At 38.7% G+C, this 64,201-nt stretch overlaps 1 protein-coding gene and 3 long non-coding RNA genes across 4 annotated transcripts; 3 read left to right on the top strand and 1 right to left on the bottom strand.

Annotated features, from left to right (window-relative positions):
• Positions 1 to 15,770: 15,770 nt before the first annotated feature.
• Positions 15,771 to 16,119, bottom strand: LOC124342505. Its single transcript, XR_006918887.1, has 3 exons — positions 16,028 to 16,119; positions 15,922 to 15,971; positions 15,771 to 15,862 (listed from the first exon to the last, which is right to left on the bottom strand). It is a non-coding gene; the product is annotated as an uncharacterized LOC124342505 (long non-coding RNA).
• Positions 15,777 to 16,916, top strand: LOC124342490. Its single transcript, XR_006918867.1, has 5 exons — positions 15,777 to 15,868; positions 15,934 to 15,979; positions 16,086 to 16,208; positions 16,289 to 16,380; positions 16,451 to 16,916. It is a non-coding gene; the product is annotated as an uncharacterized LOC124342490 (long non-coding RNA).
• Positions 16,917 to 17,417: 501 nt separating this feature from the next.
• On the top strand, positions 17,418 to 18,566 carry LOC124342512. Its single transcript, XR_006918894.1, has 3 exons — positions 17,418 to 18,050; positions 18,218 to 18,323; positions 18,529 to 18,566. It is a non-coding gene; the product is annotated as an uncharacterized LOC124342512 (long non-coding RNA).
• Positions 18,567 to 35,690: 17,124 nt separating this feature from the next.
• Positions 35,691 to 39,902, top strand: LOC124341712 (uncharacterized protein K02A2.6-like). The gene has a single exon (XM_046794651.1). The coding sequence runs from the start codon at positions 35,691 to 35,693 to the stop codon at positions 39,900 to 39,902; it is 4,212 nt and encodes a 1,403-aa protein (XP_046650607.1).
• The last annotated feature ends 24,299 nt before the right edge of the window (positions 39,903 to 64,201 follow it).

Below are 64,201 nucleotides of genomic sequence, written 5' to 3'. Positions count from 1 at the left end.
TCGAGAGTTGGAGGAGGGGTCGCCCATTTGTCTCTTTCGACTTCTGTTTGGGCTCGAACGCGGTGAAAGTTTGAAATGATTGAAAAAGTCGCGTTACTTAAAGGATCAAAACAAATTTGCATACGAAAACGGCCGTTTTAAAAAAAAATTAGAACTCTGCGTTTAACTGCTGGGATTGTCCTCTCTCCTGGCGCTGATTGCAGAGTTACATCAGATGGGATATGCCTACACCTTTTTGTCTTCTTTGGAGTTTGGAGAGAAGAAAAAAGGTGGAAGCAAATTATCGAGGAATGCGCTGCCGACTGGAAAGAAGAAAAAAAGGAAAAATCGGTGAGGGGAGCTTCTTCCATCTTCCAGCCGTGATGATGATTATATATCCCCCCTCCTTTTTGAACGTGTATTTTTTTTATTCAGGGGGTCTTCTAGGTATAGGTAGAGAGACGATGGAGTTTGTGTGCAGTCACCAGATGCCTTCAACCTGTCTGTCCTCTTTTCCAACTGCTGTTATAGGACTCTTTATTTTCCTTTTTTAAAAAAGATACCACCCACTAACCTGAAAAAACATCTCACACCGTTTTAATTTGATCTCTTCTCCCCCCCCCCTCGACATGAAATTTTCGGTTATCTTTGCGATTATAATCCAAGATGACTTTGCTCCTTTTCCCAGTGAATTCGAGATAGACGCCGAGGAATGCTGTTGACACCTCTCACAGCATTAAATATATATCTGTAAAAATGAGTTGCATTTGTACACAAGTATCGATTCAATTGAAAAACCGGTCCATATTATACCTGCACCAGTGATGGCGGGGGTTTTATGTCTATTCATGGGCATGGGTCGGAACACATTACAAGAATCATTCCATCTCATCATTATATTGCTGCTGGCCAGATAAGAAGGAAAACCATTGGCAAACTTCTTCTTTTTAAAAAGATTTATTTCTCCTATTCTCAATGGAGGTGGTGGTTGTACAGCGGTACCGTTCCAAGGCCATCGAGAAACATTCTTTTCCTTTTTTTTCTTTCAATAGGCAGGAAGTTCAATGTTGTATTTGAACTCGGCGCATAGCTGCTACATGTACAGTATGAAACAACTACGGTGGATGTAACTAGCTCACAGGAGAATATTCTCTCTACGAAGAAGAAGAAGAATGGTTGGCTACCTGAAATTGCCCAGAGAGACTCTCTATGGGTGAGAGAGAGAGCAAGGGGGGGTAAAAGTAGGAGGGGGGTTGCATCTGAAGTAGCCAAGAAGAAGAAGAAGAAGAAGCAGCTAATCTATCAAAGTGGACAGCTTCCACACAGCACAGAGCGAAAAAATAAAAATACTTTCTTCGGCCTGTTGATGGTTTCTTCATTCTTGTATTCTTTTTTTTCGGTTTAAAAATATTAAGAAAAGCCATTCCAACTCGTCATTCTCCTATAAAGTTCCTACAGATAGTCCTGCGGCCATATGCGAGCCTGGCATTCCATAGTGCCATTGATTCTCCTCCCAACACAACAACTGCTGGACAGCCGACCGGCCCACCTTCTTGCGTCAGATATGAATTGAGCATTCCGGAGGAACTCCATGAAGAATGTGTGCTGGGCCACGTAAATCAATTTCTTCGCCCTTTTGATTGAGCTATATGAGAATAATCGCTTAAACTATATATTATGCAGAGAATAATTAAGTCGATCGCCGCTGGTCACACTACACACTCAACCAATTTGATATACTGTGTACGGTGATGGTGGCCAACATATATTCTCACATCTAGCACACAATCAAAAATTCGTTTTCATCGTGTCCATGGTCCATGATGGCCAGTTTTATAAATCACGCGCAATAATTGAGGCCAATTTGACATGGAAAGGGGGAAAACAGAGTCACGTTTGTTTGCGGGATTGTATTAAGTTATAATACACTCTAGATGTGACTTTTCGTTCTCATACATGTAAATTTGAATTTAATGGTCGAAATTATAAGCAGCATCTATATATAAAAAAAAAAGTATCTACAATCAAATCAACCAGGGCGGAGATAATTGGAAGACATGGTGGAAAAGATTGTCTTTTGAATCATGTAATGTTCAAGAGGGCTGAAATAACTCAATCAGTGCACGGCTATTAGCTCCTCATCATCGTCCAACCCCCGCTTGAACGGTTGGCGCTTAAATAATAGTCGCTCTATATAATATTTACACGTAATGAGCTCAGATTAAACCCTAATTGCGCTCCCCATTATACATCTGAATCATACTATCAAACCACCACCGTTGATGAGAAAACTCCGAGTCGTGACGTCAACTCCATTTCATTATCATTAAAATATGCGCCGCCGAAGAAACCAGCTCCTCTCGGCTTACACACATTATGTAACAACTGCAACACGTTCAGTGATGATCAGTTTGACAACCGATATTATTATTCAAGATGGGTATTATGTATGTATGTATACAGCTATGTATAGTGTGGGAACTGGTATCTCGTCTACTACAGGCCACGCACACCATTGACAATATTGTAATTTCACTTTCAATAGAGCAGAGAGAACACAATATATGTACAAAGGAGGTCGCGGTGCTGGCGGAGTTGTCATGAACCTGTACGGCGTGTATGTATACACGCATATACACGGAAAGGATTAAAAGGTATATAGAAGAAGAACTGGAAAGAGAGAGAGAGGGTTGGTTTTTATAGCTCATTAGACAACGGCCAAAGAGGAGAGGTGGAGGAGCGCAATTAGTCTGTCATTTCATCCATTGGCTACACGGTTATATTGTTTCGAATAGCGGCTTCTTCTTCGTCTTTCTTTTTGGAAAGTTTTCGTGGGGGGACTTGCTTTTCCAACTCTCTTGTAAAGGAGGATCAATTAGCCTTGCTGATGAGGGAGCTGCCAGGGGCCTTAATTAAATCAAGGTCGCCCAGACTATACAACATTCTTATAGAGAGACACACCAAGTTCTTTGGAGATTATCCCAAAAAAAGTACAAATGGATTAGATCGAAACCTTCAGTCAGAATTATTGCAATTGGTTATATGTATTATTTCGATTCGATTAAAAATCGATCGTCTTATTTGCGACCACAGCAATATTAAGCGAAAGGAATTCCAGTGAAATTGCAGAGGACAAAATATTAGAACCAAGAGGGTCATGTCACGCACAACGTCTGTTTTCGGTTTTTTAAAAAGGAAAAAAAAAATAAAAAAATAGAAAAGAAAAAAGGTTATCTCATGTTTTGTGTGTTTGTGTGTTCACTATATGCTGGTATGATGTGGGCACACTGAATATCTACAGCAAGCAGGTGGTCAGTGGTGAGTGAAAGAATAAGGGACTGTCTTCTTCTTCTTCTTCTTCGCATTATAATTAGACCTTTACCCGGACCATTTTTCCTCTTCTTATATGTAGAGATACCGTCAACTGTTTTTTCCTTTTTTCGTTTATTTTTGGTTGTCGAGAGGGGGAGACCCCCCTACCTACACAGTCAAATATAGTACATAATATAAAACCCAACTTTCCGAACTTTGTATGTGTATATATTCTCTTTCTATCTTTTTTTCAAGTAGATGCAATATAGAAAATGAATTTAGTGTTGATATCCCACGGTTTATTTGATGACGGCAAGTTTGTTGATAATCCTTTATTTTATTTTCCTTTTGTTTAACTATGCGAAGGGCATGTCCGTCCGTTTTCAAGACCATTAAAAAAACGTGAACAACAGACTATATAGCTATAGTAGTAGTGTCTATAAGAAATACATGGAAAGAATGAGGATTTTGATTTATGGATGACGCGACATCCTATTAGAGGATCTTCACACACTCTTGCTGTGTGTCAGACTCTCTTAATACCACATAACTCATCTGTCCGATCGACAAATGGCTAAACGTGAGTTTAAAAATTTATAGATGTTATACTATTTTTACAGAAAATAGTAGTCTAACAGATGAGCGGCACTTTTATATAATAATAATCGCCTGATGGTCTTTTAACCCAAAAGACTATTACCGCATAAGCCTATTTATTATAATACGCCCAAGTATTATAGGGCTGTTTGTGTCTATAAAGCCCTTTTTTGTTCCAAAGAGTTCTATAAATAGGTCTAACCGGCGAAAAGGTGGGGTATACATAGTACTCTTGATGACCAGCAACTTGATTGGGTGTCCCATTGAAAATAGCTTTACGCGTTCGTATATTTATTATTCCATCGGCTTTTTTTTTCTCTTTCACGACTGAACCCGTTTTTCTTTTTTGTGTTGTTTCTTGTGTGTGGGATTAACGAGACCGCTTGTCGACGGGGCGGCAATTAACATTATGGAGAATCTCACAGATGCCAAGCGTCCCCACTCTCCTTATCAGCTGGGAAATTTTCCATGACAAAAAAATAAAATAAAATAAAATAAAATAAAAATACTGGAAAACACTGCTGCTGCTGTTCCTTTCGTTATTCCCCCCCTTATTTTATATTCACAAGGCTTGTTTTTTTTGGTTGGGTTCTTGTTATTATATATAAAATGTTGAGTGGGCGCTCTTGCGAAATGTGCTCGACGACGATTGGAGAATTCAAACGAGATGGGAGGATATCGGGCCTTGTGATCGAAATGTTAATAAGACACGAAAAGAAATTGTGACGGATATTTGCATTTTTATTTGTGTCAAGAGCAAAGGAATCCTGTTCCTATAGATTCCCGATCGGTTTTACAGTTAGCAATTTCCAGTACACATATTTTATTCCTTTATTCTAGCTGATCATATCATTTTCTATCTCGTTTTACTGGAAGAACAGTTTTTTTCTCCTTATTTTATTATTGGGTTGAAATTTTTGAAATTATTTTTTTTTAAAGAAAAGACTAAAATTCCAAGTGCGCGTAGACCCAAGAGTTGGATTATTTATTATGGAGGGCGACACACTCACTCGACAGTTCGTAGAGTTCGAACGCAGCGCCTTATTGTTTTATTACATTACGTCCAAGATTACGTCTATATAGTTATGGTAATAACTCTAGACCGAAAATGCCGACCTTCCCCAACTTTTATATTTGATTTCCGCTGTCGTCCGGATGACAAATGTATATAATAATTAAATTTCTCGGAAATGATCGTCTCAAAGAAGTGTTATTTTAACTGATTGTAGAATAAATATACCAACAGGTTGAGTCTATTGTCCCAAAAACCCTTGCTGGTTTAAGACGAAAAAAAAAAGTGTATTTTTTTTTTAAATTTCCTTGACCAAACTGCGACAAAAGAAATGCCAACAGCCCCCCTGAAAAAAAAAATTCAAACTCAAATATACATCTCCGTGCGACGATAGAGAGAGAGAACCCTCCTCTCCTCTCCTTGCTGGTGGGTTCCCCCTCTCTTCTTTTGGGCTGAACAATCACAAGTACGATCATTTCAAATCAAAAGAATATAATCAACCGTTTCGAAGCAGAGAGGGTCGCTGAGAAATCTTTCCCCCCCCCCCCCCTCTCTGTGTCGGTGATGTACACACTATATACCAGAATAAGAAGAAGAAGAAGAAAAGAATAGAGGGGGGCTCAAGACCTTATATTCCCTTCTTCTTCTTCTTCTTCTTGTAGCAGAGAAAAGATGAGATGCCCAAAAAAGGGAGGGGATGGAAGCTTTGCAAGTGAAAAAAGGAGGGGGTCGCTCGAAGAAAACTGTGGGTGACTTGCTGCTGCTGCTGCACTCCGGAGCGTGAGATCTGCGGGAGCTCCCCCCTCCTCTTCTCTCAGAGTTTGGAGACCAAACCCCAAAAAGTTGAGAGTTACACAGAGCCCATAAGGTCTTGGGGCGCAGCTTCTTTTCATGACGCGGTGCAACTTTAGATATAGCCTAGTATATTCTTCTATTTGTTAAGTAGTCTAAGCTTCTTCTTCTTCTTCTTCTTCCCTTTTGTGGCTCTCCGGCCGAGCACAACAATGAGAACATCAAACGTGTGAGAAAAAATAAAATATGTGTGCGCGTCTTTTTCTTAAATTTTTGTTTTTTTCTTCTTCTTCTTTCGGCGCATGTGAAAAAATGGACGTGTCAGCTCGAAAAAACCGCATCATTTCTTTCTTTTTCTTTTAGTTCAACTTATAAAGAGACACACCTTTTCAGTGTGTGGCCGTCCGTCAGCCGCTAAACCAACTGTATACTAACGTGTTTTGCTTTGATTTTCTTGTTCTACGCTCTCGCCGTCGTGATCTAATCCTAATCCGCTGTTGTGTTGGGTTCCAACATATCTCAAACATGGATCGTCCGTCCAGTTTTTCACACGTGTGTAGTATATAGCCGACTACATATGATTGTCGATCGATTCCCAATAGAATTTTTCCTGTCTGGGATTGACCCAATCAAAGATGGGACATCCCAAAGGACGTCTCTCTACTTTTCTACTCTCCATCATTTTTCTTGGAAAATATATTCCTGGACCAGGTGGTGGCGGAATTCACACAGGTGGTTGGTCCATATATCTAATACCCCAGCCAAAAAAATGAATTCTTTTTTAAAAATTATTATAGTGATTTTGGCGACAAGTGTCGTGGTTATATCTATGGATGAGAGTGACACACACACACACGTAGAGAAGGTCTATCTGTTTTTTTGGGGAAAGTTCGAAGGGGTCATGTGAACACGGAGAAAAACTGTCCCATAGAGTCAAAAAGCCGCGCGCTAACAAGTTTTCTTCCCACCACCCTCATCTCCGAAAAGATGTATCCATACAGCACACACAACACATATCCATTTTTTGGGGAAACTTTTTTTTAAATTCCTCCACTCTCTCACCCTCCTCCCACTTTTTCTTTTCCAACAGAGAAAAATGATGGGTTTTATTTTCTTTCTTTCTTTGTATGTACATGTTGTATGTGGACGGGGTATATGATGATGACCACTTCTTCTTCTCTTGTGCTGGGCCCTTTTTGTAGGCCTTTCCCCCCCCCTTACTACTATACTGGCTTGATCCATCCTGTTTCCCACGTTCACATCCGTCACAAGGAATATGTATAGAGAGACTTTGCACACATCTCGCACTACAGTACTATAGTTATAGAGTTAGATATATATTAACCCGTTGAGTGGTTTCGATTATTAACGGGTCGATAATCAATGAATGATGATGCCCTTATTAGCAGTGAGCCCTCTAGAGAATAATCTGAAGGATATCTCGACTTTTTGGTTAATTAGTAACTCCTTTTTTATCTCAGGCCAAGGTTTTGGTATAGCATGTACACTAGACTACGTGTGGTGACGTCAAGTTCCGTTGGTGGATGTGTGCTGGTGCGCCTGGGAATGGGTAGACGGGAGAGTCTCAGGAAATGGAACTGGGAATTCCGGTTCTCACATCATCATCTCTCCGCGTACTAGTACTAGTAGAACGTTGCGTATTATACGAGAGAGAGAGTTCCCGCAAAAGAGACACGGCGGCGGCGTTACTACCCGTGGAAAAAATGTGTCTAGGGGGTTCACACCTACCCTCGAAAAATCATCCCCCGTTTGGGGTTTTGGAAAGAAAAAAGAATAAGAGAAAAAAAGGAGCCGAGCGCTCGTTCTTCTCTTCTTGTATTCTCTCCCCTCTCCATCGGCCGAGTTTTGCCACCCCTCGTCGTATACACGTTTGACAATGAGGATCGATAACGACTGCCAACTTTTTAACCTCACTACTCTCACTACTCCACTAGATAGCTCACAAACTGTGTTGAACGGCTATGCTAATTGATCACAAATAAACCCAGACTCGCCAGATAGTTAACCTACTTTTGAAAAACTCTTAACTACCGGCGGCCAATTGAATTTTGGAAAATTGTTGATTGGCGAATCAATGATTTTTTAATAAATAATAGTGACAACTCGTCAATCGACAAGCTGCGTGATTGGAAAGTCTCGGGATGTTAAATTGTCCGTATTGAAAATATAAAATAACAAATAAAAAATGCGTGTATACTTTTTTTTCGAGAAAAGAGAAACGGGAGAGGGAAAACGATAGTGTGGGAAACTCGTAAGTCATGCCGGGATCTGATATCGCCACGTCGTGAAAAATACAGCCGCGCTTTTAAAAAAATAAATTTTTTTTTCTCCTTTCCCAACAACAACAACAACAACAAGAGAGCCGGTGGGAAAGATATTTATTCTCCCCCCTTCGAAATCTTTAAATAGCCACATCATCATTCAATACTTTTGGGGATATGAGACTATATAAAACATGTTCATTTCCGACCGACCGCGTCAAACAAACAACTTGGCTGTGAGGCCGCGTTTCGTCTGTCATTTGTCAGACATTGAGATGGGGGGGCCAACAACACCTCGGCGCATTTTTTTTTAAATTAATAAAAAAACTTTTGATTCGCCAACATCATTTGACATTTTATTTTTTACACCAACCAAAAATTTTGATGTAACAAAAAAAAAAAAACCGTTGAATAAAAACTTGTGAAAATATCGGCCTGTGTGAGAAAACATTTTTTTCTAAAAAATAAAAATAAAAAATATTTTTTTGTAAAAGAGCCGAGAGGTTCCAAAAGAGAGGGGGGAGGCACTGCCGAGAAGTCTCAACACGGCGACTAAAGAAGAAAAGAGAAAAAAAACGAGAATGTTTTTCTTTATATTTTCGAAGAAAACCCGTCGTTCCATCTGGCCAGAAAAAAGGAAGCCCTCGGCCGCCATTTTGAACCAGAAATTTTTGAACATACCGTAAGCATTTCTTTAGGGGGGGGGGGATGAGGGGGGAAAAGTGTTTTTTCATTTAAAAGGTGTTTGTTGCGCACAAGAGATGACGATTATTGCCATCTGTATGAATACATCAATAAGTCGTGAAATGCGACATGATAAAAAAGATAATAATTTCCGTCAAGGTCACCGCCATTAGCCTCAACTGCATTCCATCGAAACGCCCGTCGTCGTTCTCCTTTTTTTCTGGTGAGGCAACCACTTGTCGTTTCTTCCGACATTTTGGCCACCATCTTTCTTCTTCTTCTTCCTGGGGATGATGATGAACACCGTGGCATCGGCAACGATTTTCAACATCTTCTCCTCTCGGCCATGAATAAAAAAAACGATCGTCCCGCGTGAAAATTCCGACCGATTTTTCCGACCTTGATCAATTCAACGGGCCGTGGGATTTTTTGTTCATTGTATGTCAGTCGGTAGCTCTACGCACCGAAGAAAGTAACGTTTTTCTCTCATTTCTTTTTTTCTTATTCTATACAAAGGACTAGCGACGCCAACACATCTAGCGGCTGTTGGTCGAAGCTGTTGGAGTGCCGCAACCATGTCGCTTTGATTCAACGGACGTTTCCCACGCTATTCGTTTGGCTCGACGCACCAACAACATTTTCTTCCCTTTCTTTTTTCTTTTTAACCTTAAAAAAAAGTTCAAAAAAATATTCACAGTTTTTATTTTATTTTTTTTTTAAAGAAAAGGGACGTGAAGATATTATCGATTACTTAAATTATAACTGACGGATCGATTAAAGGAGAATCTTTGGGATATATAAGAAATATAGACGATGTATCCATTTTCATGGAGAGGTTGTTCAGAAGAAAATGAGAAGAAGAAAAAAGAAACCCTCTGGCCGTGTCGACAGGTCCAATTAGGCAATGGTCAAATAATCATGATTGTAAATCAAATAGACGGTACAAAACGACCAGCCCTCTCATCTCTTGGGAAGATAAAAAGGGATGATCCCCCCCCCCCCCCTCACCACCAACCACCGCCAGAGTCACGTGACTTTGCCTCGTTTCGCGTCCGCCGTGGGAATTGGGATTTTGCGCCAATCCCAACTCGTGGGAAGTCGATGAATAAAAAAAAACAAAAAAACCGAAAAAATATCTTGTCGAAAAAATTGATACGACCCGCAGGTCCCGCCCGGCAGAGGCACGCGACCCGGCAAACGGCTCATTATTTATAGATAGAATATATGCACAGACAATCTCAACGTCAAATATTATAGCAGACGATTTCACGGTGATACAAGTCACATCGCACAACATTTGGCGAGCAAAGAAAGAAAAGAAAAAATGGTCTGATCTTGAATTATATTTAAAAAAAAAAAGGCGGGGACTGTCCAATTGTCGTCGTCTATTGAATGGGATTGACGACCTTGGATTATCTCATCGTCTGTTGATGGGAAGCAGTTGCCATGGTGCTGCGTCGTCGGCAAAATAGCGTGGGAAAAAGAAATTTTCTCTCTCCAGCTCCGGACGGTTCCTCTCGCGCTGGAAGGTCGTAAAGACGACGGGCCTTTTGTATCCGCGCTGCTACTCCTTTCTTTCGCATCTCTCACACAAACACTCAACTCGCCAGTTGTGTGGAGGAAAAGAATAAAATAAGGCGCAACGGCGTTTCTTCGGGAGAGGATTTTCCCGAGCGTCGATAAATCATTGGGTTGCCAATTTCCGATCGTGATGGAGCGGTCATTGTTCCACGCATTTATTTCACCATATAACGCCAGCAGAGACCGAAAGAATGTTGATGATGTGCCCTTTATAGTTTTGATGCTGGCTCTAAATTGAGTGGGTACTATATAACGCGGTCAGGTGGAAAAATGGATCCTGGACCCAGCAGCATTAACGGCCAGTCAACATGCAACGGTTTCTCTCTCGGCTCGGCATGCCACGCGGTTTGTTCCCCTTTTATTTTCTTTCTTGGAGATTTTCAATAGCTCAAAAATCGCCGTTTCAAATTTCTACCCCGAATTCGTGATGGGTTGCCAACTCGATTTATATAAGATAGAATTCCATTATTATATCATCGTCGGACGTCTTGAATGTGTATATATTGTCTAGTCCACAGAAGAGCTATAGAATAAAAAAGCCGGATGTCTACTGTAACAGAGAATTCAAAATCTAAGGATCGTGGCCTCTCTCATCCTTGGCATTTCATAAAATCTTCTAAACATTTCTCGTCGTGGCGGTTAATTTTGCCGTGACGAGCTTATACTACTCCCTTGTATCTATCTTATCGGTCGTCGGGATCTCTCCGAAAACCCAAGGAAATACTTCCCAGTGGTATCGTTTTACCTGTTATCCGCTTTCCAATGAAAATGCGGTTAGCATTCCAAATCAAAAGGATATGAGGAAGAAAGAGAGAGAGAAAAATGTGCGCGCAATAGGAACATATTGAATAACGACTTGGTGGTCTCACCCGAGAACCTGATAGTTTCTTTCTTATACCAATTTATTTGTTTTATTAAATTCTATTACGACCAACGCTGCATGGATGTATACTAGAGTCCCACAGACTGTGGGTATATAATAGTTTACGATGGGCTTGAGACCGTACCGTATCAATAGACGTCGGCCGGCTGTGTGTGTTGATCAAACGAGCGTGTATATCTCATCACGCACAGTGTTGTGTTGTATATTTTGATGGGATATCGTGATTGCACGTTTCGCCTAGCGATGATGGTGATCAGCGTGGCTAAACGTGCACGATCATCTCCCACGATAAATAGCCAATGAATGACGTCAAGGCAAACCTGAACTCGGAGGTGGCCTATTTGAATAATCAATGTGCTGTGTGTGTTTCTCTAACGGACTTTCCCACGTTAGGTGGAGTATCACTCAGACTCGGTTTACTCCTATATCTATACATGCGCAGGGGGTTGATTTTAATATCCGATCGAATCAAGAGGAAAAAGGGGGAGAGAGTAGTAAGCCTCGTGCCATCTCCACACGTGCAGTGGCACGTGTGACGACCGGTATCTCCTATCCCAATTGCTCGTTACACATTGTGTTGGCGACTGGTGGAACACCCCCGCCCCCCACCCCACCCTTTTCCGGGTCCCCCCTTCCCCTGATTTCTTTTTATAGATCCATTGAATCTAACCGATTTCCGCCCAACTGCTGGTATAGAGCACACGCTGCAAGTAACCCCCCTCTCTCAACTTGAATGGGGGGGAACAGCGAACGATGAACAACCAACAACCCAACGGTTGTCGGCATCTCCAATAGACGACGTGACGGCATTTCCGTTACAGCTTCCGTTTTTCTATTCTGCATTCACATCCTCCCTTTCATAACAAAACACGGTGAGGTAGAGAGAGAGCACACCGGCTTTTAACATTTTATAAATGATCGTTGAACGACAGAGCAGCCCTTCACGCCGGACGTGACGCTCATTTTCGGCCTTAAGTTGGCATTCATTTGATTCTAATGGCTTATTTTACCACTTTTCTTGAACTCGTTTGATTTAATAGCCAATTTTTGTTTTTAAAGTTCGGGTGAAATTTAGGAGCACAGATAAATTTAAAAAAATATTGTATGTTTTAAAGACTATTCTCGACTAAATCAAATCAACTCGGTAGAAAAATTTAACGGTTTAGGATGCAACACAACATATATGACATGTCTTTCACGAGATGTCCACATAGTTCGTTCTCTATTACTACAGTTCGACAGACACTCTACACAAAAGTACACATATTAACTTAAAGGAAAAACTATACAAAAGGGAAAAACAAAAGTAATTCAAATTTTATACACAACATTCAAACGTCAACATGACTTTGGGTTTCCTCTCATTTCGTGCTCTCTCTCATATTGTTAAGCGCCAAAGTTGGAGACAAGTTTGCAGAGCTAATTTACTCTCGAACAATAAACAATTGTGGTAAAATAAAGAAAAAAAAGCCCCATTCCCCGTAAAAAAAGAAAAGAAATAAAATGCAAAAATACGAACCATGAGAAAACTTTTTCAAAATAAGAATAAAATTTAAAATCTTCAAAATAAAAAGAAACGTCGTTAGATGGCGTTGAATGTCAGCACTCAGCACATGCGTTTCATTCAAATTTGAATCCACGTAAAAATTCATTCTAATATTAATTTAAGAGATTTATAATAGAACATAAAAATAGAATGTACAAATATATTACAATTTCAAACAGAAATGTTGTAAAAGTACACCTGGCGACCTGGCAACCAACTGAGCAGACGACTATAGCCAGAGATAAAAAGATGGGACACGGAAACGGAAAAGCCGCCATGACACATTTCGGCAGACCACCTAGCGGCTAATGCCCTCCCTTCATCAATGGCAGAAGAATTTGGTCCTGACGCCAAAAAGTCCAAAACCAACACCTCCTGGTTACAAAAATATTCCCATAATTTACCCCTGATTTTTATGCGAAAACTATTGAGCAAACGTAAAATTTTAAATAAATAAATAATATTAAAATAAAATATAAATTAATAAATTTTAAATTAATGAAACATTCGGTTTTAAATAACATACCAGCTTTAATAGGGGAGAGTGGGGCTAAAAGGCCTCGGGGCAGGTCGCTCTTTTCTAATTATTTAGCTATGTATTTAATTTAAAAAATTTAGCTTTTGACCATGTGTGCATCATTATCATGCGCACTAATATTGGAAATTTCAAGAATATGTGACTAGCCGTTCTGAAGATAAAAAGTAAAAACACTTTTTGACTTTTCTAATGTAAGATTTTTTGAAAAGCTTTTCCAGATAATTCCCTTTAGAATAATGATAAACATATTTAAAAATACTAGTGAAATAGAGAATTTTATCCTCTATCGACTGTATTTAAAGGCGTAAACAGACAAATAAATTATATTGGCTTAAAATATATTATTGTGTAGACGACCTTGTTGGGACTATTTCTGCCTTTCACCGTAGGGCTAGTTGGCTTATGGAAAATGCCATTGCTGAGAAAAATTAGCTCAAATTACTTATGGATATTAAAAACTAACCCAGGCAATGATATAACAACCACCCTGAAAAAATAAATCGTTGTTATTATGATTTATTTCATCAAAATCGAGATTTCAGATCAACCCCAGTATCTTTCTTTTCTGTTCCCCATTAGAATTACAAGGAAAGACAAAGAGCCCCGTTGTAGGGGCATGTTTCGTCATTTTTTGTTTCCGTTTCATAACTTTAATAACGCTGGAATTGTAACTTATAAAATTTTCAAAAAATATGTTCAAGATCAAATAATTTTTGCTCCTTTTTTAAGACCAAAATATATGAAAAAGGTATTGATGGATAGAAATGGGAGAGAAAATAAAAAAATTGGTGCCAACCCCTACTACTCTCCCCTATAATCCTTCCCCTATATAATAGAAAGAAACGGTTAAATTAACAGCCAATTATACGACACAATCTTTTTTCACATTATAGTTCGCTTTATCCCTTCAGGAGTACTGAAGGTCTACCGCCATTTATTGGTAATAACAATATCGTGGAATATTCCCGGCTACTCGATGTGCAGAACACCCCTTGAATTAACCAGTCGTATAAATTTCAAATTTCCCGGACTTACCCCTTAACCTACATTCAATCACGACCACTAGATGGCATGATATATTTTTATTTTTTATACCAGCCGATAGAGGGTTGGGCAGGGAGACTCACCAAGTAAAGCAAAGTCCCTCTTTCGATCCAATATCCCATGCCGAGAGGGTATCTTTCAGATGCCAAATACATAACAATTTCCAATTCAGGTGCTTCCACCATACTTAAATGAAAGATGTGCAGACATTCTTGTAAGATTTAACTTCAATGTGTGGTACGCTTTGCTGTTATGCAGAAGAGGATTTCTTCTGTGTACAACAACGCTGGATGACTGGGACTTAAAGAAACCTGCAACAGAGTTGCACGATGATTTGAACGGCTCGTCAGAGAGTTTTGTTTTTTCTGATTGTAATTCTTCAAATCGCTGAGGATGGTAGTTGCTTAAATGGAGCCTTATATTTGTTGTGTCCCTGCCTCCATTTTGCCAATTGCATTTTTCTTCGTTGCCATTATAGCAATTGTGTTGATATTGCACATGGTCTGCAATTCTTTTCCTTTGCCATTGGTATAAACAAATTTCCATGTGGGACTTCTTTTCTGTGAACCTCTTCCTTTGGAAATGTTTGATGATCTTGAAGTTGAAGAAATATGACAGGTTTGGCCACTGACCTCACTATCATTATCTTCAGTGTCCTCAACAGACTCTGGAGCCGTGGACGTGTCTGTCTCATTCCTTTTCATGGGAGTTGAAGATAGCAAATTGCACTAATCGTCACGTGAAGAACCTGCTTTAGGAGTAGGTGACCGCAATCTTTACGCAATAACCTGATTCATTTGAAATACTTCATTTAAAAATCTTGAAAACATACTAACTAGTTCTTTCGTCAAGTCAATGAGCAACACTGTCAGGAGTCTCGGTCTCAAAAGACTACATTCAGCTACTGGTCTGCAGTCGAGGAGGTATTCTCTATTCACAGGCGTCAATCTTAAATTTAACCTTAAATTTCATTTAAAATTAGAATTAGAGATCTGATATGTAGACGGAAGGAGGGAAACTCGCGCGCCCAGCAAAGAGATCGAATTTCCTTTTAAATAATTTTTTATTGGATTTTGCCCATGCTGTCTTTTTAAGGATATTCGTTCTTGGAAGATGCATAAAATTGTCTCAAACAGAGAAAAAAAAAATCAACAATTGGACAGCAAAATCTTGAAAAAAACGATTGCGTAACTGGAATTCTAGAAGGGACATTCTTGATGGAAATGAGTTAAGAAGAGACAATCATTCGCTTTTATGAGGACGATGTAATATTTCAAATTAGGAAATTAAATACCAGCAGCAGTTTTCACAAACGTCTCAATGCAGAAGGTCTTACATCCGATCTATACAGCAAACACGCAACAGTATATGAAGCTTTGTGAATTCTTTGATGTAAATGACGAACGAAGGAAGGAAGGAAGGAAGAATCAAAGGAACATTATTGAAAATATTTATAAGGTAACTAACCATATGCAGTATGCTTTCAGTGACAGGAATAAACCAGATTCCAGTTCACTATCATCCAAGTTTACACTTTCATTATCGTCAGAGGAGTAAAAACCTTCTGTATCAAAGCTCTCTGATAAAGCATCTTCATCATCTTGATCCTCTTCTAAAGGTAAACATGCTTAATAATTTAGTCAATATTATTATTGATTATATCTGTTTTACCGGGGCAATCAGGACATCTTCTGTAGATTGAAGAATACATTTGTCTGCAACTAAACAGGTAATTTTGTTTTAGACTTCCTTCTAAGGTAAATTTTTCTTATATTACCTTGGGCACTCAAAAGTATACACTTCCGTCATCATTAATCCAATTATTTGTTCGTTAGATTATTTCTCGAAATCGTAAAAAAACTTGGGAAACGTTTTACTTTCAATCATCAGCCTGACTTCTGCTAGATCTCAAACACCGATTCCCGGCGATTTTTTATTCGTCGTTGCGTAATGGAAATGTAATAAGTTTTTTGTTTTCAAGTTTCTTATGTAATAATTTAATTGAAATCCTGTGAAATAATCATGATTTATCATCTAGGTGTACGGTTAGAAATGGGTCATTGTTATTTTTACAAATGGACAATGTTGAAAAGTAATGTTGGATTTTCAACAATCAACAATAAAGACAAGGTAATTTTTTGTATTTATCATTATTTTAAAGGATTTTTTAGTGTTTACTAATAAAGATTCTCTTGCCCAGAACATCCTAATAACAACTATGAAATTTTACGAGCAGACTGAAGAGAAATCTTGTTGACAAAAATTGTTCCAGGTTTTGTTTTATGACTGCTGCACATTGGTAAATTTTCCTGAAAAGCTATTTTGGCATATGACAACTGGCAAATAATTTGCATTTTTTTCCTTTTACTGCTATTAACTTAAACATAGATGACTTTAAATAAATGAACAATATGCACTTAACAATAGTACATGAGTTGGTGCAATTGTGTTTTCTTATTTGCAGGTAAGCATTAATAGTTGATCTGGGAATTAAAATCAAAGGAATTAGATTTGAAATTTTTTAAATGTTTCGCTTCTTGATCCACCAACATGTCCACATTTTCATTCCTTCTGTAAAAACAAAAAATTAATAAATGAAAAGAATTGAAAATAAAAAAAAAATTACTTGTTCCAACTGACAGCAGTATTAGGAGGCTCTGGAGCACTCATAGGAGACTCTGGAACCGGAACCGGATCAGTAGGTAATGAAGTTTGATTTGGAGCATCACGAGCAGTGTTCTTTTTTCTCAAATATTCTTTCCTTTGATCGTTAAGATCTTTGAGGAACGGGAACACTATGTACTTAAAAACACCAAAAGTAAGTAGGCCCATGATGGTTTGGCGATACTTCTCCTCATGGCCCAACAAATTGATGATCTGATTGATCTCATTGTCGGTTGACTTTGCCTGGGTGTTTCCCATCTGAAATTAAGGAAAACAAGAAGTTCTACTTTAACAAAAGTTCTTAAAGTAGAAGCTTAAATAACCTTAATTAAGAGTAATTTATTAACTTACTTTTACAAATTGTTTGAGGCTGCTGAAACTGCGAAAAAAATGATGCGATGATGTTACACCGTTGCCATTTCACCATTCTAGTTTCAATGATGGCTGAATGGCTGATTGGTGCGGTAATCGGTAAACGCGGGTTGTAGAAGTCGTATTGAAAAGAAAAAGTTCTTGAGCTTTGAATTACGATTTTCAACTATTATGACTGATGGAAAAAGAAGATTTTCCGAACAACTCGAGATTGTTTGAACGATGTCCTTCAACACCCTCGAAATTCCCTTTGACATTCTTGATTAACGACTCATCAACCTTTGTTTGTACAGCGCTATCTCCTCGTGCATTTCTTTTACGATGGGGTAGTACCTTTTGTCATAAATCAACGCAGGATTTATTTCATTTTTTTCCTACACTTGAGATGATGATGTTCTTTATTATTACTGGGATTGTATTTAACGCAGAGATACCCACGTGCGGTATTTTTTTAATAGAATATGTTTAGACGGAATATGGTCGATTTTTAATTTCTATCGATATCTGATGAATCATGACTAATCACTAATTAGAAGATTAGTGTCGTCTGCTTTTTTGTTTGTGCAAAATTCGAAAAAGAGCAGCCACCCGAAATCAACATAAGATTACAAAAAAAACGAAAAGATCAATTTATTCTGGAAACGTGGCTAACACTGAAAATAGCCCAGCCAATAAAATTAGCCAAAAATGTGGTCGTCGTGTCAACTCTGGTGGTCGCGTCTCTTGATAGAATGGCTTAATACACACTCCATGCTGTTTGGCAGGTATAATTAAAACAAAGAATGCAAATTGAATGATTATAGGGGCTTAAATAGGAGAGAAATCCTGTTCCAAATTTGTTAAAATGTCAGTTCCTGACTGCATTTTTCATGTATTGCCCTGTCGATGCATGGCAGTTTGTTTGCACTATGTAACGTTTTCTTTTTTGCAGATTTGAGGCCAGAGCCATCCATCATAACAACGAGAAATGCAAGATTTTTTTTTTCTGATACATTTACCTATCATCACTCATTAGGAATCTCACTGTCACTTCTTGGGTAATGATTTCCAATACTTTAATTAACCTGTGACCTGATAGATATTGTATAATGATGCATAACTTGCACAAATGCATTGATTTACATGGAAACCTTGAATTCTCATGTTTATTAACAATTAGGTTTTGCTACCCTCTCATTTTCAACTTTTCAGTTGTTGTTTCTGTAAATATTTTTTGTAACCCAGTTTTAATTTTTTATTTAGATAAACAGCATCTCTTTCTATCCCGATTCACGAAGACCCCCTTCTCCTATGCCAAGTCCAAGTGTTGTTGAATCAGTTTGATGAGATGCGATGACAGACCTGACAAACCACCTGAGAGCTGAGACATATAAAAAAAACATTATTTCGAAGTTCAAAAAAGTTCTTATGTCAAGTCAATGAGCAAGACTCTCAAGAGTCTCAGTGTAAAAGTCCAAACTCACCTATATTGGGTTTGTTGTCGAGTCAATTTAATGCGATGGTAAACGATCCATGATAATATCAAAAACTTACAGACAATCTTCTCACGGAAACGGAACGGAAACGAAATACAGAACAGAACTACAGAAGTGCAGACTACAGAACGTTCGCGATTAATGAATGAAATTCGGAAACTTGAAAATTTTCAAATGCCACTTTCTTGGTTTCGATCTTGAGGTACCTGGCTTTGCGCTTGGCTTTGGCACTTGGCTTTGCGACCGCGTCCTTTGCCTTTTTTTTCGCTGGCAGCTAGGTTTTCCAGATGCATCCTCGGAGTCTGCGTATTCAGCAACTCAACAGCATGCCCACATACCACACTGACGTCCTAGGGACGTCGTTAGGAGGTTCTTCTCGGCTTCTCTCTCAACATCTTCAGACTGAGGGTTTTTCTTGATTCCCCGTTTTTCCAAAAATCTTTGAACATGGGCCAGCTAAAATACTTCATTAGGGCCAACAACAGCATTCCAGAGATACCTTTAAGGCAGGTTCAAATCAGTTTAGTCGAATACTTTGAACAGATTCTGTATGTGAAACAGCTTTTAACTCAAGTATGAATTTTTTTTGGCAAAATCATGTGTATTTCTCTCTTTTGTGTATATATTCATCAGTGTATTTGCTACTGTTCGTGCTATTAAGTGTGAGGGTTTGTAAAAATGGTGCAATTTCTTATATTTTGGCCAAAATTCTAAAGCTCTTAGCTTAGCTTTCCGTTTACATTTGTGGTACGATTTCCTCCACATCAATCAATCTTGATTGAATCGAACTTAAGACATCCATCTTCCTCCTGTAATCTTCATTCAAAGTTGGGTCTGGAATTCTCATTCTGTAGATCTTGTACAATTGTTTTGTTGTTTGGTCAATATCTATCATCTGGTCAGACAAAAATGAGATCATGGCATCATGCACTTGAGTTAGCTGATTTTAGGGTGTATTGGAAACTTTAATTGTGTATTAATTAAGAATAGAACCTACCTCTTCATAGTGATCCGGGCAGTGAATTATGTTAGATGAAAAGCCGTATGTTGGACAGCTCGATAAACCAAGTTCCACAAGAATTTCTCGATCCACTGATTGTTGCTGTGGTAAGCTTTTAGCTTTCATTCTTATGTTCCACAACGTAGACACCCTGGAGGATGTGTTTTTTTAAACAAATTCTTGTATAATACACCAATTTTTGACTGAAAGAACCATCTTTAACAAAATGTATCTATCAAGGTCATAATTGGAGGGAATTGTGTAGTAATTTTCATCGCCTATAAAATTATTCGTCTGCTGATTTCAATTGATCCGAACATAAATTTGGGTTAAAAGTAAAGGTTAAGTCGAAGAAGAATTTCCATTCACAACAGAAAAATCGATGTGGGATTTCAATAACAACTGGAATGGAATTAAAGAATTTGTAGTTAGCTGGCAGGAAGCTGGATTCTGGTAAGGCTAAAAATCTAAAAACACCAGCCAGACTTGCCAATGAGGAATTCAGTTGTAAAATTTACTTATTTGTATATTTTGTTGATTAGGAATACTTGACTTATCATACAACGTATTTGAACTATTGCTTCATCTTCTTTCAAGTACTAATAATAAAGAATTGTCTAGAGGAAATATTAAAACCCAATAATTTGTTTCCTTATTTCTTCAAAAGTTCGAGATATTATTTTTTTTTATGTATTTGTAATTCTATGTTTTGTTAGTTTTCTATAAAGGAAGAAAGAGTGTTAGTGGTGGAAAAGGATATGATTCAGTCACAAATTATTGTTATTGGCGACAATTTTTTCATCAGAGTAGACAGTATTTTAATAATATTTCACGACAAGTAGCTACAGGAAAAAAGTTGAAAACCCCTTACCTGTTTCTACTAGAAAAACTGGGCTTTATATTCTCGAATAAACCAATTGTAAAACTCATTTGGTAATTTTTTATAGATTCATTGTATTTTGTCAAAGTCTTTTACTTTTAAAGCGTTAGAGAGAAAAGGATATACTTCGAGATGAATTCGCCAATGAAGAAGAAATTGTTGATGGAGCTGGCATTCCACGCACATTACGAAATATATGTCAATATCGACGTGGGAAAACAAAAAAAAAGATAAAAATGCTGCTACAATCACTTCTTGGACGAATACATTCCTTTCATCCAACAGGTACATCTGAAAATATGCTTATTGCCACTTCTGTATTTGTTATTGGATTCTATGTTAGGTGGGAGAAACCCGATGTTGGTTCTAGCTTTCTACTTGACTTCAGCTTGACCTTGAATTATGTCGTTTGTCGCCCTCAAATTGTGACATTGTTAGCTTTAATGGGCGCTGTTTTACTGCATCACTGCGCTGCATTTTAGCAGACGTTTTGACGAGAGCATATTTGAAACGTACCAAGAGTCATTCCGGTTATAAGGGTTATATTGGTTATGCGATCGTTGTATTCAAAAGCGAGACATGGTTAATAGAACATTTAGCATATCAAATCGAGCACTTAAACACTCAAAAGAGAACGATATCTGTTATTTTGACGTATCTGCCAGTGTTCTGCCGACGACACTTAAAAGATCAAACTGACTTAAGCCCGTTCTTGAAAATGAATTTCCAATTGTGTCAGGCTTCGTTATTGATCCTATGCACACAGCAGTTTAGAGCATTTCGTCATATAAATGTTATAATCATAATCATAATCATAAATGTTAATTCCTACTTGGATTCTTTTAGATTATCGAATGTAAATCATAACTGTATTAATTAATGTAGATTTTACAGGTGATATAGTCTGTAATTTTTACTAGAAGATTTAATCTGATAATATTACTTGAAACTGCTTCACATTTGCTAAAATGCCGCCTCTTGCTACTTGTACCAGCTAATAAACGTTTCGCCAAAAAAATCTCAGAACAATGAAAGTATTCTAACTATCAGTTAGTTCATGAGTAGAGAGTAGATCTCTTTGATTGTCTGTTGTAGAATTTTCAGTTAAGTTGCTTTTATGGAAATGTTGTTAACATTATTTAATTTCTATTGGCCTGCATTTTTTTAGTTTAGAAAACTTGCCAACTGCAGATTCCCTTGTAACATCTCTAAAGGTTATTCTAAAGGGATTGCATAGTTTAACTTCTCACCCAGTTAACCTCACCCGGATCTGTTTCAGCTAGCTAATGAAAGGTGTAAAATGTAATGCATTTTACCAAGTATTGATCTTTCCCCCTCACATCGCTTTTCCTCCTTTTGCATCCTCAGCATATTCTCCAATATATATTTAGTTATCTAAACCAACCGCGACTCTGTCGAGTCAGCCCAATAGCTCACCCTGACTATACACTATGTATATTATTATTATTATTATTATTATTACAGGATTTATATTGTATTGCCCTTCTGTAAAACCTTTCGGGGTACCTTTCCCTTCTTCAATCTACATGTAATTTGGAGCCATCTCCAAATTACAAGCGACACAACCATTATATAAAACCCAGCAGCCACAACATCTTGGAGACAGTCCCAGTCCCAGTCCAGCCCCAGTCGCTGGTCGCTACCAGTCACAGCCAGCAGTCAGCCGCCAGTCATCGACCACCCCCGCGGCCTCCTCTGTTCACTTCCTTCGCCTTCGCCAGTAGCAGCCCACCAACTCTCTATTCTCCCTCTCTATTTTCCCTTTCAGTTCTCCCACTGTACTCTTCCTCACAGTTCTCATTGCTTGTGCATGTGCAGCCGCCAATAAACCAATAAACCACCAGAGACTTGTCATTACTCCTTACATAAATGTTATCAAATAAAATTGAGTTGTTGGCATGCAATCTTTGTTGCTGGTGTTGTCTTAAAGTGTCTCAGTTATTGGTTGTTATTGACATTAAAATGCAATTTTTTTTATTATTCTTCATTGGTTGATGCTTCATTTCCCTAATGGTTCTATTAGGAAAATACGCAAAAATTCACTTCAAACGTCTCAGAAATAAGATTAGTTGAACGTTCAGTAAAAAAAACTAATCAAAACAAAGACAATGTGTGTAGATCTCGTCACTTACCTTGTGCCACATATAACTGGTTGGGTAATTTTTTTTTCTGTGTTCGTGGAAAACAACTAACCCCTGCATCCAAACATAATGAGGAACCTGCATAAGTTCTATGCTTAACATATATATGCAGCCGAAGCAACTGATATTCAATAAATGATGGCTACCATTGTTTCAAAGAATAAGGTTAGCAATAGGAAAAAAGAAACACTTTTAAAACGAATGTAGAATTGTTGGATTTTTCACAGCTATCTAAGAGAAATGTTTATGAAAACATAGCATAGTTTTGATTTATTACCTACATGTCAAGCGATGGTAACGAAGGGCACTTTGCCTTGCTGTAGGGATGTCAATATTTCCTTATTGGCAAGCTGGTGACTGTCCTTAGTTATCACAAACCTCTGGTTTCAATATCCGACAACAGTATGTCTCACCAAAAAACGAGGCTGGAGCAATGAAATCTTAAGTTATCAGCCTACAACGCAACAGTTCAACACACAATAGGTGCTACCAAATTGGTTTAATAGTTATGTCAACCCCTAATTGTTTCCATCGCGATATAGTAGCAACCAAAGCAGCGGAAAAATATAACAATTTGATTTCGGCGTCGTTAATCAAATAGCGTTGTCAATTATTAACTAAAAGAATCACTATCTACTGATTACAATCTGGGCAATGGCAAGGACCTTAAAATGTGAGCATACTACAAATGCCGCGATCAATTGGTTGTGAGTGAAGATGGCAATTTTCATCAGCCTCTTGGGATATCAATGCTCTGACTTTGTGAAAATCTTCCTGAATGGCAGCAACATGTAGCTGAGTCTTACTCCTCTCACTTCTTTGGTTAACAGATTTCTGTCCTTAACATGGGGATTCAAAGTAATTTATTCCTATTCTGGTAGGTGTGGCATTGTCTTCTGAAGATGGCAAAGCGTTAATGGAAATTTAAAAAAAAAAACTATGCATCACTGGACCACTGTAAAAAAAGCGTTGCAGCTGACTCATGAAGGTCAACGGCTTACTATTACAAAGAAAAAATATAGCATGATCACGGCAACCACCAAATAAGTAAGTAACAATGAACTGCTCCTTTTACCGACCATTTGGCAGTAGTGATCCAATATCCTTCGATGTAGAGACGGAAAGGCCTGCTGCTGAAACCCAAATAAGATTCCAACCGATCCAACCCCAGAAAACTAAGGTGATTTTACAGGCGTGATTGACGTCATTCTTCTTCCACCTCAAACGGGATTAAATCTTCAGGGAGGGCTGGAAGAAGATGGCATCCCGCTTTCCTCCCCTGGACGATGGCTATCTTCAGAGTGTGCATAATGCTGACACTCTTCCACCCCTGCCTTCAGACGAAGAGGGTGATATCCACAACCTGAAGCACCGTGTATCTTGCCCTAGAAACCATCCGGATACTAGCTACTATGTGAGTAAAGGTTTCCAACGGAAGAAGACAAACCAAACGACTTATTCAAACCTTAAACCGCGAAATATATGTTTCTATGTCAATTTTGCCCCAACCCTCCAAATTAACCTGTTGTCCAGTAGGGTCAACTTTTAATTCAGACATTTACTTATTGTACTCAACAATCTTAAGTAAGAGATGTAGTATCCCACAATAAACCATTATTAACGTCTAGCATCTCTGAGCCTCTGGTCAGTGGCAAAATGGCAGTTTTAAAAAAGCAATTTTCGTGAAGCAATTAATTCTTTTTAGTAAGGAGGATTAGGAAATCCAAAGCGGCGGCCGGGGAACCAATTCATGTCTCACTGTGCATCAACGTGTCAATGTGATCTGGATTTCTGAACACATCGGTTGTTTCAAACATTTCTTTGAACTTTGTTTCAACCACCGAAGGTAACGGGATGAGACCCGTGGCCGTGAGTAGTTCACAGGTTAGACAAGAGAAACAAATGCATACTTTTGCGTTAATGGACTCATTTCTCAGAATGCTCACTATAATAGAACAATTTAAGGATTTAAACTATCCAACAGTATGCTGATAGCAGTCTCACCAAATAACAAATAACTACTAATAACTTTTGGCTTTTGCTTGCACTAAAACAGGAAGCAGATGAACTTCGGTGATGAACTTTTTTCTTCAGTCTTCACTCTCAGCTCTGTTCAATTTTTTAAACGTAAGACTACATTTTAGGGTTATTTATTTTTAGGTTATTTATTTTAATTAAGTTTTGTTTTTAATTTCAGATGGGAAACCGAAATGCAAACCCAAAGTCGGATATTATGTCCGATGGAGAATTGATGAACCAAGTCATTAACTTGTAGGCAGAGGGGGAGAGGTGGGTTCAGGCCATTACTGGCCTTCTAACATTTGGCGTGTTTAAATTCATCGTGGTCCCACTTTTACAAGACCTCAACAATTTGCGCAAATCGTACTTCAACAAACCTCCTCCTCCACCTCCTAAAAATCAACCAGAACCTTCTTCGCCAACTTCTTAGCAGATGTAGTTAATTGACAATCACTGAAGATACGAAATACGCAACATATAATTCAGAACGGAAAACACAAACACAGAAAACACAATTAACTGTTAAGCTTTTTGTCTCTTGTCTCGTTTGCCCTCTTTTTGTTTTGTTTTCTGCCATCCCGTGGGTTATTTCGAGGTTTGTTCTGTTTTTTGCCTTTTGGGTGACCGTCGATTGGACAAAATCGAATCTTTTCATTTTTTCGTGTTGATCAAGGTGTTGATCGAGTTGGCGGAAGGCGATTTTCAGGTGGATAAATAGTTAGATTCATAAAATAACCTCTTCAACGGATTCAACATCGAAAAAATTTTGCACGTAAAATGAATCAAAGGCGTAACCCATGAGATCGTTTTTGACGTCGACGCATTTACTTGAAATTTTTCAACCAATAACATTACTCACTCTAATTGAATGTTTTAAAATATTTTAGTTTATAAACCTCAAAGCTGATTTCATAACGCCTTTAGTACTTTTTGCGAATTCAAATTGAAAATCAGCCATCCGTTGGTTGGTGTACGCTGCTAAATTATTGACTATCCGCCAGTGGATGTTATTATCTGTGAATGTCAATGGTTTAATAAGAGGGAACTTTTTATCGACCAACCAAAAACGTTTACCGAGCACTCGTGTCGCCGTGTTATCGAGAAGTTGGACGATGTGCTTCAAATAATACGTTTCGACTACAATCGGTTGCTCCGTCTCTGGAAGAGTAATGTTGGCCACCAAATAAATGTCGTTGAGGTATTCCAGCCAATTAATATTTAGAAATAAAAAAATTAAAAGAAAAGAAATTTGATTATAAATCCCATTAAATCGGGATTTGATTGATACCTTTGCTGTAGAACTGGTTGTGTTAACTTTGTTTGTCCATTTTTGAAGCTCCGCCGATGACATTGGATTGTACATTCGTCTGCTATTTCAGCGATTCTCACATGGAACCGTGATCTGTATGGAATTTACAATGAATCGTGAAAACAATAAGAAATCGACATTTCTGATTTTTATTTTTACCATGGCCAACTGTGATTAGAATTTTAATACTTCATGAGCTTGACCTTCGATTTCGGTGTCACTAATGTCGTTACGAAGCAAATCTTGGACGGTTTTGGCAGACTCAATCGTAAGTTCAATGTATGCCGTTGCAATGACTGGACTTTCGTTTAAGTCAACCAAAATTGAACGCGGTAAAAAGAGCGACTCCTGGTCGACATAAATAACAGTTCTTTTAGTATTTTTGCTGTCCAAATCGTTGAAGAATTCGAATAGTAATGTAAATTAAAAAATTTATTCCACAGGTAACCAAGGAATGGAAGGAAATCGGAAAAATGAAATCTGTAATTGAAAAATTACTAATCAAACATTTCTTCGTCAGTTTCTACACACCCGTTGGTGCCATGGCGAAAGTCATGGTATTCACATATTCAGAAAGCGAAGTGAATGGTATTCACTTATGAAAGTCAATCAAAGCAAAATGACAGCGAAATACCGTCTAATATTTAAGGTACATTTTTCCGTCTAAATAATCTTGTAAATTTTGAAACTTATCTAAAAATTTTTAAATAGGGAAGCGACGATGAAGCGAAAGGTGTAGCGGAGCGGTTGTCAGTGACATCAGCAATGGATGCATATTGCCGAAAAAAAAACAAATAATGGAAGAAATCGAGAAAGAAAGGAAGGAAGTAAATCGTAGAATAGTTAAATATTTTTTTTTTTTTCGTTTCTTTTCTCGGAAAAGTGCGTTTCTGTTTGATTGTTGTTGTAACTTATTGAAATATTAATTTCCGGAAGCTAATTTTCTTTTCCTCAATTGTGGACTCCTCTTTTTTCCTAATGATGTGATCCCCTGACCGGCATGTCTACGGTTACTCGTCGAATGGGCCTCCCGACAAGGGCGGATCTCTTTTCTCCCTTTTTTGTTTCATATGGTTTTTCGGGTTGTTTTGCTTTGGGGGAGGAGGAAATCAATCTTGGCCCGGCGCACGTTCAAATATTTGGCACACAAGACAGAACTTTTATCACTCGATACTCGCTCGAAAAGATAAGGAAACGCTGACAATCCGTCCTTCCCTTTGAACTGTTTCAAAAAGGCGAATTCTTATTTCAACACCCAAGCGAAAAATCGTTCTTTTCTCCTCTTCTTTTTGCTTCTTTTCATTTGTTTTCGTCTCGATGAACGCGAAAGAAAAACAATAACGTCTTTATGTTTTTCACACAGAGAGAATTAATCGGCTGGATCCAAGCCTAAAGATTCCAGAAATGAAAACTGTGGTCCATCAAATATCGAAAAAAAACAAATGCTAAACTGAAACATTACAGCATATCCATTTTTGAATATTGTCCACATCTAGAGGAGTTCAAAAGTTCCCAGGGACTAAACAGTGTTGTCACCCCCTAATTGTTTCCATCGCGATATAGTAGCAACCCAGGCAGCGGAAAAATATATAAATTTGATTTCGGCGTCGTTAATCAAATAGCGTTGTCAATTATTAACTAAAAGAATCACTATCTACTGATTACAATCTGGAAATTGCAAGGACCTTAAAATGTGAGCATACTACAAATACCGCGATCAATTGGTTGTGAGTGAAGATGGCAAATTTCATCAGCCTCTTGGGATATCAATGCTCTGACTTTGTGAAAATCTTCCTGAATGGCAGCAACATTTAGCTGAGTCTTACTCCTCTCACTTCTTTGGTTAACAGATTTATGTCCTTAACATGGGGATTCAAAGTAATTTATTCCTCTTCTGGTAGGACCTTCTTCGCCACCTTCTTCGCCACCAACAACTACTGCAAGTGATATTTGTCCAGAGCCACCAGCCGACTCTTGTCAATGTAAATTTTTTTTAATTTTAAATTTTATTCTTTTGATTAATATTTTTTTTTGTTTTTTACAGCTTTTTGTGAGGACTGAGGATTAATGAATCCGAAGCCATTCCATTTAAACGATTCAATTTCATTGGGAATCCGGAACATGCTGATTGATACTTCAATTCCTTCCCTCTTTCCTTGGTAGTCAGAAAGGAAAATCTAAAAAAGGTGAGCCCAAAAAGGTATTTGCCTTTTTGGTCAGGCCAGTTGCCTTTTTGGCAGTTGCCTTTCTCTTTTTGGGGGGCTCTGAAAAGAACCAAGTGGGCCGAGATCCAAGTGGGCCGAGATCCAGGTGGGCCGAGACTCAGCAGACATCCGCCCCATTAGGAAGAATGGGTGGTGAAACATTAGCTCTTCTGGTGTGACCCCTTCGGAATGTTGTTGTATGTACACACACACCAACAAAGCCTCGCTCGTTAAAAAATTTTTAAAAACACAACAAAGAAGAAGAAGAAGAAGACGAAGAAGTTTTTCATTACACTGTGTTGTGCCCTATTTTATCCTCGGCCATTGTCAAGTTGAACCGCCCCCATGTCCTATCCAGTACCCATTCATGTTCTTACCAATGTATTTTTAAAATGAGATATTGTGAATCACTATACTTTAAAAAAAATAACAAGAATTTGTATAAAAATTGCGAATAACCGAAGAAAAGAATCACGCTGTGAAAATGGGTTGGAAAACGCCATCAAGTTGACTGTCAAGTTGAATCGCTCAATAAAATGTCCGTCTCTGCGCTGAGCTGAGATTCTTTTAAAACGGCGTCTTCCTTCTGTGTGCAATAGATGCCAGATAGTTATTTATGATGATGAACATTAACGAGCTTCCAAAACACAATATCGGATCGTCAGGCGACTTTGAAATCTGACAGAGCGGATCGGATTGCATGCAGTACTTAAACCAGACCCGAAGAGTTTTGTTTTTCATGTGTTCGGCTACTGCTGTGTTACCTGAAGGTGCTGGGCACTTTCGACGAGAATGTGACCGACTCAAACAACAAAATAAAAACATAAAAAAAAACTGACAGCGACAACCGAATGCTACAAAAGACCAAAAATGCAACCAATAATAAAACAAAACAAAAATCTTTGATGTCCTCATAAATATTGTTCCTCATAAATATTCAAATCAAAAGAGCACCTATAAATAAAATTAAAGTTAAACAATACATATTTTCACCAACAACTCTCGCAAGGGATAGTTGTTTGATGTTTGGAGGTTTGCTTTGAGTTTAAGGGTGCTTTGATAGTTAAAAACTCTCTCTAAGCAGCTCTCTCGGCATGGTGAATCGAAAGGAAGTGGCAGACTTTTCTTTTCTTATTGTATCTTCCTGCCTCCGCCTAAACTCTCTATCAGCTGGTATGTAAAACAAAACATAAACATACAAAATGACATCTAGTGGTCGTGATTGAATGTAGATTAAGGGGAGATTTGAGATTCATAATAGTTGGTTAATTCAGGGAACGTTCTACGCATCGCATCGCCGGGAATATTCTACGATATTGGAATTACAAATAAAGGGCGGTAAAATGAACCATAATGCAAAAAAATAAGCGTCGTATAATTTGCTGTTAATGTAACCGTTTCTTTCAATGTAAGATAGGAATGATTCTCTGAAGGCTGTTCTGTTTTAATTAATTTAATTAATTAAAAAAAATTTTTTGTTTGAATTTTATTTAAATTGTTACGATTGCTCAATAGATTTTGCATAGAGATGATGGGGAAATGTTTTAAACCAGGAATTTCAGGCAGTTTAAATTTTTTTTTACCAATTTTTAACGCTGATTTGATGGCGTTTTTTCTTTGTATAAACAAACCTATAAGCGCGAGTAATTATGATTTAAAGTTCAAATAAGCTCTCTCACATTTCGAAACGGACCCCACGCCATCTATTGTGGGCGGTTCTTTACTTTAAACGTCCCTACCATGTTTACCAAAAATATCGCCATTTCCTGCCCCAAGGGAAGAATGGAAAGAAGAGACGAAGGAAGAAACTAAGAGGGGACAAAGGAGTGGCACGGAGTTCTCTTTCCTCTGGGTAGGATTTTGTCTTTGAAAACAAAATGCCTTTTACTTAAAAATTAATAACAAATAAACTACAATGTCTAGTGAAGTCAGAAAAAAAGAAGTAACTTGCCAGAATGATGACAAATCCTTGAAAATTATTAAACAAAAAAAAACCCGTTCTTTCACTTTGTATTATTTAATCGAAAATGAAGCTCCATAAGAGGGCTGTGTTAATTTCAGGCATGTTGAGCCTAATCAAAATTTTCGACCTTTTCCAGACCTGGCAACTCAGCATCCTTAGGTGGTCTATAACAGACCAGCTTTTATATAATCCTTCCAATATAGAATTGAAAGAAACGGTTAAATTTTCAGCAATTTAAACGAAACAATCTTTTTCACATTATAGTTCGCTTTATCCCTTCAGGAGTACTGAAGGTCTACCGACTTTTATTGGTAATTCCAATATCTTGGAATATGCCCGGCAACTCCATGCGCAGACCGTCCCCGGAATTAACCACTCTAATGAATTTCAAATCTCCCGGACTTACTCCTTAACCTATATTCAATCACGACCACTAGATGCCATGATATATTTGTATTTGTATTTTTTATACCAGCCGATAGAGGGTTGAGGTAGGGAGACTCGCCAAGGAAAGCAAACTTCCCACTACTCTCAAATACGCCAAGCCGAGAGGGCATCTGAGATAGAGCTTCGAATTATCAAAGCTCTCCTAACTCAAGGCAAACCTCCAACTATAAAAAAACTAGTTATCCCTTGCGAGAATTTTTAGTGGAAAATATATTTTTTAATCTTCCTATTTCTTATTATATATACTTAATTCTAGTCTCATATACCTTCGTGGTGTCATCCACAACACCACATAACTCAATCATCCAAAGCTTAAAGGGCAGGACATACTTGGGGTAGGGTTGGAGGAAATTAAATGTGGGTTGGCTTTCGGAAACCAGATTTTCTTTTGAAAAACGGTTTAGCCGAACACTTTGAACAGATTCTGGTCTATGAGACAGTTTTTTTTTGTGATTTCCTTGTTTTATTTTTGTGTCAAATGTTTTTTTTGGCATTTATCAAAATTTTTCAAATGAAATTTTTTTTATTACGATTTTGAGAGCAGTTATCGCTGCCTTTTTTATTTTTTAAATATTGCATTTGCTTATGCGTTTTATTTCCATTTTAGTCTTTGTTGGTACGTTACGAAGCTGTCGAACTACTTAAACAAGATTTCGAAGGATGATGAAAACAAATATTGAATGAAAAAGCATTTATTAAGTGGTGAAAACCCCAAGAAAATACCCCCAAGATAACACGCCAGACACAAGACAGACACAAGACAGACACAGGACAGAATTTACAAAATGAAGAAAAATGGGAGATGTGGAAAATTTTCATCTTTTTTGCCCATGGCATGCCATACCCTGGAGTGGCTGGACAAAACTAGTGAAGGAAAAAATTTGTTTAGGTATTAATGTTTTATTCATTTAGTAAGACTGAGATGACAGTTGATTCAACAGTGAACCGTGACCGAGAACAGTAGTGGATTGCAACGACAGTGACAAAAATTTTGAGCTTGACATTTGCTTTGGAATGGATAGGCTTTCTGAGATGTAAGTACATACAGTTTTTTAATTTGATTTACAGTCTGAATGGGAACAATTTTTGGGTTCTTGAATGTTGGGTTGGTTTCGCTTTAGATGGAATGTAAGCGTTTCCTTTTATTTGCTTGTGGCATTGCTTGGATCAGTTTCCAAGATTGAATCCTTTAAATCTTTTATCTTTTTTATGATCTCTACTGTTATGCTTGGCACCTGCCATTTGGTACACTTTAAATCCCGGCTCTTTCGGCAGCCCTTTCTTGAACTTGTCAGACCAGTTCAAAATCGATCAGAGAGGACAAACAACTAGCACAGAAGGCAAATTATTTTTCATATTCCTTGCTTTTAAGTTTATTATATTTAACTTACAAATTCAATTTCCATAGCAAAATCTTCTTTTGTTATTGTGACATCGTAAGCTTTCTCAGACTGTAGGACTCCATTAATCATTTGTGGAGCGATTTCTTCCACAGCAACCACTCTTGACTGAATAGAGCTCAACACATCCATTTTTCTCCTGTATTCTTCAGGCATGGATGGGTTCAAAATTCTCTTTCTGTAAATGTGGTTCAAACTTGGGTGGGTTGGTCCCAAGTTATCATCCCATCCTGGGTCGGATAAAATCAAGTCATGCACCTGAGTTAGGTGATGTTAGGGTATAAGATATTTTAATTGTGTGTTTTAAGTAAGAATAGAACTTACTTCTTCATAGTGATCTGGGGAGTGAATAATATCTGAAGAGAAGCCGTAGGTTGGAGAGCTGGACAAACCCAGTTCCATCAGCATTTCTCGATCAACCGATTGTTTTTGAGACTTAAGCAGAAAAACCTTTAGCAGAATCAGCCACCCTTCTCAACATATTCTTTTATGATACACCACTGCTTGACTGAAAGAACCATCTTTAACTATCTATCAAGGAGAAAATTCGAGCGAATAGGAAATTGCGTGATAATTTTGCTACGCGCCTGGATCAATTAAAAGTAGCAGACGAAAAAATTTATAAGCGAGGGGAATTATTACGCAATTACCTGTTCGCTCAATTTTCTCCTTTCCCTCGAATTGACTGAAATTAATTTTAGGTTACTTTTCTTTTCATCGAGTTACGTTACGAAGCTGTCGAACTACTTAAACAAGATTTCGAAGGATGATGAAAAAAAGATTGAATGAAAAAGCATTTATTAAGTGGTGACAACCCCAAGACAATACCCCCAAGATAACATGCCAGACACAAGACAGACACAAGACAGAATTTACAAAATGAAGAAAAATGGGAGATGTGGAAAATTTTCATCTTTTTTGCGGATTAACATCGTTCAATATTATTCGGTTTCCGAAGAGCTTGAATCCAAGGTTACCCAAGGTTAATCCCAGTTATTCTCCCAGTCATCGTCCCAGTCATCTTCCCAGGCATCAGAGTCGTGGGATGAGCACCGAGATGAAAATGAATCAGTTAAATCGCCGAGATTGTCATCTGAGTCCACTGTCTGTAAGTTTCTTTTCTCCAGTTTCTTTAATCTCTTGGCATCCTTCAATTTCTGTAAAGATTTCTTGCGCTTTCCGCTCACTTCATCAGTGCTGGAGCTCGACTGGCTACTGGCTAAAATTATTCATTCAGTAAATTTTTTAAATTCATTCAGGCTTAACATTATTTACCTTCATCATCAATCAACTCCTGTTCCCCTCCCACCTTCTTTGCTTCACCCTGACCCTTAACTTCATTATCTTCGGGAACAGCTGCATTATCTTGCCCATTATCTGAAGGTAAATAATTGCATTCCAATCATGAAAATTTTATGTCATAATTTCACTTACTAGATGTCTTGGGCAGGTCATAGTACTCGCTCCATGAATGATGTTGATAGCCACATCTTGGGAAAGAAAAAAAGTAAGAATGATTTTATTCTCAGTTTATGTATAGTAGGCCTACTTAATTCTGGCAAAAGTATGGTTATAACAGTAGGATATAACAGTTGGATTTGTCCTCGGACTCCGATTCAGTCGTGCAGTTGGACATGCTGCTGCACAGACTGCTTTCATCGGATGCTCCATCGTCTCCGTAATCTTCATCGCCCGAAGAATAAAAATCACCTTCACCATCATCTAAGGTACCATCTTCACTCTGTTGATCCTGGCCATCGAACATGTAGGTGCAGTTTATAGCATCAAGTTTTGCTTTTTAGCAAATTAAATTCGTTCTTCCTCCACCTTTCTTTTCAGACTGAATTTTGCATCTGAAAGAGTGAAAATTATATCATTATTTTAGATTATTAACTTAAGTTTTAATTTTTTATAAGTCGTTACAAACTAACCGTCATAATCAAGGTTTGGAGATTCTTCAGATACTTCAAAAGTGTCCAAAGTAAGCTCTAGAAAGTCTGGAAAACAAAAGTTTAATTTTAAACTAAAATTACTCGAATTGACTGAAATTAATTTTAGGTTACTTTGCTTTTCATCGAGTTCATTTATCAGTTCCAATACTTGTTCCCCGCTTTCATTTGAAACTGTTGGGAGAGCGCAAGCAGAATCTGCTGAATTGTGCATAAATCCAAACCTGAAAAAATTACAGAAGTTAGGCACTCTCATCTGGAAAGTATTGTTTGCTAATTAACTTACTTTTCACACAGATTCACTACTATCGATGAATGCTCCGAATTTTCACTAATATTTTCAGACATATTGCAAATTCAAAGAGCTTTTTCTACTTATCAAATATCTCAAAAACTTGTGGCTCAGAAAGTGAAAAGATTTGTATATTTTTAAGTGAAGGTGCCGGTATGCGTCGTCTGCTTCTTTTATTTTTCTAAGACGGAGGGTATGCGTTACTCTCAGCAGTCACTTTCAACTCCCTTTCAACTCCTAATTTTTCTTTTTTCTTTTTCTTTTTTTTTTATTTTAAAGTGGAAAATTCCTAAATTTAGAGTTATAATTTAATGCGTTTATTCAAATTTCCCGTAGACAAGTAAACTATGGTTATTAGAGATTTATACCATACTTCCGATTCATTTTATATTTGAAGACTTTCTTGAATTTTTCAAAGAAGACGTCTCCAATTGAAAGGTTCTTAAGCTGTCCTGAGAGGCAGCTTTATTCTCAATTTTCTTTGTTTTGTTTTTCAAATTCCTCAGATTCTTTAGCGATTCTTTCTTTCTATTCTGGTTAGGATTTTTCTCCTTATCGCCTCATTTGAATAAACAATAACAAATTAATTCTATTTGTTTCATTTTATCAAAAATACTCATAGCGATTAACTTACGTTTAAAATCAGCATTTAAAATAACAGAATTTGGACGACATCCTGCTCCAACTTCGTTCATCTCTTCAGGGTCAGGGTTTATGGCTTCTCCATATCCACCTCTTGATCTTCTTCGACTTCATTTTCAGTCTCTTTTAGTATACAATGATCATGCACTGCTGGTAGTGTGATGTTTTACACCTTCAGAAAAAGAATAGAACCTAAAAAGTATTAGACTATATTAAACTCTAACAAACTGTTATACAATCTAAACTTACATTTCACTGCGTTAGCCGCAGCATTCTTCCTTTTTTAAAATGTCTTTTTGATTCCATTAGTGCTTGGAGTGAAGTTTTTCTCTTTGCGTGGTAGTATCTTCTGTATATTGTCCGTGTTCGTCGTTGCCTTTATTAGCTTAACTTACATTCCAAAGCTGACAGATCCAGCAGAGGCTTCCCTACACCCCGGCTTTGCCCTTACTCCCAAGTCGACTTTGTCCCTTATGTCACGACGAGCCCACTCTCTTGTAACTGTACGGGTACTGACATAGTCGTTAATACATCCAAGTAAAGAACCTAACAACTGGCGACGAGGATTTAAGATAAGAAACCACGTGTTGGTAGTGAAGGAGTGACTTTACGTAAGTGTTATAAGTTATCATTCTGGTTATTTATGTTGGTTATTTGCGGTTATGAACCGTGGTAAATCAAGAGGTAGAGGTAGACTGGTGGAATCCCAAATTGGACAAGAGCAAGATATAGAGAGTCAACAAGAAGAAGAGGGAAGTATCCCTTTTGTGACAGACAGCATTCAAGAGCAGACAGCAAGATCCACAGAAGAAGCAGTGGCCGATCCTGTAATTCCACCACCAATGGCGACTAACGTGATTGGAACATTGGAGCCGTTCAACACTGAGACGGGCAAGTGGCAGGTATACGAAAAAAGACTTCAACAGTTTTTTATTGTTAACAGTATTACCGAAGATGTCAAGAAGAAGGCTTATTTGTTGACTGTGCTGGGAGCCGAAATTTGTGATTTGATATGGGATTTATTTAGTCCCACAGACCCCACGGCTGCAACGGTAACACATGATATGATTTGTACAAAGTTAAGAGAGCATTTTGTTCCTACAAAGGTGGAGATTGCAGAGCGTTTTCGTTTTTTTCAACATAAGCAAAAACCAGAAGAAACCATAGCAAGTTTTATGGCATCGCTACGAAACCTCGCCAAGGATTGTTCTTTTGGAGACTTTCTTAATTCAGCCTTAAGAGATGCTTTCGTGATAGGCCTGCAAGATCAACGGATTCAAACGAAGCTGTTGGCCGAATCGGCCTTGACGTTGGACTCTGCATTCAAGATGGCTGTCAGCATGGAATCCGCAACCCAGCAAGCCAAACAACTTAGACAAGAAGAACCAATCAACGTTTTAAGAACTCGTACTACGGGATGCTGGAGGTGTGGTGAACCTCATAATCCGGCAGGGTGTTATTTCAAAACGCAAGAGTGTTTCTACTGCAAGAAAGAAGGACACCGGGCAGCTTGCTGCCCAGAGAAGCAAAAGAAGAAAAGTCGAGAGTCAGAAAAGTCCAGAGAAGAAAAGGCAGCAATCCCCAAGAAGAAAGACAGCACAAAGAAAAATCGATTAAACTTTGCAGATAATACCGAAGACGCCGAGGGATTGGAAGATTTTGATCCTGACACAGATTTTAATTTTTTCTATCTGCCAGATCCGAACAGGTCCACAAAACCGTTGGTGACAACTCTGGATATAGATGGAAGAAAGGTGACCATGGAGATAGACACGGGAGCCGGCTTCACCATATTTTCAGAAAAGGAATGGAGAAACCATGGTAGCCCGAAATTGGAAGACACGCAGGTGCGTTTACGGACATACACTGGCCAACCAGTGGACATAAAAGGAAAATTCGTGGCAGAAGTATCGGTACAGGAACAGAGTAAACAGCTACCAATCCTTGTCGCCGGAGGCAATGGGCCACCACTGTGTGGCAGAAACTGGCTTCGCGCGATGAGACTCGATTGGAACCAAATACTGCAGCTGACTAACCATCCTAGTACCAAACCACGTTCTAATATGTTACCTGACTGTTTCCAAAAGAAATTTACAGATTTGTTTTCAACAAAGCTTGGAAAAATTCGAGGACCGCCAGTGCATCTAGATCTTAAGGCGGAAGCAGTGCCTAGATTTCATCGGGCTCGCCCCATTCCTTACGCCTTAAGAGCCAAGGTTAAGGCAGCACTGATCAAGCTGACTGAAGCAAAAGTATTGAAAAGAGTCCGCCATAGCAACTGGGGAGCTCCCATTGTAGTCGTGCCTAAAGCAAATGGTGACATAAGAGTGTGCGGAGACTACAAGGTAACTGTAAACCCATTTTTAATCGTTGATCAGCATCCGTTGCCACTCCCAGAAGATATTTTTGCAACGCTGGAAGGTGGTGTATTATTCACGAAACTAGATTTGTCGCAGGCCTACAACCAGTTGGAGTTGGATGAATTTTCGCAAGAACTGTGTACAATCAACACACCTGAAGGCCTGTTCCAGTACACCCGAATGCCGTTTGGCATTGCTTCCGCACCAGGAAAATTTCAACGAGTGATGGACGATCTATTTCAAGACACGCCATGGGTAAAGTGCTATTTAGATGACATCCTAATTGCAGGCCGCACAGAAAAGGAACATTGGACGCGAGTGGAGATAGTATTGCAGAAACTACAAGAAGCAGGGGTTCGGCTTCAACTGGAAAAGTGCAGTTTTGGAGTGCCGGAGATACCCTATTTAGGATTCATTGTATCCAAGGACGGACTTAAAACATCACCAGAAAAGATCAAAGCTGTGCAAGACTCCGAAAAGCCTCATAACCTTACTTCTCTGCGGGCATATTTAGGATTGGTCAACTATTATGGAAAGTTCATCCCGAAATTGGCTCATGTGTCAGCCCCGTTAAACGAGCTGTTAAAGAAGGAGAAGCCTTGGAGATGGGAGACGGAACAGCAAGACGCCTGGCTGGAAATCAAACAGCTGTTAAGCTCAGCAGAAGTATTATGCAACTACAACCCGAAATGGATTCTTAAACTAGCCTGCGATGCATCACCTTTTGGAGTCGCAGCGGTATTGTCTCACATCTTACCAGACGGATCCGAACGACCTATTTCGTACGCCTCCAAGAGCTTATCAGCATCTGAAAAAAATTATTCTCAGCTGGACAAAGAAGCGTTGTCTATTATCTTCGGTGTTAAAGGATTTCACTCGTATTTATATGGGCGCAAATTTACTTTAATTACTGACCACAAGCCTCTACTAGCCATTTTAGGTCCAAAGAAAGGAATTCCACCACTGGCTGCTGCTAGGATGCAACGTTGGGCGCTCATATTGGCCGCATACTCCTACGAATTGGAGTTTCGAAAAACCACCGAGCATGGAAACGCAGATGCATTATCCCGGTTTCCCTTAGAAGATCCATCGGAAACAGTGGGGCAGCTACCAGAATTAAGTCATTCCCGGCCGGAGCTGTTTGGAACAGCATTGGTAACCAAGGACGTACGGGAATCCACCAAATTAGATCCAGTACTACAGGAGGTGTCCACCAGATTACGAGACGGATGGCGATTTTCGGATAAAGTCTCTTCAACATTAGCCACCTTCTATAGGAAAAGAACGGAATTATCCATCAAGGATGGGCTGATCTTATGGGGAAACAGAGTGGTCATCCCAAAAACACTGCAGCCGCAGGTGCTATCACTATTACATGAAGAGCATGCAGGGATCGTGAGAATGAAGGCTGTAGCAAGAAGTTTTGTATGGTGGCCAGGATTAGACAGTCAGCTGACAGAAATGGCCACGTCATGTTTACCTTGCCTTCAAACCAGAAATAATCCGAAGAGAAGAAAAGAAGCTGCATGGCCAGTTCCCGATCAGCCATGGTCACGCCTCCATGTGGATTTTGCAGGTCCGTTGCCGAGTGGTCAATATCTTTTTGTGTTAATGGATGCCACTTCCAAATGGCCAGAGATTTTCCGGTTAAATAGGATTACCTCGGATACTACAATATCGACACTTAAAACTATTTTTGCCCGTTTTGGACTCCCCAGCGAATTGGTATCAGACAACGGACCACAGTTTACATCGGAAGAATTCAAACGTTTCATGTTAGTAAACGGTATTGTTCATCATAGAGGAGCACCATATCACCCTCAGACGAACGGACTGGCAGAACGGGCGGTTCAGTCGGTGAAAAAGGCCTTACACAAGATGAGAGATCAGCCCGGAACATTCCACGACCAACTCCAGCGCTTTTTGACCTCTTACCGAAACACACCGCATAAATCTACTGGAAAAACTCCTGCGGAAGTACTATTGGGTAGACAAAATCGTGGAAAATTTGATTTGTTTCAGCCAACCGTCCTAAAGAAAAAGGAGAAGATCAAAGCGGAGTTCCAGGCAGGAGAGAAGGTGATGGTGAGGGATTTCCGTCCCGGAAAGAATAAATGGCTGGAAGGAGTAGTTAACCATCGTATCGGAAGTTTTTTGTATGAAGTACAGATTGGAAATCAAATCATGAAGCGTCATTGCAGCCAATTACTGCCGAGAGGAAGAACCGAACCGGAAGAAACAGGTCACGTGATGCTACCCCAAGTGGAGTCGGAATCGAGAGATCAACTTGTGGTAACAACCGGAATCGCGACGGAGAATCAACCACCAATGGCCTCCCCTACACCAAGCCAAGCGACGGCGGGACCAAAGGATCTGCCTGCAGTTCCAACCGAAGCAGAAGTTATGGAGAAACAACCGGCAGTTTTGTCACCCCCACCGCGACGTTCAACTAGAGCATGCAAATTACCCAACTATCTAAATGACTATGTGTTGAAAAATGTACATTTTTGTTAGAACAGAGAAGTTGACAGATCCAGCAGAGGCTTCCCTACACCCCGGCTTTGCCCTTACTCCCAAGTCGACTTTGTCCCTTATGTCACGACGAGCCCACTCTCTTGTAACTGTACGGGTACTGACATAGTCGTTAATACATCCAAGTAAAGAATCTAACAAAAGCGATATGAAACTTTTATCCATGGATCTAAGTGATTGTTTTCTATTACATCCATTTCTTTTTCTAACTTTCTGTAGAATTACAGAAAATAGGTTTACTTTTGACGCCGACCGCTTTGTTGCTGACCTTACGTATTTGTGTGTGATTCCGTTCACTTATTTATAGTGGGCAGCCAGGCTCCTGTTGTCTTTTAACATTTGGTGTTGAGAGTTGGGGGATGCTTTTTAACTTCAAACTCTGCGTATGCCAGAGCTGCTTCCTTCAAACACCAGGGCTTTGCGTTTTGGTACCAGACGTGCCTGAGCCCGGAAGTTGTCCCCAATTACAGAGGTACTTCGAAGAGTCGCGTCTTTTTTTCTCATTTGGTTCTGGAGTTGATCTGAGAGGGAAGCCACAGCTTTTTGCTGTTCGGTTACCACTTCCTTTACTCTTTGTTCGTTGAAAGCTAGGTTTTCTAAGTGCGCCCTGGGAGCCTGCTTATTCAGAAGCTCAAAGAATGGGAGGTCGAAGAGACCTGTGCTCTAGCCGATTTCAGCAACTGCAAGCGTCCCTGGTCTCAATCAAGACTAGTTAGATTTCTTTTTTTTATGGATTTAGCCAACTTTGCAAGGGTTCCCTCGCATCGGCGCATGGATGGTGCAGAGCTTCTTGGAGCAGCCAATGAAAGAGAGACAAGAAATTCTAGCTAGTATTCGATCTAGTGCTGGATCGAAGAAACATGTTAAAAACAAGAGGTTAAGAACAAAATCAATATATGTTAATTTTGTTATAAAATACTGGTAATTGCATCTTCCAGCTAAATCCTCACCTACTCAAGTTTACAAAATGACATTTGATTAATATGAAATATACACCAAGTAAAGTAAACCTGGGATGAAAAAATCGACATTGAAGTTTACTTTTTGCATTCCCTGTTATCGAGTATCAAAGACCGGAGAAGCAGAGACTTACCAAAAACACTAAGTTACCTGAGTGGTTGAATATCCATGACTGTAGGACCATCAGAATTTTTCCGTAATTAATTTTTTGTAAAGGAATCTTCAGGTTGAAAAAACCTTTAAAAACATGTAGACAAAACCGACCCATTTGGTAACAGTAAAAAAAACTATAAATGGATGATTTCAACTACATGTGAATGAATACTTTACCTATAAGAACATACTGAACTAAGCTATTTTTTGAATAAAGCAGGAAAAAATCAATGTTGCCGTCACTCTTTGTCGCACAATTCAAGAAGTGTAAGAGGATTTAATTGGATTAGAAAAAACGTAATCGGAACAGGACTCCTAGCTGAAGTAAAAAATTTAATTTAATTAAAAAAAAATAAATATAAACATTTTTACTTGAAACTTCAAAAACGGTAGATGACATAGTCATCTACAATTGGGCAAAGTGTTAAAACACAATTACTATTTGATAATATTACATTAATCAAAGTATATATCGATGAATCATAACGCTTAACATCATTATCATCATAATCTTCCCCAAAAATCCCATCGAAAAAGTGTTATCAATGATTTCATTAATTTTTGCTGGTACTCTCGTTATTGATGGTATCACAAAGGATAATATAAACTAACTGTAATTAATTTTAGGAAATCAATCAATACAAATACAATTTCACAATGAACTTTCCGAAATAATTTATTTTTGAAAAGCTGGAAGTGATATTGATGTCAACGTTTCTGTGGTAACTTGAATTTTTATATTGTATACTTGAACACAGAAAAGTGACGTTTAGCGTTGCGAGCACAATTCCGTTTTCAATAATGTAATATCGTTAGTCACATTTGCATGTTAATCAAATTGTTAATGGTGTTTTCCAATTTATTGATACGATGCAATAACCTAACTAGGAAAATACTAATACTATAGGGTGCTAACTGATTCGGATGAAACGAGAAGCAGATCTGTGTTCTCTGTTATTGTTTTTTAAAACTGCCATTTCGCCACTGACCAGAGGCTTAGAGATGCTAGGCGTTAATAATGGTTTATGGTGGGATACTACATCTCTTACTTAAGATTGTTGAGTACAATAAGTAAATGTCTGAATTAAAAGTTGACCTTACTGGACAACAGGTTGATTTTAGGAGAAAAATAACCATAGAAACATATATTTCGGGGTTTAAGGTTTGAATAAGTCGTTTGGTTTGTCTTCTTCCGTTGGAAACCTTTACTCACATAGTAGCTAGTATCTGGATGGTTTCTAGGGCAATATACACGGTTCTTCAGGTTGTGGATATCACCCTCTTCGTCTGAAGGCAGGGGTGGTAGGTTGTCAGCATTCTGCACACTCTGAAGATATTAGCCATCGTCCAGGGGAAAAAAGCGGGATGTCATCTTCTTCCAGCCCTCCCTGACGATTTATTCACGTTTGTGGTGGAAGAAAAATGACGTCAATCACGCCTGTAAAATCACCTTAGTTTTCTGGGGTTGGATCGGTTGGAATCTGATTTGGGTTTCAGCAGCAGGTCTTTCCGTCTCTACATCGAAGGATATTAGATCACTGCTGCCAAACGGTCGGTAAAAGGAGTAGTTCATTGTTACCTACTTATTTGGTGGTTGCCGTGATCATGCTATATTTTTGGTTTGTAATAGTAAGCCGTTGGCCTTCATGAGTCAGCTGCATCGCTTTTTCTTACATATATCTTCAGAAGACAATGCCACGCCTACCAGAAGAGGAATAAATTACTTTGAATCCCCATGTTTAGGACAAAAATCTGTTAACCGAAGAAGTGAGAGGAGTAAGACTACAAGCTACAAGCTGCTGCCTTTCAGGAAGATTTTCACAAAGTCAGAGCATTGATATCCCAATAGGCTGATGAAATTTGCCATCTTTACTCACCACCAATTGATCGCGGCATTTGTAGTATGCTCACATTTTAAGGTCCTTGCAATTTCCACATTGTAATCAGTAGATAATTATTCTTTTAGTTAATAATTGACAACGCTATTTGATTAACGACGCCGAAATCAAATTTACATATTATTCCGCTGCCTTGGTTGCTACTATATCGCGATAGAAACAATTACGGGGTGACATAAGTATTCAACCAATTTGGTAGCACCTAGTGTCACACTAGGTGCCGCGGTACGCGACAATTCAACACACACTAGTGTGTGTTGAATTGTCGCGTTGTAGGCTGATAACTTCAGATTATATTGCTCCGGCCTCGTGTTTCGGTAAGACATACTGTTGTCGGATACTGAAACCAGAGGTTTGTGGTAACTAAGGACAGTCACCAGCTTGCCAATAAAGAAATATTGACATCCCCACAGCAAGGCAAAGTGCCCCTCGTTAACATCGCTTGACATGTAGGAAATAAATCAAAACTATGTTATGTTTTCACAAACATTTCTCATAGATAGCTGTGAAAAATCCAAAAATTCTACATTCGTTTTATAAGTGTTTCGCTTTTCCTATTGCTAACCTTATTCTTTGAAACAATGGTAGCCATCATTTATTGAATATCAGTTGCTTCTTCTGAATATATATGTTAAGCATAGAACTTATGCAGGTTCCTCATTATGTTTGAATGCAGGAGTTAGTTGCTTTCCACGAATACAGAAAAAAATGTTACCCAACCAGTTATATGTGGCACAAGGTAAGTGAGGAGATCAGCACACATTGTCTTTGTTTTGATAATACAATATTGATAATCTTATTTCTGAGACATTTGAAGTGAATTATTGCGTTTTTTCCTAATAGAACCATTAGAATTTCGTCCTCATTATCGCATATCTTATCAAACCAAAGGTGAACGTTACAAGTGCTTCTCTTCGCGTATTTTCTCTGACTTCTCTTCGCAAATTCCTCAAGAATCCTTGTTATTACCTCCTAATACCATAATAGTTACGAAGACTAATTTTCTTTCTTTTTTTAGGAAATTATTTTCTTGATCGCGGTTGAATGCAGACCGATTTTTGTTGTAAAGTGGCAGCGGGTGCTCTGAAAGACGACTGAGATTGGATGATAAGCTTAATGGAGGTTGAATGGGATTACAGTTCAAGTAAAACAGGGAAATCACTTAACTGACACTCGGAGCTGCAGTGTTGACCAGATTGGTGGTTGGAAGAGGTGGAAAGGGAGTAACGGCTGTAATTCAGTCGGTTATTTAATCTTGCACGGACGGGACTGGGCAAGAGTGACCGCTCTTTTGCGAGATTGGCAGAAAATGAGATGAAACGAGACCACAAGCTGAGTCAAAAATTACTTTTTAAATTTTTTTTCAGCTAATTGTTTTGTTAACTGAACACATCTATGAATAAAACTCCCACTGACAACGCCCATCAACAGAAAATTACGGAAGGTGAGAAGGATCCGTACCGTCGAATTGCTAGAATTGTGAATAAGGACGTCGACGTCAAGTTGAGGCGACTAGACCGGCTTATTATTGCCACACGCCCGGATTTCTACGTCTTCAAAGATTTCCCGATTTCTCAAAGACTATGATGGTTTTCGAATTGAAGAACACTCACTTCTTGCTAACAATTGTGCTGGCTTCAGGGTCAAATGAAATTTCCATAATGGTTTCTTGTGAACAATTTAGTTATTTAAAATGCATTATTCAAACCAAGGGATTTCCTTGCCATCAGTAGGCCTAGTAATTTCTTTAAAACACTTATTGAGACTAACTAAAAATTTGCTTTGCACAAGATTTTTACTTGATTGAGAGGATAAATAGTAAAAACAGGCGAATTTCTAGAATCAAAGAAATTGTTGCCAGATTGACAAATTTTGTGTTAAAAAAGTGGGAAGAAGTTGTTTAAGTTAAACGTATACGTTAACAGTCAGCACAGAATTACAAATACTTTAAGTCAACGTAAACTTAAAAAAGGCACCACTGTCTTCAATCGATAAATAAGGACCTGGAGCACCAGCGATTTTTTTCCAATGGCTTTTGTGCGTCGCCTTCTCTGGTTTTTCTGAATCTGGATGCTGCTGCGGCCCATGCAGACTGTGGTGGCACGTCCAGTCCCGTAGTTAAACCCCGCAGCCGCTCATCGAAAAAGACGCAGCAGCAACCACCAGCCAGGGTGAGAACCTATTCCTTTGAAAGCGTTTGTTTCTGTTGAAATGATTTTTGTAACAGTTTTTAATTGTTTGATTTTTTTTTCCAATGGCTTTTGTGCGTCGTCTTCTCTGGTTTTTCCGAATCCGGATGCTGCTGCGGCCCATGCAGACTGTGGTGGCACGTCCAGTCCCGCAGTTAAACCCTGCAGCCGCTCATCGAAAAAAGACGCGGCAGCATCCGCCGGCCAGGGTGAGAACCTATTCCTTTGAAAGCGTTTGTTTCTGTTGAAATAATTTGTGTAACAGTTTTTAATTGTTTGATTTTTTCCAATGGCTTTTGTGCGTCGCCTTCTCTGGTTTTGCCGAATCGGGTTGCTGTTGAAGTCGCCTATGGCCCCTACCCTTCGGTTATACTGCCATCTACCATACTCGATGTGCAACTGGTCGAGGCTCGGAAAACAACGTCCAAAAAGAACGTGGATGTTGCCAACGCACAGGTCGAGGTATCCTCCGCAGCTGACGGTGTGCTTGATGACTGTCCTCGTCACGGTGCTTTGACGTGTGACAGCGCTTCTCCTTCTTTAACAACGAACAGATCCAGTATGTGTGTATTTGTGCTCACCTTAAAGTTAAGGTTTAGGTGGATAACTTTTTTTTGGGCTTTTCGTCTTTGAAGAAAAAAATGCTTATCGCAAACTAAGTAGGCACCTGGTAAAGGCCAATAAGCAAGAGGCGGCCTTACGTAAAGAAATTAAGCAGAAGGAGGTTCACGTAAAGGATTTCCCTCGCCCAGCAACCAAAAGTGTGAGTTCTGCAAAAGTGCCCAGCACCACAACACTGTTTGTCCCCCAAAAACACATGGTGGGAAGCGTTCAAGGATAAGAGCGAATATGAGCAGTTAAAAAACATTGGTGAGTATTGTTATTTTTTTCCCCACTGCCGTGGTCAGTCACCGGACAGCACGGATGAGGCAATTATTGAGTGTTTTTTTTTAAATACTGTAGACGTTTGCAATGAGGACGTCGTTAAACTGCGTCCCAATGACAAGAAATTTCAAGATTTTCCAAAATATGTGAGCGATGCTTTCAAGACGTACTCGCACAATTGCGGGGCCGTCAAAATAATACTACCAAAAAAACAACGGTCAAATAACGAGCTTGTGAAACAGACTGTAGAGCCTAAATTATCTCATCTTTTGCAAATTTACGAGAAGAGGGCGGAAGGTGTTCACAAAGATATCAACACAGCCATAACGTATACACCACTTACAACTTTTATTGCCAAGGGCATGACCCCTTCACTGTCGAAACATGGCTTTGGGCTGTACGATGATGAAAACCGATGTTGGGCTGGCATGTTCACCTTGTTTGATGATATGTTAAAAGAAGGGCGCTTCAGTACGTCGTCGACAAGAATGGAACTCTGTTTGCAGACGCTGAACATCCATGGTGAGTTAACGACCCAACTACTTGATTGATATAGTGTAAGGTTTTTTATGGCCACAGTGGTGAGCTACAGCTTCCACCTAATGTGGTGGTTACACCGATTTCTTTTTATTAATGTGCGGGTTTTTCTTTCCAACTGTTCCAGGAGTCTACCGAATTTCCGGTCAACTTTCACGCCGTATTTGAAAGATGAAACAGCAACTATGCTGGGCATTAATACAAGTCAGCTGATATTTGGTCAGGCTCTGAGCCACACCGCCTTGCACGTAGAAAATTTGTACCTGCCTAGCTGTAACTACCGACATAACGGATCGGACAAGTATTGGTTCGTGTAAGTGTTTTTGTTTTGCTTGTTTTTTTTTTTTTTTTTTTTTTTTTTTGGGGGGGGGGGTGGCAGATCGTTTCACGGCCAATAAGTATTCACCATTGTTTTTCACTTTTATGTTAATAGGGCCTGCATGGTATGCCGAACGTGTACGTGAACTGCTGAAACATCTCTTTCCGGACGAATTTGACAAGTGTCCACGATTTGATTGGTGAGTGGTTTAACTGCTACACTACCACTGTTCTAGTTGGCTTTTGATTGAAATTTTTTTCCCCGTTTCTTATCCAGTCAAAAGGCTTGCATAGTCATGCCGCAGTTGCTACGGATAAACAACATACCTTTCAACTGAATCAGGTAGCAAAGCGGCGAATATGTCGTCACCTTCCCCGGTGCCTACCACATGGTGGTCAATGCGGGACAAAACTGTTCGGAGGCCATCAACTTTTGCATGCCGCAGTGGAAGAGGTTTATCCCGTTGGTCGAATGCATGTGTCTCACCTTCGGCGAAGAGCACGTTTCGGTGCGGGCAAAGTTCAATTCGCATTCTGCTCCGTCTCCCGCCTGTCAGCCATTTGTTGACGAAAAAGTATGCAGTAACGTGGCCGTAGACTGCGCTCAAGCGACGTATAGTGGTGAGTGTTGTCGGTCATTGGCGAGGCTGACGTACGCTTGAACCATTTTTTCGTAACGTACTCAAAACTGAGCGCTCACAGTCAATTGACACACTCACTTCCGTGGGGGTTGGTGTGGTCAAAGACAGGATTCAGTCTTTGGAGAATTTTGTCGAACTGGTCGTGATCGAACCGGAAGTGACGAGACTTGGTGCTGACATCGTTAACTCAGCTGCACAAGGTAGTGAGCCTACTTGATTGTCGCTTTCGGACATTCAACTGCTAGAAACTGGAAATCCGTTTAACAATGGGGACTATTCCGATATTGCTTTGGACAGCAGTCAGTTTTCTGATCTCCCTTTGGTTTCTTGATTATTTTGTTCAATGCAGCATCATTGATTATTTCCTGGATGTCACGATGCGTCATTGTTTGGTGACGCTACCGCAAGCATTTGTCTGCTCATCTCATTTCTGCACCAAGTTGTTTGCGTAAGTAACCGTATATTTTTGTTTAACCTATCTAGTGAGGCAAACCGTTTGGTTGGGCATTTCCGGATAACGCTGCGTTATGTGGTGCTATTGTTACAATTTATTACCGTATTATTAAACAAAAATTACTTCAAACTGCATTACGTGTTTTACTTTCTGTCACATTTTACGCGTGAAGAAATGGTTGGCAAAACCTCGGCGTGAATTTACTCCCCAATACAGACGTGTTGGACTACTCCAACATATTGATTCCCATCTGCACAACGAACGGTTGCTATTTCATTTTTCCCACGACCAGGAGTCACTGCTGTAATTGTAATTACTTACCTTTTAAAATTTTTTTTCTACTCCTTTTTTTCTTTCATCTGTCAGGGTGTCGTTGAACATTTACGATTCCCTTGCAAACAGTCCCATGGCATACAAGAGTGTGATCAACCGTGTTAACGAATACCTAAACAGAGAGCTGCATCGTCGGTATGGCCAACAAATCGCCAAACTGCTGGTCCTTGTGCTCAATATTTTCGTTAAGGTCCCATAGATACCGTTAAGTAGACATTTCTATGAATTGACCGCCATGATGAGCCAGTCCCCTTTAATGAAGCTCGTGTGCCCTTTGGTGCCAACCAAGTGGAGGGTCGGAATCTAATCGCCGGGCCATCGGCCATACAAAGACAAGAGGAGACGGCTGACTGTGGATATCCATCGGGTAAGGATTCTCGAAACAAGGGAAGCCCGGAGTCAGCAAGTTGAAAATTATTGGTAATTTTGCAGCAGGACTATGAGGGCGCGTAGATCTCGCTTTCCAGCTACGGATTTAAAAAAAAAAATGTAGCGGCTAAAAAGTTGAAATCCATTTCATTCTAAGAATGGAAAGAAATAAAATCAATGAAGAAACTATAACCGCTAGTCCAGGGCTTGTCACTCAGAGCAATAAAGTTGAGGAAATTTTGTTCATTTCAATACTAACATATTACACCCCCGTGAACGAAAATGATAATGCTGGACGATTGACCGGTTTAAGTCTAGTGGCAAACCACCAGAAAAAACAAAGTGGTTCCTCGAAAACGTTAATTGGGTTTCAGTCTACGAAACCGGAAAAACCGGGCCATGCAAATTTGAATTTTTTCTTTTTCGTTTGCTTTGCCCGCTAGTCGATAACTTCCTTTATTGCTTTGCATTGCGATTTGCCTTCTGGTCCATCTTCGGCTGGAAAATTAAACACACAAACACATATGGCATCATCAAATTTTATTCGGTCTTGCTGGTGGAAATAAAGAGAGATCCCTTATTCGGGAATTCCGTGAAAATACGAGAGAGACGGGAGCTGGCATTGGCCCAGCTTCTTTTGGACAAGATCAAAATATAATCCTGTCCATAAACGACATTTATCCATATCACCCTTTTTTATTGCCTATAACCCTCTTTTGTTCTTTTGTCCTTTTGTCCCAAAATAAAGGCCTAAAGGCGAAACATGAAAAGTGCGATTTGGATAAAGGGCGTCTGCAAATTCATCATAAATAAAGAATCGCCCACTATAGATGGCGTGGGGTCCGATTCAAAGTTGGGGTAGCTTATTTAAACTCTAAATAATAATTATTCGCGCTTTATAGGTTTGTTTAAATAATTTAAAATACCATGCAAATCAACGTAAAAAACTGAGTAGAGAAAATATTCAAACTGCCTGAAATGTCCCCTTCATCTTTATGCAAAACTATTGAGCAATCGTAAAATTTAAAATTTTTTATAAAATTTAAATAACATTTAAATAATACAATTTAAGTAAAATTTAAATCATAAAATTTAAATAAAATTTAAATAATAAATTTTTTAATTCATTAAATGTTCAGTTTTAAATAACAGGACAGCCTTCAGAGAATCATTCCTATCTAATATTGAAAGAAATGGTTACATTAACAGCTAATTATACGACACCATCTTGTTTTCATTATGGTTCGCTTGATCCCTTCCGTCGAGGAGTACTGAAGGTATACTGCCCTTTATTTGTAATTCCAATATCGTAAGATATTCCCGGTGATGTGATGCGTAGAACGTTCCCTGAATTAACCAACTATTATGAATCTCAAATCTCACCTTAACCTACATTCAATCACGACCACTAGATGTCATTTTGTCTTTTTTTGTTTTTTTTTTATATACCAGCTGATAGAGGGTTCAGGCGGAGGTAGGGAGACTCACCAAGAAAAGCAAAGTTTCCCACTTTTTTTCGATTCAGGCTGAGAAGGCTATTTTAGAGGGAGTTTTTAACTATCAAAGAACCCTTAAACTTAAAGCAAACCTCAAACAATGAAACAACTAGCTATCCCTTGCGAGAATTATTAGTGGGAATATATATTGTTTAACTTTTATTTCTTTTTATATCTATTTAATTCTTCTCTCATATCATTTTGTGTTGTGTCCAACAACACACATAACTCAAACAAGGCTTAAAGGGTAGAATATACTTGGGATAGGGTTGGCGCTAATATAATTTTATTATCCTTTTTCAGCTAACTTTAAACTTTAATTTAAAAATACATTAAAAACGATACTTTCAAGCAAAAAGTATTTGACTGTTTCGGCAGTGCATGAAATTAAATGTATTTGAACTGCTTGATGCTTCTTTGGCTTTACCTGTTATACACTGTAATAATAATCTAGCCTTTTCTGTGTCACTGATGGATTCATCTCCATCATACGATTTTCATTGCTTTGGCCAACCGAAGCATTTCATTTGGTCCCCAGTGATTTCTGGAAGCCATAGTTTTTGTTTCGCTGTTCCCGAAACTTTGGTGGTTGCGACCGGTGTTTTACCTTTCATCTTGGCCATTGTTTCGTTGGCTCTGACTTTCCCTATTCTCAACATCCTTCTGTCGTCTATATAACTATATTTCCATATTTCATCGTGAGATTTTTTTAACGTCTCGTACATATCTTCTGCCCTTACCAGGGCTACTATTTGTCTTCGTTGCTTCCTTTTAGAAAATTCACATGTTCTGTATTGTCTTGCTGTTGTTCTGTACTGTCTTTCATCAATTCGCTAAATTCTGTTTTTTTTGTGTGCTAGGAATAACGAATTCTTTTGTGATTCCGACACCGGAATTCTTTCAGTAATTACCGTGGCCAGTCTTACATTTGTTTCTTCTAGCATGCCATTAAGAGATTTTTTGCTTAGCATTGGTCAAATTCACCATCTAATCTATAGTTTTTATGCTTCCTGCCTGCTCGTCTAGTTTTTATCTAGCATTATATACGATGCCATGACCATTTTTATTCATTTTTCATTTTTAATACTTTGTTCATTAATGTTTCTCTTACTACCTCTGCCGGAGTTTCTTCAATAACCGTAGAGTCTGAGGCCGAGAGCTCTGAATCTGACATTTCCGATTGAAGCCTTGTATTTTTTGCCAGACCAACTTCGTTATCTCCGGTTATCTTTATTGGTCTCCCCGGGGTATTGTTGTACCACTTGCGGTACTTAACTTCTTACAATAAATTACAAGTATTTGCAATTGAACTTCTTTTATTTCACCGTTTCTTTTTTTTTTTAAATTTACAGTTTCAATTTCCATGAAACTATCGTCTCTTAACAATTTCTCTTCGTCTTCTTTTTCTTTCTTTTTCCGGGCTTCCAGATCTCGGCGTGTGAAAACAGCCAACAACTGTTCCCCACGTGTTTTTGCCGGAGTTACCGGTGGGGTAATCAATGCTCTGTTGACGGCTACGCTACTAGTGCTTGCTTGTGGGTACAGTTGATCATTATATTTGTTGGCAAATTCTTCCCTCTCTCTGTCAATCGCCACTTCCTGTCTCTGGATGTTCGAGTCTTCGAGATCTGGACCGAGAGGCTGGTCTGTTCTACTGCTGCCCCTACTTTTACAGCTGCTTCCTTACACAGAGCGTCCTGCCTCTGTTTTTCTTCCTCCAATTTACAGAGTGTTTCCCGGTCCTCGAGGTTTCATTGATCTGTGTCAAATGCCAACGGAAGGTGAGCGTGCTCTCTCTCGTGTGGCCGTTAAGGTGCGTATCTTGGCTTGCCTTTTCCTCCTGAGTATGGGGGTGAAAGTCCTAGGTGGTAGAAGAATCGCCTTCGAAACAGCTGGTATATTAGTGCCCAGCAACCTTTCACGCCATTGTGGTCCAGTAGATCGATGGATCTCTGGCGTATTTTGGAGATGCTACCTCCCAAGTTTGCTGCCGTGTCAGTACTTGCCACTTCAACGATAATCAATTTGTGGTTCGTTTAGTAGGTTCAAAGACCAATTTTTTAACAGTTTAAGATTTATTTTATTTTTGTGCGCACCGTAAAACTAAAATTAATCTTTTTTATTTTTGATATATAAGTAGTCAAGGGGGAGTAGTACGTACTCTATAAAACCCGCCTAAAAAATAGTGATTAGATCTAAGCCGCCATTTTTTAATTACGAATATGATAAATTTTTGTAATAAAACACCCTAGGCTAACCCCATGATTTACAAAAATTGTACTGTGAATAAAGATTTTGGTTGGTTTTGGGTGTTTGTATTTGCTTCTTAGCTTACATTTTTGTCTGCCCCGCATAGGTAGTGGTCTGAAGTGAGTTATTGCGCCTTCTCCTGTTTGGTCCACTAGGATTTCGTCCTCATAATCGCAGATGGGCACACCAAAGATAACCGGCATCTCATTCGCCTTCTCTCCGACTTTTTTTCGCAAATTTCTCAAGAATCCTTGTAACTCACTCTTAATAAAAATACATTCCTTAAAAAAAGACAAAAAACTATATTTTTTTTTCGTCAGTGCTGGGATTGATAAACCTGAAACCAATCATCCAATCGGTATTCACTTAGCTTTTCACCAATTATTTGATTTGAAGATTGATGGATGGCAGACAGAACCAGTCACGATGAACATGATAAGCTTCAGGCTGTTATGGGGGTGGGGCTGGGGGCGGGAAGAATCTTTTTTTAGAGAGGGGGACTTTGTTATCTGCTTTCGTTATGTTTCAGTTCAGTCGTTTCGGTAAGTTGTTTTGGTTTTTCGATCATCTTTTTTGTGTGTTGTTGACATAAATTGTTAGAGAATAAGATAGCAGTAAGAGAATATTTTCCATTGCCACTTGAAATAGAAATAAATCCGAGAAAATATCGTCTAATATTCGGACGGGCTGCTTTAAACTCCTTGTTGATATTTGATCTTTCCCGTTATGCTCGTTTTCCATTTGTGCGTATTGACACGTGTTTTCGAGCTTGATGGAGCAGACAATTCTTTAAACCTTTGCCTCTTCTCTTGTCGTTGGTTGAGGTATGGGATGAGGGTTACTTCTCCTTTGCAGATTTTCTTGGTCTATTAGGAATGCGTTTTTCATGCCATATTTATCCGCTACTATATATTTTCCATTTTAATATAAAAGGCATTGATTTTTCAATTAAAAATTTAGAAATTTCCAGAGAACTACTGACCATTAAGTTTCAAATTGCCTGTTGCGAATGATAATTTAATGAAGTAGGATACGTTAGTCCTTTTTGTGTAAGACAATGATTTAACAGATCAACAGCTTAGTGTTTAGAACACAAGGCACAATTATTGCAGGTTTTTTACCACACAGCGTCATCGTAGAAGTGACAGCCTAGTTTAAAGCTAATTTAATCCACTAACGACCCAATCCCCGCTGCAAGGTGTAACTGTCAGGGTCTTTTCTCTCTCGTGTTTTATAAAGGCTTCTTTTGTGTTAACCTTAGTCCTTCTGTCTCCATTTCATAAAGTATAAAGGCTAGTACGAGCTCCGAAAAATTTTTTTTAAAGAGAAAATACAGTGAAATGATTTTTTTTTACTTATGAACAAAAATTTATCTTACTTCTAAAATTTAGTGCCATGATCTCAAACTGACAAATGACTTAAGTTTCCCCTTTCTAATTGACGAAAACCCGTAGGTAATGTGAATCCGATATGGCACGTGCTGCTTTGTCGGCTACCGTAGGGGATGGTTGTAGTGAGTGTTCGCTATCTGTACTGTTTACTTCGAGTTTCAGAGAATTTATTTAATTATTGAATTACTTAAAAATATGATAAACAATTTAAATTTATACATGGATATAATTCGTAAGGCCATATTATTGATAATTGCAGTCCCAAAATTGCGTGACTATAAATGGACTGATGGGAATGAAGCTTTGGGTTTTACCTTTCCCATTAGATAAACACAAAAAATATTCTTCCGTGGACTTACGTTGTTTTCGATTTATCTATAAATAAAGTAAAGAATCGACAACAAAAACCTCCTTTCAAATAAAATTGATACATATTTTTCTAATTTTTATCTGCACAATAAAAAATGTCAAGCATGACAAAGGCGACCCACTAACGTGAATTGATTTCCGTGTAGAGACAATGCTGTTGTATTAACCGGATCCTTTTTTCCCCGATGGCCACTCCTACTCTTAGCGCAAATCAAACTTTATTTTGCAACTAAATTCATATAAAAGTAAAAGTAAAAAACGTGAAATTACAAGAAAAGGCCTTACGTGACAATGACAAACATGGTCTATCCCGTACCAATCTGTAAGAGAATATACCGATCGAATAATAAGTGTTTATAACCAAATTTAAAATTTTCAATTAAATTCCCATTGTAGTTTGGTTCCACTTCCAATATAGACATACTAAATCATAGCAGAACACTGTATATAACATATTGCATTTGAACATCTCATTATGTTGTTAGTGATTGTCTATAGAATTCAGGCCATAGGATCTCTCAAAAAAAGATTTTTACGGACAAAAGGACGACGTTAAAAATGGAGACATCAGTACGATACTAAATGGCACTTTTTTGCTTGTTTTTTTACTCATAGCAGTTTCTTTGGCAGCGACTAAGACATTTCCTCCCCACGAAGTGTATTGGTTTCCTTTAATTGAAAAAAATTATCTATCAGTTAAATGTATAAGTTAAATGGTCCTTACTTGCTCATAATGAGATGTAGTTACCAACTTCGATGTTCTCAACGTTTATTTTAAAACAGATTGCCCATACGGATTTGTAACTTAATTATTCCAATTATCTCAATATTTATATTGAGACTCCCTTGGATATGCGAAGGGATATACAGATGTTACGAGTGGGAAAGGGGAAATAAGAAAACATGCGAAGTTTTAACATGGATGTGCTATTTGTATTTTCCTTATCGTTGGGAGTACACTGCAGACATATTTCGGGAACTTCTCTGTGCTATTAGGGGTCAGCTCCTTTTGTCCACTCCCAAGTAATACACAATCGTCAATAAGCCCGTAATAATAAAGCATGTGCGAGTCGAGCTTGTAGAAATGACTTTTCATCACGAAGTAGCTTCCGCCACTTCTGCTTTAAATATAAAGGAGATCCTAAACTCAAGAACTGATCTCAATTCAAATCTTTAGTTGTAGGCGACTGAGTTGCCTTGTGTTTGAAGCACTGTTTGAAGATTTTTTTTGTTTTTTTTTGGTGCCAAACATTCCATCAGTTTTTGTGCAAAGTATGAGTCATTAAAGGCTGCTGATTTTCATCTAAATCACGAGTTATTCCATTATCCATCATTCCATGGTAGACTGCCGGCTGCTTTGTCTACCATCGAAGTCTTAAATTTACGGTGACTGCACTTATCGAACAGAAAAATATTGCCCCGGGAATGATGCAGCTCAAGATACTGCACGCCAATGGGAATGCTGTATGAACCAATGCTTTCATTGCGTTGAGATTCTACGGTGATGCGACAAAGATTTGACAGCTTATTCAAGAGTTTCGGTGTTCTTCAGATCCAAGTGTCGGTGTGTAGCTGGTCAAATCGGTGTCGGTCAGAGGGCACATGGGTGAAGTGAGGCGGCCGTTTTGATCTGTCTGGATTTATTTTACTTGCACTTAGTGAGATTTGGGTCAGCTGAGCTTTAAACTTCAGTAGAAATCCATTGAACTTGCTAAGATGTTGAACACCCTATATAGGTGCCTTCTTTTTCTTCAATTCGCGCATATTGTTTTCTTGATGCTCGTTAAAAATCCTACTGTACGTTCCACATAAAGAAAATCTTCAAGATCGCCATAGAGGGACGCTGAATTTATATCTTGCTGTACCATGCCGAGATCTTCTTTGCTTGCTGTTGCCAGGATCAATCGAAGTGAAGTAACTGTTTCCACCGAAAGAAATGTTTCCTTATTGTCTATTCCTCTTCTTTTACAACATTACCAACAGAAAAGCATTACACCTTAATATTGCTACTTCGATGTGCTTTGAAAACCAATTGAAATGTATTATAATTTGATTTGAAGGAAGTAGAGCTAGCGTCAAAATCTCATTTTCAATTTGAGATTCAAGATTTAAGATAAATTTAAGAGGATTGGACGGAAGAATAATGAAGAAAAGGATGATGCTTAACGTTGCGAAAACTGACCCTCTGGCGGTTTCAGCAGCGAGGCCTAGGAATGCATTGGTGGAGAACATTCGGTACCTAAATCTGCAATTGACGTAAGTGGGGAACTAATCACGTCGTAACCATTCGTACGAAACCTCGTCTTATTTTTCGAGGAAGTAGAAGAAACAAATTGATGGCCTTATTTGACGTGCAAACATCCACATCTGGTGTATCGCCCAAATCCACAAGTATCTGTATCCCGAAACAACGGCTCATCTGATGGCAGCTTTTGTGCTGTCTCATCTTTACAATGGCAACTCGCTTGTTGCGGCCTGCCAGTACATCTAAAACCAGAAGCTGCAACTTGTTTAGAATGCTGTTTCCTGCCTCATAAATCGCCCCCGGAGAATGGATCACGTCACGCCGCAACTGAAGGAGCTTCACTGGTTAACAATTGATGCCCAGATTGACTTCAAATTGCTTTTCTTGCTTATTGCAGTGTTTTTCGCTTGGCACCCTCCTACTTTACTGAGCTAGTAAGCTTACAAATACCAAGACGTAGTGGTATCCAATCGGAGACGGACGCACTGAAGCTTATTGTTGTCCCGTCAGCAAGAAAGAAAAGTGTGGTGGGCGTGCTTTTGCGAGTTGTGCACCTAGAATTCGGAACGACCTCCTCCTCTCTGTAAGGTCTATCTCTACGTTTTCCTCTTTTCGAGCACAACTCAATACAACCTTTATAAGACTTGCGTTCCTCCCAGACGGCGAATAGTGCTTCAACTTACTGTGGGCTTTAGGGCATTTGAACATGTAATGAAAATTCGCCATATAAATACACATTATTATTATTATAAAGATAAGTATTCTTTGTCCATGGATGAGGTTAACGACTAAGGATTGCAAAAAGTATAAAACTGCCTGGTGAAGTTTCGTTGACAGAGCAAGAGAATAAAAAAGAAAAAGGTAGTTGAAGGGGAAAAAAGCCTGATGTACAGCAGTAAGCAATAAGACCAGCTGTTCGACAGTAGTGATTTCTTACCAGAAAAATAATTTTACTTTAAGTGAAGGAAAGCTGACTAATGATGACTTCCGCAGTGACAGCAACGACGAAGATGGGATTAGTGAACTTAAAACGGTAGATTTGTTCCGTTAATGCGCAAAATACTTTATTATTTTTATAAGATGCTTATTTAAAACTTGTATTACCTAATTCTTTAGTGTGCATGTGCATTTCTACCCTCTTAATCATGGCAATTTCAATTTAATACAAAGTCGCCCATCTTACTGGAATTCGTGGATGACTATCTTCTTTACACTCCCGGTCCATCACCATCACCAGATTCATATGACTCTCGTCGTACAGCAGTAAACAGATTAATCCAGGAAATCCTAAAAAGAATGGTACTTTGAACACACTTTGAAGTTGTTTATTGCCTAATATTACTCTATAATATTGTCGTTCTTCAAGTGCACAAGCGTAATAGGAGGGTTGCCAATTTCATCCTATCAAGTTAAGCACAAATGAATGATTTTATCCGTACTAGAAAAGTTAATGCCAAACCAGTAATTGATATATGACACTTTTTTCAAATGTAGAAGACGACGAACTGTCTTTTCTTTCAGTTAGAAAGCTGCAAGATTTTGAAAATTTATAGAAAACTCTGAAACGAGACAAAGAAATTTTTAGGAAATTTGTCAGTTTAAATTGATTTCCTTAATGCAGTAATGTTATCATTTCGATTATATTACATACAGATATTCATGATAAAGAGACTCAGAAAAAAAGAACACAAAGAATTCCCAAGGTGATTATATCAGAAGTTTGGGCACATTTTTTTTAATTACTATTCAGTAGCCAAAGATTTAAATTGGCTCGGTTGATCCTATAAAAGGGTCAATAATGGCTCAGGGGAGCGAGTAATAAAGAAGCGCTACATAACAAAGAAATCTATTATTTAAAGGGTAGTAGTAATATCCATTATTTATAATTAATTTCGAAAAATAATAGTTCACAACTACTTTTTTGGAGGTATATAGGAGGAATGACAAGTGATAAGGACTTTAAGGATATGGCATTTGAATGCGAGACAAAGTCATTTATTTAAAATACGAAAGCTAGATTATAATTTTTTGGATTTGCTGGATGAGCTGGACTCAAAAGAGTTAGACGACCTTTCAGTGATTGATAAAGCGGCATACCTAACGACCAGCGTTTACGATCTTTTGCAGCAAAACTACGATGACTCATTTTGTAGGATCTCTTTGCCTGACCATTTGAGGTTTTATTTATTTAAAAAATTGGCAACATATTCTTTTCTTCTCTAAAATCTTTGTTTCGTTAGGTGCGCATCACATAATTTAGATTTAATTGCTAAAGCAGACACCGATCTATCAAAATTCAACACAAAAGAATTTCCAAAAAAATAATTATATTGCGCCAAGCTTGGGGAAAACGTACCGCATTTTGGAACAAGATTGGTCAGTCCATCTCAGCAAGTGAGAAGAGCCTGGAGGTTTTCCGTATAAATAATGCAGAGTTCATAAATAAAATAGCTATTGATATAATATTTCCTTTTTTCTGCGTTTCTCTTCCCACACACTGTGCAACCCGATGGGACACGTACTATTACTGCATAGCAGAATTCTTGAAAAATCACAAGAGCATAAAACCAATCAATGGACTTCTGCAATGTATCGGTCTTACTTCAATGTTTTCAAAATTGGACATAGATAATCTTCAGGAATATGCTTTGTTAATGCGAGTGCACTGGACATACTTCAAGGAGAAAATAAATGCTTCCACGGGATTGGAATGGTACTTCCTCTACTAACAAGAATTAAGAAACAACTTCGTGAGAGGTTTTTCACTAATTTTGGACAACAGGATTATGCTGCTCTGCACACAATCGTCGCCAATCGTCGTCACAACTACAATCGTTGTCACGTAGGAAATAAGGAAATAAAGAGAAAATAATATAATTAATAATTAATTTTTCATTGAGGTTAATAATTAATTGTTTCTATTGGTTTTCAGATATCTTCTTATATCACTCAGGAGGCCGTGGGGATTGTTATCGAAAGCATAAAAAAACACTGATTAAAAAGGGTTGGATTCAATTCTGGAATTATGAATGATATAATATCTATGCCTTAAAGGAATCTCTGGAATGCTCTTGTTTACTCTTGTGAAGTATTTTTTCTGGCCCATGCTCAAAGATTTTTTGGAAAAAAGAAAATCAACAAAAACTCAGTCTGAATATGTTGAGAGGAAGCTGAGCCAAAGTGGAAGCAAAATTCATCTTCTCCTAAGCCATCTTCTCCTAATCCGTCTTTGCGTAATTCTTCTTCGAAGGTTGATGAACTGCCCAAGAGCTTGGCAAAAGAAAAAATTCAGCTTAAGGAAATTGCACCAACTGAGGTTGCAGAGTGAGCTAATACTCCAGTGGAGGGGCAGGTAATGTAAAGCAATGTTTTTAATTTCAATTTTCATTTAAAATGAACTTACCTTATTTTTTCTTAAGGGAAAAAGAAACTTTTACCACTGTGGGGTAATGAGTTGAGAAAGAAGAAGCCAGAATTTTTCTGCCAAGCCTAAAATCACAAAATTAATGAAAGATGATTAATTGAAATATTTAAAAACGGATATTTAAAACTTAACAATTTGCATTTCCCAGATTAAAGAAGGTGTTTGATAATGAATGCTACTTTGATTGCCGCCACAACTCATCCCTTCTTTAAATGTAAGGGGATGAGTGGAGAAGCAGCAAAAAGTACAAAATTGAAGCTGAAACAACTGATATTTGAAGCACTTACACCAGTGGAAGAACGCAATCGGTAATCCCTAGCTGACGATTTGTTTACAAGATGAAGATAACCAGTCTGAAAAAGAAGAAGGTTTTGACGAAGTAGATTTATTTTTAAGGGATAGAGATACATACCTCAATCGAAATTCTGAACACCAAGTAATACCCCCAAGTAAAAGCATATTGTTCATGAGATATAACATCTCTATACCGACAAGCACTCCTGTCGAGCAACTATTTAGATTTGAAGCAATCGTGTTCACGGTACGGGGAAACACATTGTCCGAAAGCTTGCTGCAAATAATTATTCTTTTGAAAATTTTCCTCAAATTTGGGTTAAAAAAAATCAAAAAAACTATAGCATTCGCTATTTAGTTATTCAGTCAGTGTGTGCAACGTTTTTCGTGAAGTTGAACGTCAAATTTGACGTTAAAAAAATTTTACGGTATGTTTACGTTGATTTTTTTGCCGTTGGACGTAACCGATTTCGATTAACGGTGACGATTGAGTAAACGTCAAAAATCGCCAAATTTCGTTGACGTTCCAAATACTGATGATCGCAAAGCTTATGTTCCAGCAAACAAAGAAGACATCGATGACACAGCAAAGACACTGATGACTGATACTTGGAGCTTTATCTTTGCCTCAAGAAGAGATATAGAAAAAATTTAGCAGTAAAACCTGGATTTCAACAAGCAATCAAGAAAATCTTATGAAACATATGCTGAATAGCATATATAGAAACAGTACACATATCTCATAACACACAACAGTAAAGATAAACAAAAAGGACTTGAAACAGAGGGTTCCGATTCGAACTTAAATATAAAATCATAAATTTTAATTCAGTCTAATTAAAATTGAATGAATTATTATTTTTACCTCGATGGTCTCTTCGAATTGTAAAAAAAGCTTGCCAAGTGAGTTTGGCGGTGGTCAACGAAGAGCCTTACCCGTACTGGCCTCTCACGGCGGGCAGCTGGTGGCTGAGATCTTCCAGCTGGGCGTTGATGGTATGCAAATCGCTTTTGAACTAACAACGCTACCTCTGCCTGGCCAGTCGATTCTCGTGGGCGTTCCAGCCCTTCTCCCAATATTCTTCCATCTTTTTCAAATAGGATCCGACATCAGGTGGACGCCCGGCTGAGTTATTCCCGGCGTGGTTCCTGCTGCGGCCAATCCAATTTGATCATACGGTAATTAAATTCCCATAGTATAACTTTGAAAGGAACATATATTGAATTTAGATTTACCTGATTCCCAAGTAGACGAATGAACTGGTCTGGTCCCCCTCTTGTCGGGTGATTTTTTTTTCAATTCACTGACGGTGTTGACGGTGACTTGATGGTTTTGTCGGCCTGGTCCCCTTCGGCTGTCGTCTTGTAAACCATTTGTTTCCTGTCAATCATTTCGATCATCGACTCCACCTCGTCGGCCGGTCTTTTAAACAGCGCCAGGCCCATTTTCTGTATAGTCTTATACTCTTTAAGCAGGAGCCGGAACAGCATCCACTACTGGAGCAGCGAAACGTCACCCAGCATCTTGGACCGGTCTCTACATTTCCCTCTCCGGTATTATTTGACAAGCAGTTCTACTTGCTTTTTCTGCATCTCTTTTGGTTTCTAACTGAGAAGAAAACAAATTTAGATTTATAATCATAGTATAACCGTCAAGGAACTTTTGTTTCTTCAAAAACACCAATCATTCTAATTTCTCCACGCTGATTGGTATGTCGAGTGCTTAGTGGTGCGGAAATCAGAAATGCTTGAGTAACGACTCAAAAAAATTCTCCAATCGGAAATTTTGCCTGATAACCTCCAAGTGGCTAGTTGACGCGCATCGGTTAAAAGAACAGGGCGTGTCTCGCTTGTTGCTCATTTCAGCATATCGTGAGAAGGGATCAGGACGTTGCATGTCAGCTCCAGGAAAACTGGGAAACATGGTTGAGACGGCCACACTGGACAAATCATAACCAGATAAGCCTTTTCGCGTCTGATTTTCTCCAAACACTTAGCTGTGTTAGAAGGAGGGGGGAGCACAATCCACATCCAGCTTATTAACTGTCCATGTAGATTTTAGCTTGTTGAAAACCAATTTTTTAAACTTTCAATCATTGACAATTTATGATCCCTTCTACGTTCATTGCCCCCGGAAGATGAACCGCCTCAATCTTTAGTTCTCCCCCCCCCCTCTTTTCGCAAAATTTGGTAAACTACTTGACAACGGCTGTCAGTTCACTTGAATTTGTCCGTCCACCTTTGCTTATGTAACACACGGCAGAGAAAAACCGAAACATTTGAATAGAGAGACCCCAGTGCTTTTTCTGCAAATGATTTTAGCGCATATAGGGCCCTCAATGAGCTCAAGGCTATTGATATGGTTGATCGCCTGTTCTGACGTCCATGAGGCGTATGTTTTAACGGCATCGCAAACCGCTCTTCCAGCTCCCCAGCCGGACAGCGAGGCATCCGAGCAAATGTCAATATCATGGGCTCCAAAGGAAAAAAATCTTTTCCGTTTGACTTTTTCAAAATTAAAAAGCCACCACTCCAGGTCGGCTCTTGATCCGGGGGAAAGCGCAAGCTTAACGCTATGGTCACCACCTACCTTTCTAGATTATATTATATAAAATTGTTGCATGCTTCTATTATGCGACTTAGCGAAGGAGATTGTTGGGAAAGCCAAAGTAAAAATTCCCTTGAATGGAAGTGGTGGTGTGCAGTGATACTACGCTGCTTGTCAGCACCTTTCTACACATGTACGTTTTTAACATCTTCCACCTCTGTCGGAGTGAGCGAGAAGGACAACTTATTGGAATCTACTAATACCATTCCAAAAATTTAATTATATGAGTTGGGACAGTGACTGATTTGTCCCAATTGATATAAAATCCCAGTGAAATTAACAGGTCCAGAAAGATTTTACATCTGAGCGCATTCCGTTTTCCGATATATTAAAATTCAAAAGGTCGTCAAGATAAAATACCAGCCTTATCCACGGTTTTCTGAGAAAAGCTACCCATATTTTAATTTTTTTTTTGTAAAATTCACGAGAAAGCGCTAGACCGAAGGCCATATGAATCTAAACTGGAAATTACGCCCCCCCCAGTTAATAGCGAAGAGATTTTTGCTAAGGGTAGTGGACAGTCAGGCACACTGGACAATTAAGTACGCATCCTCTAGATCTAATTTAACGAGCCAATCCTCTTTCCTAACCAGATAACGGAAGGTTTCTAAGTTTTTAATCTTGAAGTGTTTATATTTAATTATAGCCTGTTGAGTGCTGGTTGGCCATGACTGTCGCCCTCGTCAAAATATTGGAATACGGATCTTCGTTACGTTTCAATGGCGATCTTTCACGAAAGATGGGACGATAAAATCTCTCCTTTTTATCTGAAACGAAACGGTTGGGATAAAAAACACACGGGTATTATTCCAGCTGTCTGCATCATGAAAAAATCGCTCGTTTGTTAAATAGTCGACGCTAACGTGTTCGGCACTTGGTTTTCGCGAAACGCGAAGGAAATTTTGTGACGACATCTTAATTTAACATTAGAAAAGTCAGAAGAAAAGGAGGGGGTGCAGGAGTGAGGTAAGAAACTTTAAAAGAGCTAGAATATACTTTTTCTACACCTTTAGTGTCGAAAGTAGTTACTTTCGATGTATAATAGAGAATTAGTTTGACTAACCACCACTTGAAATATTGACTGTGACTCGCTTTAACATGGATAATAATAAGGATCTAACCCTGTACCAACTAATCTCGTTCTCCCCTAAATTCCTCGTTTGACTGAATCAGAAAAAGAGATTTTGTAGATTATCTTTTCATTGGTACACGGACCCCGAAATCTCTCAAATTCTCCGTTGGTCAAGAGTGGCGGTTAACAAGTGGATAAATAGATTCCAAGATGAAAAATATGAAGGTAAAATAAAACAGACGAAGCGGTAGGCCGAGACAAACTGCGACCAGAGATATATTGCAGTTGGTAATAATGTATCGTAAAAAAAATATTGATAGCCGCCATTCTTACCAATGGCGCTAGCCATAATTAGTCCGTTCGATTTGGTAGAACAAATCAGGAAGCAGCGGAAA

The sequence above is a fragment of the Daphnia pulicaria genome, chromosome 6, assembly GCF_021234035.1.
Source record: "Daphnia pulicaria isolate SC F1-1A chromosome 6, SC_F0-13Bv2, whole genome shotgun sequence".
In the NCBI taxonomy this organism is placed as follows: Eukaryota; Metazoa; Arthropoda; class Branchiopoda; order Diplostraca; family Daphniidae; genus Daphnia; species Daphnia pulicaria.
This window is presented reverse-complemented; position numbering and strand designations above follow the sequence as displayed.

What these genes read in the sequence shown, in the direction of transcription:
- LOC124341712 (XM_046794651.1), top strand. Translation starts at nt 35,691, where the DNA reads ATGAACCGTGGTAAATCAAGAGGTAGAGGTAGACTGGTGGAATCCCAA.